At 33.0% G+C, this 72,089-nt stretch overlaps 3 protein-coding genes, 1 long non-coding RNA gene and 1 pseudogene across 4 annotated transcripts; 3 read left to right on the top strand and 2 right to left on the bottom strand.

Moving 5' to 3' along the window:
* Positions 1 to 19,015: 19,015 nt before the first annotated feature.
* LOC127149749 (40S ribosomal protein S27-2-like) lies at positions 19,016 to 20,487 on the top strand (annotated as a pseudogene).
* Positions 20,488 to 24,943: 4,456 nt separating this feature from the next.
* LOC103501605 (thiamine thiazole synthase, chloroplastic) lies at positions 24,944 to 27,066 on the top strand. Its single transcript, XM_008465218.3, has 3 exons — positions 24,944 to 25,652; positions 25,966 to 26,454; positions 26,650 to 27,066. Exons 1-3 carry the CDS (start codon positions 25,242 to 25,244, stop codon positions 26,827 to 26,829), a joined length of 1,080 nt encoding a protein of 359 aa, XP_008463440.1. The 5' UTR covers positions 24,944 to 25,241; the 3' UTR covers positions 26,830 to 27,066.
* LOC127149784 (uncharacterized) lies at positions 25,445 to 26,020 on the bottom strand. Its single transcript, XR_007821464.1, has 2 exons — positions 25,879 to 26,020; positions 25,445 to 25,718 (listed from the first exon to the last, which is right to left on the bottom strand). It is a non-coding gene; the product is annotated as an uncharacterized LOC127149784 (long non-coding RNA).
* A 13,803-nt stretch (positions 27,067 to 40,869) lies between the features above and the next one.
* On the top strand, positions 40,870 to 43,768 carry LOC103501628 (COBRA-like protein 10). Its single transcript, XM_008465239.3, has 2 exons — positions 40,870 to 41,656; positions 42,198 to 43,768. Exons 1-2 carry the CDS (start codon positions 40,963 to 40,965, stop codon positions 43,628 to 43,630), a joined length of 2,127 nt encoding a protein of 708 aa, XP_008463461.2. The 5' UTR covers positions 40,870 to 40,962; the 3' UTR covers positions 43,631 to 43,768.
* A 12,864-nt stretch (positions 43,769 to 56,632) lies between these two features.
* Positions 56,633 to 62,210, bottom strand: LOC103501604 (uncharacterized). Its single transcript, XM_008465217.3, has 11 exons — positions 61,564 to 62,210; positions 60,620 to 60,715; positions 60,211 to 60,314; positions 59,511 to 59,788; positions 59,131 to 59,253; positions 58,942 to 59,030; positions 58,493 to 58,598; positions 58,010 to 58,107; positions 57,424 to 57,678; positions 57,108 to 57,191; positions 56,633 to 56,996 (listed from the first exon to the last, which is right to left on the bottom strand). Exons 1-11 carry the CDS (start codon positions 61,651 to 61,653, stop codon positions 56,982 to 56,984), a joined length of 1,338 nt encoding a protein of 445 aa, XP_008463439.1. The 5' UTR covers positions 61,654 to 62,210; the 3' UTR covers positions 56,633 to 56,981.
* Between the last annotated feature and the right edge of the window lie 9,879 nt (positions 62,211 to 72,089).

The following is a 72,089-nucleotide window of genomic DNA, read 5'->3' as shown; positions in this document are numbered from 1 at the left end:
AATAATAAGAGAGTTATAAAATATTCCAAACGAATATCATCATCTCTTCTTACATTTTTTTGTTGATACGAGGGTATAAAAATAACCCCTATTTGTCCAATTTGATGATTTTAGTAGAAACTCCTAAAGAGATTTCAAAGACAATAGAATTTCTCTAAAAAGAATTTGAGATTATATGTTTTGTCTTAACTTGTAAATAAAGCATAAAGCAAATGAAATTGGACTAGTTATATCATTGAACTTTCCTAGGGTGTTCATTCACTTGGCCATGTAAAAAAGAAAAAAAAATTATATCATCTGGTATCAGAAAGATAATGAAGAACTTGAAATCTTGAAGAACCATAATTTTGATAAATAAGTGCAATTATATTTTTACTAGTTTATACACTACTACCTGTTGTAATATCTTTAGTAATTTTGTAAAATAAAAAATAATATTTCTCCAAAAATATCGAAGTAGAATTAAACTATGTATGTTTAATTTAAGAATTATTAGCTCACAATAATTTATTTTATTATAATAGCTAGATCTAATTCTGATCTAGTTGATTATGAAGATACATATTATTTATCTAACTCATGCAAGCTAGATCTTACACAAGTTACTTAGTACATATAGAAGATATTTTATTTCATGGCAGCTTATGAAGTAGATCAGAACAACTATTTTAAATCATACAGCGATATTGATGATGTACAAAACTAGCCAATGGTGTTCCTATGTGAAGACAAAGCATCAAATGATGACATCAATATTTAACAAAATTCTTCAAAAGACAACCTGGCAGACTTATTTACAAAGGCAATTTCTAACTCCGACATTTGAAATGTTTAAGCACAACGTAACATTGAAATATGACAACTCAGAGAATTCAAGTGATGTACTCATGAGGGGGAGTAAAAAATATTGCATTCTTTCTTGACTATGCATGGTTTTTCCCATTGGGTCTTTCTACACTAGAAGAAATCTGGTCTTTAATGTCGGGTGGAAAAAATGAAAAATAAGCTTTAATGTCGGTTTTCAAAAGGCGGATGTTTAATGTCGGTTTTAAACCGACATTAAAGATATCTTTAATGTCGGTTTAAAACCGACATTAAACATCATGTTTTTTAGAACCGACATTAAAGGTCTTTTTTATTTTATTTTTTATTTTTTTAATTTTGTAAAAAGTTGAATTTTTCTCTCTCTTACTTTACTCTTTTCTCCTTTCTTCTCTACCAAACCCTAGACTTTACTATTTTCTCCTTTCTTCTCTACCAAACCCTACGAAAGAAGGTTTTCTCTCAACATTTCTTCCCTTACAAGAACGTGATTGGCTCACTTCGAGCTACTTGGCGGATTGTTTCTTCCATCGAGCAAAAGGAGGAGAGTCGTAAGAATGAAGAGCATGTTGTTCTTGTTAAGGATTTATGTTACAGAGAAATATTGTCTGTTATTTTGAAAAAAAATTCAGATATTATAGAAGCCATAGCACTCACCAACAAACTCTACTGGTCAAGGCCTAAGGGCTCTACCATCATCAGAGGTTAGCTAACTTTGCTTCAACTCTTACTGTGAGTTCTCAAAAGTTTATGTTATCTGATCTCATCATCACCCATACACCATTATCATCATTGCTAAGAACACAACCGCAGTCTTTTTGTCTGATGAAAGCCTATGTTATATATTTTAATAACAAGGATGATGCATCACCACCAAATAATGCTTCCTTTTTTTAATAACAACCGCAGTCTTCTTAAATGAACATTATAGCTTTAGAAATTCCCCCTTTTTCCTTTTTTTTTTTTTTTTTTTGAAACGAGAATCTTTTGAGTCTTTCATCATTTTCTTTTTCTCTGTCTCCCTCCTATTTAATATTGACTTTGCTTCCTTTGTGATTCATAAGTCGCTTTCCACTATTACTTCTGTTCCAAACTAGTGAATGTTTATAGAGAATTGTTTTCACTGAAAAAGAATATAAGAAGAAAAAAAAGAATACGGAAAAGATAGACAAAAATAAAATAAAAAGTTGAGTCTGAGCTTTCTGATGTCTGCGCGAGTATTTTGCAGCTTTTGGACTCGAATCTTATTCCATCTGCCTCTGCTAGTGAGTCTAAGGTCTTCTACTTGAAGATGAAAGGGGATTACCATAGGTATTTGGCGGAGTTTAAGGTTGGAGATGAGAGTGGGTGTTTTCTATTATAAAACTTTATGCTAGATTTGCAAGTATGTTATCAGTCATTACAATTGCAATCTCTCTTTGTATCTCGGTTTTCTTACTATATGCAATGTTTTCAGGACATCACAAAAGCAAGAAAGATACCGAAGCGTGCTTTGCCTATTATTTGCTTCAGAGAAGTCAGCCCCCCATTGTCGGATGCTTCAAACACTTCCATTATAGATTCAGGTTATTTGACTTAGCTATAACTTAAAGCAAGCTTCATTTTGTTGTTCTAGTCTGCTGTCTTAGCCTTGTGTTTGACTTTGAGCATTTTATCTCTAAGATGTATATTTAGTAACATGTTCTAAGGTTGTTTTTCTTTCCTTGAAATAAAAGAAAGTAACGTAAATTTAGTAACAAAAATTGAGTGTTGTCATGGGGTTTCTGCTCTATAATACCATCATAGTGCAGAGAAGGAAAAGAATGAGAAAGAATCAAATATAATATAGTGACCTTTATGTGTTGTTTGTAGGGGGGAAGAGTTATGGCTGTTCTGAAAATGCGAGTGCTGCAGGAACGTATTACGATGCTGTGCTTCGAAGCCTTATTGTTAGCAATGACAACTTATCTACTCAGACGGATACACTTCTTCTAACATTTCCCAAGCAGCCTCTTTGGACAAATGTGTACATTCAAAAGCATGCTAAGGCTTTGGTTCCTTTGTTTTGGAGCCGTGTACAGGTTATATATCTCTGAGTATATGCTTCCACGGTTATGCAGATTATTATTTCTCTGATTTCTGTTCTCATATGGATCATGCAGCTTGAGTGTTTTTTGACCTGGACTTCTTGAGTTGCCTTTTTTTTTTTTGGTTATAATCAATGCCATCTTTCTATTAATGGGAAGTGTTGTATTTTTTCCCTTTCTTAGAGAAGAAAGAGTAATTTCATCAGAAAAAGGATTTAAATAACCAGAATTCCAAGAAAAGGGCAGATACTTGCTTGTTTGGTGGTTCGTTGAAAAGTAATCAATCATCACATTCAAATAATAACAAATTTTGTTACTTCTTTGGGAGTGTTTTTTTAAAGAAGTGATTATATGATTTGTTTATAAGTGATTTATTAAAAGTGATTCTCATCAAATCATCTTCATATTTGGATTTATGATTTTAAACATGATTTTCATTCAATCAAAGTTGATGTTGAGTGATTAAAGATATTTTTGGGAGTGATTAAAGTTGATGTTGACAATTCTGTTATTAAGGCAAGTAGCAGCTCCTTTTGTTTCCCATATATCTTGGACACATGACAAAAATCAAGCCAATCTTTCCTGTTTGTTATGGGGTATTTGGCAGAAGAGAAATAGTAGAATCTTTTGTGGGATTGAGAGGAAACCTTTCTCTTGGGCGCCTCGCCAACTTTACTGTTTCTTTTTTTCTGTTATTTTCTAAACTAACAGTTTTACTGTTTCTCTCTAGGTGTAACGCCCCAAAAATTTAGATAATTTATTGGGCGTTATTTTGAATCCATTTAATGAGAATTAATTGATTTAGGTGGGAATTGAAATTAATTAAATATTTCTTGGATGAATATTTAATTAATTAGAGGTTTTGGCATGTGGTGTTTGTTAAGTTTTTGATTACATGGTAAGTTAAGACAATTAAGTAAAGTTGTGGATTTTTAGTGTTGTTGAAGTTGAATTTAATTAAATAATTATGGATGTTATTTAATTAAATTGTCGGGTGGAAAGTTTGTTGGAGATTCAATAATTATATGTATATGTGGAAATATATATATAATTATTATGTTAAAGGAAAAGATAATTATATTTGTTGAAATATAATTATTCAAGGAAAAGATAGTTGTATTTTGGGGAAATGATATTTATTAAAGGAGAAAAAGTAAAATAATTATATTTTGGGAAAATATAATTATTTGTAAAAGGATAATTAATTACTTTGGAGAAAGATAAACAATAATTAATTATTTGTAAAAGGATAATATTTTGGAGAAAGATAAATAATAATTAATTATTGTGGAAGATAATTAATAATTATTTTGGAGAAAGATAAATAATAATTAATTATTGTGGAAGATAATTAATAATTACTTTGGAGAAAGATAAACAATAATTAATTATTGTGGAAGATAATTAATTATTTTGGAGAAAGATAAATAATAATTAATTATGGTGGAAGATAATTAATTATTTTGGAGAAAGATAAATAATAATTAATTATTGTAGAAGATAATTAATTATTTTGGAAGAAAGGTAAATAATAATTAATTATTGTGGATGATAATTAATTATTCTGCAGAAAGATAAATCTTGATTATGGAGTGAAGTTGTTATGGTTGGTTTAAGACAATTCATGTTGTGGAAGTTATAAGTGATTTATTGGAAAAGATTTGATTGATTAAATTAATTGAGGACTTAAGTTAATTTGAGATTTTGGAGGGAAAAGTTAGTTTTGGTGGAATTGTAATTAATTGAGTATATATATATGGATATATATATTTAATTAATAATATGGAAAAGTGAAGTTAATTATATGATGGAATATAATTATATTTGTTTGGAAAAGAAGATAATCCATAAGGAGAGAGATGGTTGATTTGATTGGACAAAAAAGATATATATTTATTTGCAAGAGAGAATAATGGTTTAAATAAATATATATTTATTGTAGATTTTGGTGAGAGAAAAATAATAATAATAAAGAAGTATTATTATTATTACTAATAGTTATAAATGCCTAAGATTAAGGCATTGATTTAGGAAAGATAATGGGAATAAAGATATATGTATATTTTTTTGGTATTATATATATATCCTAAAAGGAAAAGGAAAAGAAAATAATAATAATAAATATTATTGTTATTATGATATATATATATATATATCCTAAAAGGAAAAGGAAAAGGAAATAATAATTATTATTATTGTTGTTATTATTTGGGTCTATAAATAGATTGGAATGCTTAAGTTGGAAAATAAAGGAAAAAGAAAAAGGTTCTTCATCTTCTTCTCTAAGATAACCCTCTGCTGTCGCCGCCTCAGTTGAAGTTAAGATTGGTCTCTTTGGAAGCTTGAGGATTTAAAGTGATGAATTTTTCATCAAGGATAAGAGGATTTTTCAGCCTCCATTTGAGTAACCTTGGTAAGCAAATGAAATCAAATTAATATTTTATTAATTTAATTTTGGATCTATTTGAGGTTTCTTTAAATGTTCAATTGGCTAAACTTTTTAAGATTTAAATCTTGGATTTTTCCCAATCAAGGTTGAATTGGTTTCAATCCCTTTTTTTAGAAAGTTAATTAATTTGGGAGAATTTTTGGATGTTAGCCAATTGCTACTTTCATTAATTAAGATACTAAGTTTTCCTTTTATGATTAGGATCAAGTTAATTGGAGAATTTTTACTGTCAACTAGGGAGTACCTTGTTTGGCTAAAATCTCCAGGTAAGAGATTCTCCTACTAGACCTTCGAACTGAATTCAAGAGACCGCATGTAATTATGATTATGCATTGATGGTAGCTAAGATGCATAATTTGATGATAATGATTATACTGAGATTATGATGATAGTTGATGTTGATGATGATGACTGAGATTATTATGTTGATGATTGATGGTGATGACTGATGTTATGTTAATGACCGGTAGTATGTTGTTGATGACTGTTGATGATTGTTAATGCATGATATATTAATCACATGATTAAGGACGTTAAGATTAATACTCATGCCATGTTATGATGTTATGTTATGCTACATGCTATGGATAGGGTGTTCTGTTAACTTTGTCTATTAGAGTCGTACCTGCATGGGTGTCCTTCGGGATCACCACCTATTTAGGACTGTGTGGTCCGACGGGACGCCAGTCTAGCATGTATATAGATATGATTCGAGTGATTCGACGGGGTCCTCGCATCCCGATTGTCTTAGTGTTACCCCGGGTTCACTACAGACCAGCATGTCCTAGGTGCTCCCTCGGGACACCGAAGACCAGATTTTCGTTCCTACGGGAGCGCATGTTGCACGTGTTCGGGAACGTGCAAGAGATTGGGTACCATTTTCAGGACTCTAATGGGAAGTTAACAGACACCTAGCGGGACTAGTAGTAGGTCCCTTACTGAGTATATGTTTATACTCACTCTTTCTATGTTTAACATTTCAGGCGAAGGTAAAGGTAGAGGAAAGCTGGCGAGCGACAGAGAAGGATCCGTGACATGCCATATGGGGACTCAGTTTTGCTTCCGCGTTTATGTTTCAATGTTTTAATATTCCGTTTTTAATGAAAATTTATTCTTCCCTCGTTTCAAAAAAAAGTGTCTCTTGTCATTGTTCCGTTTTAGTAACGACCTCAGCTTAGTATAAAGAGTTGGGTCGTTACAGTTGGTATCAGAGCGTTACTGTAACGACCCAACTCTTTATACTAAGCTGAGGTCGTTACTAAAACGGAACAATGACAAGAGACACTTTTTTTTGAAACGAGGGAAGAATAAATTTTCATTAAAAACGGAATATTAAAACATTGAAACATAAACGCGGAAGCAAAACTGAGTCCCCATATGGCATGTCACGGATCCTTCTCTGTCGCTCGCCAGCTTTCCTCTACCTTTACCTTCACCTGAAATGTTAAACATAGAAAGAGTGAGTATAAACATATACTCAGTAAGGGACCTACTACTAGTCCCGCTAGGTGTCTGTTAACTTCCCATTAGAGTCCTGAAAATGGTACCCAATCTCTTGCACGTTCCCGAACACGTGCAACATGCGCTCCCGTAGGAACGAAAATCTGGTCTTCGGTGTCCCGAGGGAGCACCTAGGACATGCTGGTCTGTAGTGAACCCGGGGGGTAACACTAAGACAATCGGAATGCGAGGACCCCGTCGAATCACTCGAATCATATCTATATACATGCTAGACTGGCGTCCCGTCGGACCACACAGTCCTAAATAGGTGGTGATCCCGAAGGACACCCATGCAGGTACGACTCTAATAGACAAAGTTAACAGAACACCCTATCCATAGCATGTAGCATAACATAACATCATAACATGGCATGAGTATTAATCTTAACGTCCTTAATCATGTGATTAATATATCATGCATTAACAATCATCAACAGTCATCAACAACATACTACCGGTCATTAACATAACATCAGTCATCACCATCAATCATCAACATAATAATCTCAGTCATCATCATCAACATCAACTATCATCATAATCTCAGTATAATCATTATCATCAAATTATGCATCTTAGCTACCATCAATGCATAATCATAATTACATGCGGTCTCTTGAATTCAGTTCGAAGGTCTAGTAGGAGAATCTCTTACCTGGAGATTTTAGCCAAACAAGGTACTCCCTAGTTGACAGTAAAAATTCTCCAATTAACTTGATCCTAATCATAAAAGGAAAACTTAGTATCTTAATTAATGAAAGTAGCAATTGGCTAACATCCAAAAATTCTCCCAAATTAATTAACTTTCTAAAAAAAGGGATTGAAACCAATTCAACCTTGATTGAGAAAAATCCAAGATTTAAATCTTAAAAAGTTTAGCCAATTGAACATTTAAAGAAACCTCAAATAGATCCAAAATTAAATTAATAAAATATTAATTTGATTTCATTTGCTTACCAAGGTTACTCAAATGGAGGCTGAAAAATCCTCTTATCCTTGATGAAAAATTCATCACTTTAAATCCTCAAGCTTCCAAAGAGACCAATCTTAACTTCAACTGAGGCGGCGACAGCAGAGGGTTATCTTAGAGAAGAAGATGAAGAACCTTTTTCTTTTTCCTTTATTTTCCAACTTAAGCATTCCAATCTATTTATAGACCCAAATAATAACAACAATAATAATAATTATTATTTCCTTTTCCTTTTCCTTTTAGGATATATATATATATATATCATAATAACAATAATATTTATTATTATTATTTTCTTTTCCTTTTCCTTTTAGGATATATATATAATACCAAAAAAATATACATATATCTTTATTCCCATTATCTTTCCTAAATCAATGCCTTAATCTTAGGCATTTATAACTATTAGTAATAATAATAATACTTCTTTATTATTATTATTTTTCTCTCACCAAAATCTACAATAAATATATATTTATTTAAACCATTATTCTCTCTTGCAAATAAATATATATCTTTTTTGTCCAATCAAATCAACCATCTCTCTCCTTATGGATTATCTTCTTTTCCAAACAAATATAATTATATTCCATCATATAATTAACTTCACTTTTCCATATTATTAATTAAATATATATATCCATATATATATACTCAATTAATTACAATTCCACCAAAACTAACTTTTCCCTCCAAAATCTCAAATTAACTTAAGTCCTCAATTAATTTAATCAATCAAATCTTTTCCAATAAATCACTTATAACTTCCACAACATGAATTGTCTTAAACCAACCATAACAACTTCACTCCATAATCAAGATTTATCTTTCTGCAGAATAATTAATTATCATCCACAATAATTAATTATTATTTACCTTTCTTCCAAAATAATTAATTATCTTCTACAATAATTAATTATTATTTATCTTTCTCCAAAATAATTAATTATCTTCCACCATAATTAATTATTATTTATCTTTCTCCAAAATAATTAATTATCTTCCACAATAATTAATTATTGTTTATCTTTCTCCAAAGTAATTATTAATTATCTTCCACAATAATTAGTTATTATTTATCTTTCTCCAAAATAATTATTAATTATCTTCCACAATAATTAATTATTATTTATCTTTCTCCAAAATATTATCCTTTTACAAATAATTAATTATTGTTTATCTTTCTCCAAAGTAATTAATTATCCTTTTACAAATAATTATATTTTCCCAAAATATAATTATTTTACTTTTTCTCCTTTAATAAATATCATTTCCCCAAAATACAACTATCTTTTCCTTGAATAATTATATTTCAACAAATATAATTATCTTTTCCTTTAACATAATAATTATATATATATTTCCACATATACATATAATTATTGAATCTCCAACAAACTTTCCACCCGACAATTTAATTAAATAACATCCATAATTATTTAATTAAATTCAACTTCAACAACACTAAAAATCCACAACTTTACTTAATTGTCTTAACTTACCATGTAATCAAAAACTTAACAAACACCACATGCCAAAACCTCTAATTAATTAAATATTCATCCAAGAAATATTTAATTAATTTCAATTCCCACCTAAATCAATTAATTCTCATTAAATGGATTCAAAATAACGCCCAATAAATTATCTAAATTTTTGGGGCGTTACAATCTTCCCTCCTTTAACAACTTTCGTCCTCGAAAGTTCTAATCTTTGAACAGCTTGGGATACTTGGCTCTCACGTCTTAATTAATAACAAATTGTACTGACTTCCAAAATCTTTAATTAAATACACACACCCATGTATATATATTTAATTAATCTAACACAAAACAACCGAATATATTCCTTAACTTTGAAGTCCACTTAATGTAATACCCATAATAAGTTCCTTACATTTATTGGGTGTTACACTAGGCATTATAATAAGTTCTTTTTATATTATTTCTTAGGTCATAATTCTTTTTAAACTAGAGACCCTTCCTCTAGGGTGCTTCTTTCGTGGGATTTTGTTTATTTTATTATTTTTTATGCCCTTATATTCCAACTTGTAAGTTATTGCAGTCCTGCAAAAGTTTCTTCCTTGGGCCTGTTTGTTCAATTAAGGCACGTTGTTATTATTAATTAATTAATTATTACTATTATTTTTACTGTTGGTCTTATCTCTCTATATATATATATATATTTAATTGAACTTATTTCTCTATTGTTTCAGAACCATACATGCTGTCTTTTCTGTGACAGACTGTGCGGATGATTTTAAGGTTGCTTGCCTGAAAAACGACTTTTTGGGGCATTTTGATGTTTTTAATCCTTTTCTTCGGTCCCCATTACTACTTCAATAGGCTAAAAAATTTCATATTTTCTTTGTTTTTGATTGGTTGGTACTTGGTTATTGTGGATTACAGAGCCTGAGTTATGTTTGTCAATTATTTTTCTTTTTCCGTTAATAAACAGATGTATATATCATTTTTTTTAAATGTGAAAAACTGAGCTATCATTGATATGGCAGATATAAGAGCATGCACATTTTTTTTATTGTTTGTTTGTACCAAGTGTTGAATATCTACTTGATAATATTAAGGTTGGGCCTAAGTCATTCCTCCGAGGACCTTTGGACGATTCAAAAGCCAATAAGACGTAAGTTTTCTAATGTATGATCGTAGATCAGTAATTTCGTTTTTGTTTCCCTAACTTTTCTATAAATTTGCAGGAGACCACGGCTCTACTGTGAACTTTCTGATTGTCCAGCGGAACTACTTCACCCCCCTGAAGATTGTAACGTGAATTCCACATTGCCCTTCACTCTTCAGGTGTCTCATTAGCCAGATTGACCACTAAGTAGTTATCTTGTGTGGAGAATATTATTTTTGAGATTTTTGAGATTTATTCATTACACTGAACATGCTTTGAATATGTATCTATAAACATAATATTAATATTTTATTTTGTGTATTAAAATGTAAAAGACAAATGTTATAGTTTCTAACATAATATGAATTTCATTGATTTGTTGGCGTGTGAAAAACATATTTATCTACATTGACCCAATGTCGGTCTATAGGACAATAATGTAACAATTAAATAAAAATAAATTTGTAAAAATGAATAAAAAAACTAGGCTTTAATGTCGGTTTTAAACCGACATATTAGAGTTCAACCGACATTAAAGAGCTTCAATAACACTATCAAAGATGTCGGTTGAAAACTGACAAACCGACATTAAAGAGGGCTTTAATGTCGTTTTTAAACCGACATTAAAGCCCAACCGACATTAAAGGGCTTCAATAACACCATCAAAGATGTCGGTTGAAAACTGACATTAAAGGCCTTTAATGTCGTTTTTAAACCGACATTAAAGAGGCCTTTAATGTCGTTTTTAAACCGACATTAAAGCCCAACCGACATTAAAGACCTTTAATAATGCTCACAAAGATGTCGGTTGCTAAGTGACATTAAAGGCCTTTAATGTCGGTTTTAAACCGACATTAAAGGCCAAAATTCTTGTAGTGCTAGCAATGTTTTTAATATGACAATTATTAAAGTATATAAAATGATGTACTCTTTTTTCTTCACTATGATTTTTTTCACCGGGTTTTTTCCTAGTAAGATTTTAACGAGACATTTATTTTATATAATATGGACATCTAAAGGGGGAGTATTATGAATATTCTACATATTATTAAATGTCCATAACCTACTTATGTTACAAATTCATCCAATAACCTCCCCCATCAATTTCCATAACTTTCTTGTCCCCTATTTATGTTTGGTTTTGTAACCATTATTTTCACAACCCTATAAATAGAGGTTGTAGAGTTCATTTGTAGACACACCACAATTGAGCTCAATTGTCTTCTCTTCTTCTTCTCTTCTCTATTATTCTCTTTGGTTGTTTCATTGTTCTTTATTTCATAACGCTCCTAAATTTTTATCGTGCCTATAATTTCTGTCTCCAACTCTATATTTATTTATATATGTTTTTCTTAAATGTCAATTTTTTTTGCCCTTTTTAATAAGTAAACATGAATCATAAAAAAAAAAAAAAACATTTTTATATTGAATAAAAAACTTTAATTTCTAAAGTGTTACCCAATTTGTTTGAATAATCTATATTTGTCCCTAAAATCCTAAGGGCTTGATTGGTTGAAAGTAAAAGTCAATGGTGAAAATATGTATATATTAGTACAAAGAAGTTGATTTGTTTTTTGGACGAAACATTTGAAAGAGAGATTTGAGTGTTGTTCCGACCCTTATTTTAACCAATATTGAATTGTGCTCAAATAACACTGTAGAAATTTAGAAACATAGTTAAACAAAAGTACCATAAATGATATAAATTGTTGATAATATATACAAAATATGATAAAATTTCAAATTTTATGAATAATAGATGTTAATAATCGACTAATAGTTACTAATAGAAGACTGTTAATAGTCTACATTGAATAGAATTTGAAAATTTATAACAATTTATAAATATTTTGATTCATTTTAAAATATTAAAATATATTTAAAATGTATTAATAGTCCATATATATTCTTAAATTTGAGTTGTGTCAAGTTCATCGATCTATACCCTTGATTGTGTTTTGGTTAGATAAAGAACACGTGGGACTTATTATTTTTGTCTGTTACTCATAAGCTTTCTTCAAGTTTAGATTAATTTAGACTCTCAATTATGGCATTCAAAATATTTCATAAATCAATTTTAATCCTTCATTTGAAGAAGTTTGCATGTGTGTTCAAATGGTTTGATATTGAATTCTTAAAAACTATCCTAGTAAAAGATCTAAATTAATTTACTTAAGAAAACTTAGGAGTTCTAATTGAAACAATGGAAGTTTTACTTAAATGAAATCAACGGCATAATATACTACAATTTTAAAAGTTTATGCTTTTACAACTCTAAAACTTAAATTATATAAATTATTGATGTTTCCTCCAAAACTTGGAACTAATACGAAGATGCAAAATATCTATATTGTCTATCAATACATTTAATTATTATCTATAAAAATGTTAATAATATTTATAGAACATCAATGGAGATATTGATACGATGAAATTTTATTAGAAATTGTTATAATTGTTTAATGAAATTTTTATTGTGACTTGATTAGACTATAATTATCATTTTTAATAATTTGTGTAAGACATCTTTCGTACACCTATCGATATTGGAGTTGCCATACATTTTCCTAATTTGGAAAGTAGCATATATCAAATCATGTATGTATATTTCTTTGGTAACTCCTCAACCATGGGAGATCAAAAACTTTAAATATAAATTAAAAAATAATTAATGCATAATATCAAATTGTTTAATTAACTAAAATAGTTGAAAGATACGAAGTAAAGTAGGAGTTAAAACTATTAGTTTTAGAAATACAACATTGAAGAGAATCTGGAGAACAGATTTCAAGAGAACTTGCCTTAAAGAATCGAAAAGAAATTTGACAGTAGAATATAAGACTCAAATTTAAGTGTTGCTAAAGTGATAAAATGAAAGATTAGTATATTTATGAAAGGAGAATTATTGTAAAGAGATCGTATGGCAAGGGGTCATATGCTTATTCTATAGGTAGCTTCATTTGTGCCATGGTTTGCACAAGATCAAATATTGCAACTGTAGTGGAAGTTGTGCAGCTACATGTAACGACCCGAACTTTTAAACTAAGTTAAGATCATTACTAAAAAGATAAACATCAAAAGACACCTTTTTGAAAAGAGGATAACTAAAATCTTTATAAAATTAATATCAAAATATTCACGAAAAACATAAGATTTTCAAAATTAACAAAAACAATTTGAAAACGTGACCCGCGGGTTCTAACAATTTTAAAGAACTAAAAACAAATAAATAGAATAAAATCTTTAAGTAAAATGGTTAAATTTTAAAATACTGAAAGACATATAAATGAGTGTGGAAGCTGAACTGTGTCCCCATATGGCATGCCACGAATCCCTCGCTGTCGCTCGCCAGCTTCTTAAGTTTTTTACCTTAGCCGAAAATATTAAACATAGGAAAGAGTGAGTATATAAATATACTTAGCAAGGGATCCACTACTAGTCTCGCTAGGTGATCTGTTAACTTTTCGTTAGAAACATAATCATAACGTTGTGTGTCCAATTGAGCACACCTGAGTGAGTGAGATCTTACGAACACCCCTAAATCGTGCGAGTGATCCCGAAGGAACACCCCTTGTCGTGCGAGTGATCGTAGGTACACGCTTCATAAACATATATGTAATACGTAGGTATACCCCTAATCGTGTGAGTGACCCCGTATACACAATAACTGTCCCCTATCCATGCATGTGATCTGTAGGTACACCCCTAAATCGCGCTAGTGATTTCGTAGGAACACCCCTAGTCGTGCAAGTGACCCCATAGATAGGACCACAATACAGATGGGGTAAAAAGCTTAACAGACAAAGTTAACAGACACACTACAATCCAAGCATGTAACATCATCATAAACATCATAACATGACATGAATATTAATCATAATGTCCTTATTCATGTGATTAATATATCATGTATCATAAACATCACAAATATACCAGTCATCATCGTCAATCATAGTATCAGTCATCATCATTAATATAATATCAATCATATCTATAGCATCGCATTATGCATCTTAGCTACCACCAATGCATAATTGTAAATACATGTAGTCTCTTAAATTTAGTTTGAAGATCTAGTAGTAGAATCTCTTACCTTGAGATTGTCTAAAAATATTTCTTTGCTGACAGTAATTTCCCAATTAAAGTAGATCCTAAACAATAAGGAAAAATCAATTACTTAATTAATAAAATTTACCAATTGCTAGTATCTAAAATTTTCCAATTTAACTTATCCAAAATTTAAGGTTGAAACTAATTCAACCTAGCTTGATTGGGAAAAATCCAAGATTACATCTAAAAAATTTAACCAACTGAACCTTTAAAGAAGCTCCAATTAGATCCAAAATTAAATTAATAAAATATTAATTTAATTACCTTGACTTACCAAACTGACCAAATGGAGGTTGAAAAATTATCTTATCCTTGATGGGAAAAAGTTCATCACTTTAAATTCTCAAGCTTTCCAAAGAGACCAATCTTAACTACAACTGGTGAGGCGGCGGCGAAAGGTTATCTTAGATAAAAAGATAAACAACCTTTTTCTTTTTCCTTTACTTTCTAACTTAAGCATTCCAATGCTATTTATAGACCTAAATAATAAGAATAATATACGTATAATTATTAAATCTCCAACAAACTTTCCACCCTCACAATTTAATTAAATAACATCCATAATTATTCAATTAAATTCAACTTCAACAACACTAAAAATCCAGAACTTTACTTAATCCTCTTAACCTACCATTTAATCAAAAACTCAACAAACACCACATGCCAAAACCTCTAATTAATTAAATATTCATCCAACAAATATTTAATTAATTTCAATTCCTACATAAATCAAATAATTCTCATTAAATTAAATGAATTCAAAATAACGCCCAATAAATTAAATCTAATTAAACAAAATTAAGATAATTAACTCCAAAAATATCTTAATTTTTGGAGCGTTACAACATGAGTAATCCAAGGAAGCAGCACTTGGAAGCAGTAAACTGGATTTTTACAGAGGAACAACTGATTATGTTCTACATTTTAAAAGGTCAGATTTCAAACTGCAAAGATATGTTGATGCTGATATGACAGATGATATAGATGGCAGGAAAAGTACTATCAGGTATATTATTACTTTGCATAATACTACTATTAGCTAGATTTCTAGATGGTAGAAAATAGTAGCTCTTTAATTTCTACTATAAAAGTTGAGTATGTTGCAGTTACTGAGGCAAGTAAGAAGTGGATATGGCTTCAATCGTTTTTAGAAGAACGTGGCTTGAAATTGGGAAGAGGAATGTTACATTGTGACAGTCAAAGTGCTATTCATTTAGCAAAGAATCTAGTGTTTCATTCGAGAACAAAACACATACAGGTTGTAATCGGTCGTGCACCCGTTTTGATCATTGGCACTTTAGTTTTTGCTCGTTGTGACTAATTTAGATTTATTTGTTTTCAATTTTTATCATGCAAATGTGGTCAATTTTGTGTTCAGTACTTAATGAAAAAAAAAACACATTTTTCGTCCTATTAGTACTATTGGGTTTTTGTCAAAAAGATTTTATGAGATTATCTTTTATTAATGAGTTTTTTAATCCCAAAAAGATAAAAGATCTTCCTTTATTTTAGGAATCTTGTATCAATATCTTTTTTATAGTATACCTAAGGAAATATATATATATATATATATATATATATATATATATATATATATATATATATATATATATATATATATATATATACTACAAAACTTGTGGGTTCTATGACAACTGATGGAATGGTAAGCTCTTGCAGAAGATTAGCCGAGTGTATTATCGCAGAAGCTACAAGCGTAATGAAGGTAGCGCGACTTATTATCTATGGTATCAACATGTTGACTTGTGATGAATTAAAGAAGAGTAATGTGAAAGATGAAGTAGTGATCAAAGAGGTCACCTTAAACTCAGGGGGAGTATGAAAACTTCGTCAAGTAGATTCGCTCATATGTTCATAGGGAGCCTGAAGTCTTAAGCTATTAAGCATATTAAAATAGTCATATATTTAAGTAGAGATCACTTGTTGTATTGATGTATATTGACTATTGTGAATCTTAATAATATTACTCATCTGAGCTGTGTGCAGCTCCTCAAACGTAAGCAATATTTGTCAAACTAGGTTACCAAAGTTCTCTGTGTTATTTTCTTCTATTGTTCCTCTAGTTATTACAACATTTAGATACTTTAAAATTAACTAAAGGTTTATTTGATTATCTCATACCGTTTTTAAAGTACTGTTCTGTAACGACCCAAACTTTTAAATTAAGTTAAGGTCATTACTCGAAAGATAGACATCAAATGACACTTTTTTTTAAGAAGATAACTAAAATCATTATAAAATTAATATCAAGATGTTCAAAAAACATATGATTAACAAAATTAATAAAATAATTTGATAACGTGACTCGTGGGTTCTAACAATTTTAAAGAACTAAAAACAAATATATAGGACAAAATCTTAAGTAAAATGGTTAAAGTTTAAAATACTGAAAAACATGTAAATAGACGCGGAAGCTAACTGTGTCTCCATATGGCATGTCATGAATCACTTCATGTCGCTCGCCAACTTCTCAAGTTCTCTACCTTAGCCTGAAATATTAAACATAGGAAATGGTGAGTATATAATTATACTCAGTAAGGGACCCACTACTAGTCCCGCTAGATGATCTGTTAACTTTTCATTAGAAACATAAATGTAGCATCGTGTGTCCAACGGAGCACACCTGAGTGAGTGAGACCGTACGAACACTCCTAAATCGTGCGAGCGATCCCATGGGGACACCTCTAGTCGTGCAAGTAATCGTAGGTACACACTCCATAATATATATGTAATACGTAGGTGCACTCCTAATCGTGCGAGTGGTCCCATTAAAACACCCTTAGTCGTGCGAGCGACCCCGTATACATAATATAAATGTCCCCTAACCGTACACGTGATCTGTAGATACACCCCTAAATCGTGCGAGTGATCCCGTAGGAACACCCCTAGTCGTGCGAGTGACCCTATGGATAGGATCACGATACAAGTGGAGTAAGAAACTTATCATATAAAGTTAACAGACACACCATAAACCAAAAGCATGTGACAACATCATAAGCATCCTAACATAACATGAATATTAATCGTAACGTCCTTAAGCATGTGGTTAACATATCATGTATCAATAATAATCATAAACATAACAGTCAGCATTAACAACCTATCATCAGTCAACACCATCAACTTAACCTCAATCATATTCTATAGCATCGCATTATGCATCTTAGCTACCCTCAATTGCATAATCGTAAATACATGCAGTCTCTTAAATTTAGTTCAAAGGTCCAGTAGTAGAGTCTCTTACCTTGAGATTTGTTAAACGTTTAATTCCTATCCAGCACAGTCCAAGCTTTCCAATAACCAAACCCCAAAGTTGAGGTTGAAACCTTATTGGAAAAAAAAAATCCACACATTATTTTTTCAAAGTGTTGTCCAAATGAACCAAGGGTAAAATAGTGCGAAAAAGTACCAAAAATAAGCTTGCGGCTCAAGATGGCTTAGATAGAGAGGAACCAGCTCGACTGAGGCAGGAAAACGGCTCGGATAGAGGCAGAAACGGCTGGGCGCTCAGCTCGATGCTACAGGTGGCTCGGGTCTGTGGCTTGGGTAATGGACGCACGAGCTGGAGCTTGCGCACGCAGCTCGGTGACTAGGGGACGCTCGGACTCCACACGCATGACTTGCAACCGATGGACCGGTGGGCAGACAACTCGGCTACGCAACAAGCCGTGACAGAAAAATGGATGACCGGAGAGTGAAGGCGAGAAGACGGCTGACGCAAAAAGTCGACGGCTTGCGGAGAAGAGAATCAGCTTGACGGTCGACGATCGATAGACACAGCAGTCGACGGTCAGAAATTGGGTAGATGATGGAGATCGACTGGGTGACAATGGAGTGCATGGCTTCCGATGGTGAAGAGTGGTGAAGGGGGCGCGACATTTAGAGGGCGTTTGGGCGGCAGATTAACACTGTGGAGTTAGGGTTACTTAACCCTAACCCACGTTTGGTACTCGGGTTATGGAAACCCTAGTTTTAGGGTTTCCATAAACCCGGTTTTATCCCTGCCCCTTCCAAATTAAATCTACTAAAAACTCTTCTTCAACCCGTGTTTACGCTCTCCTCAACGTCTTCAACTTCTCTTCGATTCTCTACTCTCTCCTCAATCCGTCTTCAACTTCTCTTCGATTCTCTTCTTCTTTCAGTTCCGATTTCGTTTCTTATTCTTTCTATTCTCTTCCATTTTCAATTTGTGTCGATTCCTTGAACAGAAGTTCGGCAGGTATAATTAAATAAATTTGATTTTCCTTTTCGTTCTCCTCTGTCTTCCTTTCCTTCCTTCAGTTCTTCAGGTTTGCTTCTAATTTCTCTTGAATTTGTTTGTAAACGTTCTTCGTCACCCTCTGTCAAAATTGGTTGATGGATTCTGTTTTGTAGTAGAAATTAGAGGAGAATTTCGTGTTTTAGGGTTTTTTTAATTTAAAAAGTTACTTTATGTTCACTAGGATGGAGTTCAATTGTTGTTACTTCTTTATTGTTTATTTCGTATTTATGGTGAGTTCTCATTCCTCTTCTACTCGATTTATTCTATTCTGTTCTCTTTTGGATATGTTCTTTTCCATGTTTGTTTCTCCCAAATTGTATGAATGCTTAGTTTAATGTATTTAGGTGTATTTTAAGCTATGGGTTTTTTACTTTATACTCTCTTAAATGATGGATTTGTATTTTGGCAGAAGAAATGATACATTTCAATCCTTTGTTTACGTTTAAACTTATGGTTGTCTTTTGGGGTTTTTTGTTTTCTGATTTAATTTTTCTTTGAATGAATGTTTGATGATTGAGAATCATGTGAATGATATTTTGGGAGACGGGTATTGTAGGAAATTAGTGGCATACTATGTTTTATAACGTGAGTTGAGAATAAAGGGGATTCTTCTAATTTTTAAATAAAAAGTTGGAACCCTACAGTGAAATTTGAATGGAATTATGCACAAAAATTTCAAACATTGAAGTTATAAACATTCAAACACATGCTGGCGCTTATTGATTTTTTAGAATTGCAAACAAATGGAATGTTCTTAATTGTGTTCAAGCTTCCAAGTGTAGCAGATACTATTTGTTGATTTTGTTGTTTTGCTATAGTCCCTTTCTTATTAATCTAATGTTAGTTTTTGTTCCAATGTCTGTGGCCTTGAAAAGGCGAATCGGGTTGTTGACTCTGGAGTTGCTGAAATGAGATGTTTTGTTTTTGTATCTACAGGTTCTTCAAAACGATATTGATTTATTGTTGAGTTAGAGAAGAGGAAGCACAAGCTCAAGCGTCTTGTGCAATCACCCAACTCCTTCATGGTATTCTTTTTCTTCTATTTCCTTTCCATGCCATTTTTTGTGACTGTTCAAATTTTGCACATCAATCTAGTGTTGTATCACCAAGTTCTCTTTGTTCAGTAGTTAATGTTTCTGTTTTTGACTTGATTTCCATAATATTATGAGATCCTTACAATACTGCTTTAATTGTCATATGTTGACGATTTGAAGGACGTCAAGTGCCAAGGATGTTTCAACATGTAAGTTCCATCACTTGTCACTAGTTCAATATATTTGCAACTCTTTTGGATTCTGCTTGAAGATGATGTAGATTGAAATTTCTGATGACGATTGTTTTGGTCAATAAAATGCAGTACCGTTGTCTTCAGCCACTCTCAAATTGTTGTGGTATGCGCTAATTGTCGAACAGTCTTATGCCAGCCGATGGGAGGATGTGCTAGACTCACCGAATGGTGTTCTTTAAGGAGAAAGGGTGATTGATGATACGGTGGATGGCTTCCTTCCTTCAATAGCTCAACTTAGTTTTTTCTTTTTTAAAAGTGTAGATTGATATGTCAAGAGTAAGTGGGTGGTTATCATAGAATTACCCATCTGGTCGCTGTGTATTGAATTTTTAGATGCATTTAGTAAAAGATTAACTTTCTTTTATCAACTCTTTATTGTGCACTATTTTAATTTGCATGAGTATCTTCCAATGGTCAACTTGCATATGTTTTCCTTCTGTATCCCTTCACTTCGGTTTAAAAATCTTTAGGCGAATAGTAATAATTCGAACATTATGGCGACGTAATAAGTAAAAACAAATGTACAATATATCGCTAATTACAAATATATGCAATAAGTAGTTTGTAATTGTAAACAATGACTTTAAATAAAATTACTACAATTTTTTAACAAATTATTTCGAAATTTGTCAATTGTATTTAATAATATAATAACATTACACATAGAAAAGACGGATTGTAATTGTAATAAATTTATCACAATATGTTCACAAATTTATTTTAATTTCGGCAACTGTATGTATTAATTTAATAACGTTACACATACAACAAATAAAATAGGAGAATAAGACGGATTCGAGGATTTCGTAAAAAAATATGCAATAATTTTTTTATGATATTTACAATTTAATTTAAAAATATTATACCACATAAAAAATTAATTAACCCAACCCATTTAACAATTTTCCCAAATAAAATTTATCACAAAATCCACATAAACCTACCCACCTAACCCTTCCCCCAAACACATTTTATCATAAAATTCCCATAAAACTACCCACCTAACCCTTCCCCCAAACACATCTTATCATAAAATCCCCATTAATGCTCCCCACCTAACCCTTCCCCCAAACACATTTTATCATAAAATCCCCATTAACTCTTCCCACCTAACCCTTCCCCCAAACACATATTATCATAAAACTACCTTTTTAAACCCTTCCCCCAAATAAGGGTTATGATAAAACTAGGTTTAACTTAACACTAGTTTTATCTTAACACTAACCCTTCCCTAAATCAACCCTTCCCCCAAACGCACCCTTAGGGTTTTTTTTTCTTTCTAAAGAGGAGGAAGATGATGATGGCACGTAAAACAAGGTATTTATAATAATAATAATACCACTATTATTATTATTTCTCTTTCCTTTCCCAAATATCTTCCTTTTTCTTTTTAAACTGTCTCCCAAAACAAATATTCTCTCTCTTCATTTAAAACCCTACATCCAATCAAACTTTTTCTTTCTTCTCATAATTATCTCTTAATAAATAATAATTATATTTTCCATTATGTAATTATTACTTTAAATTTATTTTTCTTTCTCTACAATATCTTTCTCTAAAATAATACTCTTCAAATAAATCTCTTTATCTTCTTTCAACAATACAATATATTTCCTAAAATAATTATATTTCATCTAATATAATTATCTTAATCTTTTTTTCCAAAATATCACATCTCTCCCTTAACAAAATTTATTATTATCCTTTTCATTTTCCATAATAGTTATATGTATATAAATCCATATATACATAAAATTTCCAAATCTCTAAAAACTCACTCCGCCAATTTAATTAAATAAGCACCCAAAATTTTTAATTAAACTCCAATTTCTATGGAATAACTAATAAATCTTTAAAATAACATCCATTATTTGGAACCTCATTAAACAAAACTAAGATAAATAATTCCAAAAAAATTTCTTAATTTTCGGGGCGTTACATGTTCTTGATGGGACCAGTTATCTTACCTCAGCCCATCAAATGAAAAGTTTTTTAATTGGACGCATACTATGACGAAAAGTTTTTTATTGAATAACCTTAATAACAACTTTACTATATAAATATAATATGTTTATTATTTACAAACCACAAGTTTTAGGACATAAAACTAAAAGTTATTCTATAGACGTACTCTTACCCTCTCTGGATGCAACTATTTAGAAAATTTTATTTGAAGAAAAACGAGTTGCCCTCCAAACAATTAGAAGTTGTTCTCACAAGCGCACTTAATTCATACAATATATTTGGAACTACATTTTGTAAAAAGAATTGTAAGCTCTTCAGTCATACATTTTCTAATTGTTCTTCATGCTATTGTTTTTTATTATTATTATTATTCTCTATGTTGATGACATGATTATCACTGGTGATGATCCTCAGACTATCTTAATCTTGTAGTGGTATATATTATGATATTAATTATTGAGATAAAAGACCTAGACTCTCAATTACTTTCTTGGTCCTGAGGTATCAACATGCCTTGATGGTTACTTGTTGTCTCAAGCCAAATATGTCTCTGATCTATTAGCTCGATCCACATCAGTAACTCCATCACGACACCAACACCTCGTTTATCTAATAGCAATTTGCCCTAACATTGCATTATTAGTTAGTTCATGGTTACTCCATGAACCATTCACTTTAATACTGTTCTTCGTGTTTTTTGCTACCTCTAAGGTACTTTGAGACATATATTTTCGTTCTTATCTTAGTCATCTCTAGTGTTATTTTGGGTACTTTGATGTTGATTGGATTGGTGATTCCCTACTGATCCTACTATATGATATGTTTATTATTGCTTCTACTGATCGACACTCCACCATCATTTATTGCTTCTATTTAGGTGATTTCCCCATATCATGACGGAGTAAAAAGCAAAATGTTGTCTCTTTTTTAAGTATTAAATCAGAATTTTATGCTTCTACTAGTGCTAGTTTAGAACTTTTATGACTTCGCTAGATTCTTACTGATATGAGAGTACCTCAGTAGTCCACCACTATACTTCATTATCATAATCGAAGAGCCATCCAAATTGTTTACATTGATGTTTTCCATGAAATTACCAACATATATTAAAAACAATTGTCATTTTGTTTGTCATGATCTCCGAAGCACCAATCTTCTCTTACGCTCCATTTCGACTACTTTTCGACTTCTAAACAACCAGTTGATATCTTCACTAAAGCTTTGGCTTCTAGTTGTTTTTGTCAATTGGTTAACAAACTCAAGTTGATTGCTACATTACCACCTTAAGTTTGAGAGAGAGTGTGACCGTAAATTATGCGGCCGTTGTGTAAATTAGGGAAATTAGATAAATTTAGATCCTACTTTTTAAATATTTTTCCTTATGTAACTGTATTTACTTTATACTTAATCTTCTCCCCTTCTCCTATGTAAAATACATAAAAAATATCAATAAAATATTGGGTCATAGTCTCATATATAATCCCAAATCTAAGAACACTTTGTTTGATAATATTCACAAAAAAGGAAAAGACGATATTGGTCGATATTTAAGACCATGATTAATAAACATAATATTATTTGAAAAGACCCCATTAAAATGTGTAGCAATAGTTTAAAGACTAAAAGCAAAATGAGTGGCCTATATATAAAATATCTCTTTGTTTTACAAGATTATGTGAAATATCTTGACGAAAGAAACGGTCATATCATCATTCACAATCACAAATCCAAAATTGCAAATGAACAAACATCATCCATCATCTATTGGGAACAAAAAAAAATCTCATTTTGGAAAAAAGAAAAGAAAAGAAAAGAAAAAATGATGTTGGAAAAGCAATAACAAATGGCCGCCATGGACGCCGCGTGTACAACACCATCACCTCATTCTCAGCCCTTCATTTTCTATCCTCTCCCCACGTGTCCCCTTCCAGATATTTTCTCTCTTCCCAACTTAACAAATTTTTTGAACTTTTCTTACCCTAACTTTTGGATACTCCTTCGAGTGGAGTTAAAAAGAAAAATAAACAAAAACAAATTCAAACTCAATGAAGTTGATTTGTTGGTTTGGTTGGGTTTTTTATTTACCATAAAAATGAGAAATTTTTATTTTTATTTTTATTTTTATTTTTATTTAGAGATGATAAAAATGTTTATTGTCTTGTTTTAGACTGTGATGAGAAATGAATCAAAATCCAACCAAATCCATATATTTTTTTCAATTTGGATATAAAGTGTATTGCTTGAAAAATTGTAGTGATAAACTCAAATATTATGTTAATGTAGTTTACTTTATTGTTTGAAAAAATCTTCATAATTATCTATGAAAATGATAAAAAAGAAAAGGGTAATCCATTCATAATAAAAGTACAAATAAATGGAAAATTTTGAAAAAGAGGAAGATTCGAAACCCAAGAAAAAAATAATTTTATTCGATCAGTCAAAGACTTAAAAAATGTATTTCATTTGATTAGGTTTGTTGTTTACATATATTTATAAGTTTAATCCATGGTGACCACCTATTTAAGAATTAATTTCACAAGGTTTCCTTCACACTCACCCATATAAAAAATATAATAATAAAATATGTGCCCCATACTCAAATTTTTAATCAACAAATACAATCCAATTTTAGAGCTAAGATGATTACATTAGAAATTATATGTAACTCATTAGAGATTGCATTAGTTGTTACTATGGAGCATGAGGATTATGAATATATTACCATCATTGTTACGATTATAAATATCGTCATCAATTGACCTTTAATAGTAAAAACATTGGTAAGAAGGCAACATAAAGTAAACTATCTCAATCAAACATCCATAAAATCTCTAAATAAACACGATCAAAAGTAATCAACTACATTCACAAGAGACCATCCATAAAATTTCATAATAATCAAACTCATTTTAAGCTAAAGCTATCTTTAATATATGGTATATTAAAAAAAGTAAAAAGAAAAAGTACTTGGATAAATACAAATCTCGGTTATATGTATCAATGTTTGAAATACATGCATAGATAATCTATGCATCATACATGCAAGCGTGTAAGATTGTGTGATATTCTTCAATATCCTCTATAAAACCCTTCTTCCTTCCCCTCTTCTTCCACACACCAAACTACAATCTCCTCTGTTTTCCTCTGCTTCAAAAATGGCTTCCATTGCTTCCACTCTCACCACCAAGCTCCAAATACCTTCTTTACTTCATGACTCCTCTTTCCATGGCACACCTCTCGCCTCACCTCCTTCTCTCCGCCTCAAATCCCCCGCCGCCACATCTCTCACCATCTCCGCCTCCGCCTCTCAGCCTCCCTACGATTTAAACCAATTCAAATTCAACCCTATCAGAGAATCTATCGTCTCTCGGGAGATGACCCGTCGTTACATGACCGATATGATTACCTACGCTGACACTGACGTTATCATCGTCGGCGCTGGCTCCGCTGGGCTCTCTTGCGCTTACGAACTCAGCAAAAACCCCAATATTCGTATTGCCATCATCGAACAATCCGTGAGCCCCGGTGGCGGTGCATGGCTCGGCGGCCAACTCTTCTCTGCTATGGTAAGAAATTCATTTCCTTTCCATATTTGAATGATGCTCTGTTTTTTTTTTCTGTTTTGTTCTTTTCTTGAAAATAACAAAAATTTGAAAATCCCCCAATCAGCTTTCATGCATGCCGTATTTGGATTTAAAAAATCCTTTACTTTTTAACAGAGATCTGAAATAAAGAAACCCAGAAAGTAAAATCATTAATTTGAGAGGAAATAGTATACAGATCTTGTGATACCTTAAAAAATTGGATTAATTTGCGTCGGAAACAAATATTCTGATCTTGTTCAGCTGATTGATGTTGGTTAAATTTAATGTTTGATAGGTGGTCCGTAAGCCAGCCCATTTATTCTTGGATGAGGTGGGTGTGGAGTATGACGAGCAAGACGACTATGTCGTGATAAAGCACGCGGCTCTGTTCACGTCGACGATCATGAGCAAGCTCTTGGCCCGGCCGAACGTGAAGCTTTTCAACGCCGTGGCGGCAGAGGATTTGATCGTCAAGGGCGGCAGAGTTGGCGGGGTCGTCACCAACTGGGCTCTTGTGTCAATGAACCATGACACCCAGTCCTGCATGGACCCCAATGTGATGGAGGCTAAGGTGGTTGTGAGCTCTTGTGGCCACGATGGACCTTTTGGCGCTACCGGAGTCAAGCGCCTCAAGAGCATCGGCTTGATCGATAGTGTCCCGGGAATGAAGGCCCTTGACATGAACACTGCTGAGGATGCCATTGTTCGATTCACTCGAGAGGTCGTTCCTGGCATGATTGTCACCGGCATGGAGGTTGCCGAGATCGATGGAGCTCCAAGAATGGTAAACGAACTAGAGAGATATTACTGCTTTAGCCCGTTTAATAATCATGATACAGTAAAATATAACAGCGTTTAGATGAGTTTACACGCTTCACACTAATAACTTATTTTACTCCGGCGGCTATCTGCATTAGATTACCACCGAAAGATTTTGTTATACCCAAATTTATTAGTCTTTAAACCGTGCCATTCATAGGGGCCAACGTTCGGGGCGATGATGATATCAGGGCAGAAGGCGGCACACTTGGCACTAAAGTCATTGGGAGAGGCGAACAGCATTGGAGGTGAAGGAGAGATGGGAGAAAGAAAGGTTGGACTTGAAGAGGAAGAGTTGCTACTGGCAGCGGGAGAGTCGCCGGAGGTTGCAGACGCTTAAAGTTTTTAATGGCGGGCGGATGTTGATTTGGAAGAAATATTTGCTTTTGGGTTTTATGGTGCTGTTTGTTTGTTTGTAGTGAGTTTTCAGTAAACGAAAAGGGGGGTTGGTTGTGTTAGGCTTTTTTGTGTTTTCATAACACAATGGGGTTTGGGGAAAGACAAAAAATATCAGTTGCCTTTTTCTCTCTCTCTTTCTTTCTCTTTTTATTTTGTTAATAAAAATGCCTTTCCAAAATATCTCTCCTCCCCACCCCATCCAAATTGGTAATGTTGGTCACGTTTAACCCAGCAGAAGAAAACGTAATAAATCTATGATAATTGATTGATGTACACTCTTCCTATGTCGCTCCGCCATCCAATGTTAAACTATTCTTACCGGTTTAACTTAAATTCGTAAAATTTCATTAATCCAAGGTGGCAGCGGGAGAGTCTCCAAATATAATTATTTGGTTTGTGGACAAGTAGGATGGATCGAAAAATTGAATCCATCAACCAAAATCAACTATTTGAATCCGTATCAATGAAAATAAGCTCCACTTTATTAATTATTTAACAAATATGATACTTGTCAAAAGAAGAAAAAAAAAAAAAAAAAAAAGGAAACTGCTTACGCCATAGTGTGGTTTTAGTGCGTTTACTTTGGGCCAAAAAGGACATATGTTACAACTATTGAGTCAAGCTTAGTTTAGTTAGACATCTCAAGGTGAATCGGTAATAGATCTCCTTTACCATATACAACTTGATAAGACTAGTAATAAGTGATCAACTATAAGTCGGTGGAGTAAGATATAGATCTTTTGTTCAATTTTTTTATTTTATCCTTGTTCAATGTTAAATATCTCAATGGGAAATATCTCAATGGGTTAACTAATTTGACGCTTTCAAGTAAAAGTATGAGTCATGAAGGCTTTCTTTCAAAAGAGAGAATAATATCATACTTGTCGCAATGCGAAACGATCGATGTCACATCCCATAGAGCCTATTTCAAGGTGCAAGGTTTGGAGACCCTACCAATCAATTTAGGGTGTGATTGATCACCTGTTTTAAATCAAATCAAAACAAATCTTATTTGACCAAAGATAGAGAATCATTGAGTGTAGGGCGGAAGGTATTAGCACATCCCACAACACTCGTTTGAAAGTGTTTTACTCTATTATCTAACATTATAATAAAAAACTTGATAATATTGTGTTGATTGTTCGTTCAACAAAAGTTTGAGAGAATACAGTGTTTGTTGTCGCGACCTTTAATTTGAGTCAGTGACAAAGTTTGTGAGTAGTTTGTTGGAGACTGCCTGAATTCTAAAATAGACTGATCCACTGCTTTATGGGGGAGTCTAAAGCTGTTTTAGTTGAGAAAGGTTTTCTCATCGCCTTACGGAAACCTAAGGTTCATTCTTGAAATGAAGGGAGTCCATGTAGAGAATAAGAGAAATATTCAATCTAGTGAGAGAAGGAAAGTCTCACAAGCTTAGGAGGAGTCTAAGTACTTCATCGCTAATAGTCACATACTCAGGAGAACCTAAGTTCTAAAGGGAGAGAGAATCTCCCATTTAGAGGGAGCCTAGGTGTTCATTCAGTTACGCTCTACGTCTATCACTATAATCTTCAGTGTATATTGAAAAATACAATGTTGTAATCACTTGACACAATTATATTAGTGGATTATCTTTCCTAAATACATGATCCATCAGTTGTAGGTGTTGTATCATCGAACTGAGTTACCAACTCTTATGTGTTATTGTTCTTTCTCTTTTTGTTGATTTGTTCTTGTCTTTATGATTCTCGATGTGTGATATTTGACATCTCTAGCTAGTATGAAAGACCTTCTTTTTCAAATTTTCAAAAATAAACTATCGCCTTCAATTAGTGTGATTCATAGTAGTGCTTTATGAAATGCAGAAGTGCAAGTATCAAGATTCAAAATTGAAATATGAACGGTTTTAGTGATATGTAACAGTTGGAACCACAGTTGTAGCAAGAGTACTAAACTGAAGTAACATGAAAAGGAACAAATAACACAGCAACATTTGATAACCCAGTTCGATGAATGTACATCTACATCTGGGGGCAATTTGCCCAGGATAGAAGATTGTATTAATCACAAATACAATAAGTGTTGAATACATAGTTATGACTGAGAGAACAACACTTTGACACTATTTTTACTGTACTGTTCTAGAACTGTTTCAACAGAACTTGATTATGATGTAACATAATGATCATAACTAAACAGAGGGTATGTCGAAACTCCCCTTTAATCGTAGCACTAATCAAATAGCATTCAACTTTTTCTTCACAAAAATGGAGTTCTTCTATCCTGTTTTCTTTCTTTTTAGTCACACCAACAAGAGAGGGGCACAAGAACTTACTGTACTTCGATATTTATCCTTGATATTTTTCCCGTAGATTCCAATCAAATCCTTAGCAAATAAATAGGAAAAGATCCTAACCAACTGAAGCCATTTGTTAGGAAAGAATCTTAATCAATATCTTAACCAATTTATTGAATAATATGCAAAAATATACATGTGGGACCATTTTGTTAACAAAAATGGTTTGGCACCGTTCTTTGGAGATCAAGTTATTAATCTTCTTAGCTATTGTAGAGATAGAAATATATGCCTTAGAGTAATGACTTCGTTATGAATTAACTGAATCCGTGGTTTAATCTCAAAAACTGAATTTATGTTAATAATAGTTCTTAAAGTCTAATATCTAGGTATCATCTCTCGAGCTCAACCCTTTTCTCACACCTATGCATTTAGTTCAATCGCTTGCTATCATCTAACTAAGCATGACATTAATTAAAACGTTAAAACTCTTCATGATTGGTCTCTATGCTTGCTTATCACTCTCATGCATAACATTATTGAAAAAATAATCTAGCACATTGTATATCTGTAACAACCCAACCCTTTACACTAAGTTCATTACTCAAAAGACCAATAACAAAAGACATTTTTCTTGAAAAGAGGAAAACTAAATTTTTATTAAAAACAAAATACTGAAACACTGGTACATAGACACAGAAGCAGAACTGAGTCTCCATATGGCATGTTACGGATCCTCTCTATCGCTCGCCAGCTTTCCTCTACCTTTACCTTTTCCTGAAATATTAAACATAAAAAATGGTGAGTATAAACATGGTCATTACTCAAAAGACCAATAACAAAAGACACTTTTCTTGAAAAGAGGAAAACTAAATTTTCATTAAAAACAAAATACTGAAACACTGGTACATAGACACGGAAGTAGAACTGAGTCTTCATATGGCATGTCATGGATCATTCTCTGTCGCTTTCCAGCTTTCCTCTACCTTTACCTTTTCCTGAAATATTAAACATAAAAAATTGTGAGTATAAACATATACTCATTAAGGAACCTACTACTAGTCTTGCTATGTGTCTGTACTTTCCATTAGGATCCTATATGGAAGTACTCCTAAATTGGCGTGTTCCAAAACACACGCAATCTAGGGATTCCGTAGGAACACCTCTAGTCTTTGGTGAACTCAAAGAAACATCTAGGACAAAATTGGTCTTTAGTGAAGCCGAAGGTGAAGGGATGAAAGGCCTTGCACAACGGAAGTATTACAGAACCATAATTCAATTTTAATTGGAACCTAAAAATACCAGTACATTGGTAAATACTAATTTATTAATTATGGATAAGCATGCTTTCAAGAAATAAAATATTGAGAATGAAAAACTTACGATCGTTGACGTCTCTGTATCTATAAAACTCCAAATTGGGAGACATCATCACTTGGAAATCTTCATATTCGCTGGGTTATTTGGTTTGTGGGAACCAAAAATTGGAGAAGAAAATTTTCGAAGAAGTTTTTCTTTCAGAGAGCATTGGAGCGTCTATCAAATCTCAGAACTCTTCTTCAATTTTGTTATGCAGAAACTTCCCTCTTCTTCTGACGGAAGAATTGGAAAATTTAGAGAAAAAATGGGAACATGGAAAAACCACCCACATTTCCTATAAATTTAATAAATTAATATTAAATTAAAATAATTAATTACTTAAATCAAATAATTAATTAATTAAGTTAATAATTAATTAAATCATATTTAATTAACATTTTATTTAAATGAATATCGTCCGCATAACCTAATGTTTTAATTTAATTAAATCAAATTAATTTAAACTATTAATTAATTCTCCAATTAATTAATTATAAAAATTAAATATCTTATATTTAATTTAATCCAAATTTGAATCATATTCATTCAAATATAAATTTCTCTCATAATATATAGTTTTAATATGTATCATATGCACATTAAATTTAACCTATAGTTTTAATATGAATCTAATTCACATTAAACTGATATTTGAACTCATTCAAATATTTTATTCTCTCATAAATTAATTTTGAATTATATCCAAAATTAAATTTATATAATACAATTTAATTAAAATATAAATTTTATATTTAATGTATCACGATACATTATATTAATTTTCAAAATAAATTTGAACATTTCAAATCACAACCAATACGATTAAATCTCGTTACCTTTTACGAGCTAGGAAGGGGACCTTATGGACCTACAGATCAGAAGCTACAACGATATGAGATTAATTGGCTAAACTCATTAACCACATTAATCAATATTTATTAACTATGTATACACTCTACTAAAGACTCACAGTTAAACTCTTCTCACTGAAAATATATTTATGTGTCCACGTATATAGACAAATACCGGTAAATTAGTTTTTCACAAGTGTTCGTAACACCAGTTGGGTCAAAATACCGTTTTACTCTTGGGTTACTTCTAATACTTGAATATCATTGCTCCTCTAATGAAGAACTTGTTTATTGTCCAACCACTAAACAGAAACCCCTCTCGTGTCATAGAGAGGGTAGGGCCCTTTGTTTAAGTCTCGGAGACACCATTTAAGAGAATACTTATCTACTTACCCTAAAGTCAGGAATGAGTGAATTCCATTTTATGTGATTATGTTTCCATCTTCCCACTCGATCTTGTCCCCAAAATGATAAACATATTGAGTCGGCAATCTAGCCACTCTCACTCGTATAAATCAAAGGACAATCTCTCGCGAACAGGAGTTCATAATACACTCGGGATTAAGACTAAGTTACCTAGGTCATCCCAATAAAATAGAAATTGGCTAACTAGTTAACAGAGTTACATCTAGTGATTTCGTGGTCCGGTCTTATGCAAATTCATTGCATAAGATACTCTCACTCGCATATCGCCTACATGAACACGTTGGGTCAATGCATTTGTATCATATACTAAGTGAACCATATCTATAGTGTTACTAGGATAAGGTATTCAACCTTAACCCGATACTATAGACCCTTTAAGTTGATTTTGAACATTGATCCCCGTATGTCTCTACATACTATTCAAGACTCATCAAACAACTTAGTATGTTAGTTTATTGGATTTAGGTTATTGAGACAAAACTAATAATATAATCAAGAACAATTATTGAAATTATAATAATAAAACACTGTATTAATAATGATCAATAGATTATATTTACTATCTACGAGTTTTAGGGCATAAAACCCAACAGAAGGAACACCTAAGACAATCAGATTGTAAGTGATCCTGTCGGACCACTCATAAACATAACATATCATAACAGACTGGTGGTCTCGTCGAACCACACAATCATAAAAAGGTGGTAATCCTGAGGGACACCCATAGGAGTACGACCCTAATAGACTAAGCTAATAGAACACCCATCCATAGCACGTAGAAAATCATAAACATCATAAACATGACATGAATGTTAATCATAACGTCCTTAATCATGTGATTAATATGTCATGCATCATCATCAACGTAATATCAGTCATCATCATTGATATAATCTCAGTCATTAACATAAGTCTTCTACATCAACACATTATGCATCTTAGCTACATTAATGCATAATGAAAAATTACATCTTAGCTAGTAGAAGAATCTCTTACCTGGAGATTTTAGTCAAACAAACTATTCCCTAGCTGACAATAAAAATTCTCCAATTAATTTGATCCTCATCATAAAATAAAATTTCATTATTTTAATTACTAAAATTAGCAATTGGCTATCATCCAAAAATTTTCCCAAAATTAATCAACTTCCTAAAAATTGGGGTTGGAACCAATTCAACGTTGAATGGAAAAAATCCTTAAATCTTCAAAAATTAACCAATTGAACTTTTAAATAAACTCCAATTAGATCCAAAATTAAATTAACTAATTATTAATTTAATTACCTTAGCTTACTAAAGTTAGTCGAACAGAGGTTGAAAAATTCTCTTAACCTTGATGGAAAAATTCATCACTTAAATCTTCAAGCTTTCCAAAAGGACCGATCGATCATAACTAAAATTGGTGAGGCGGCAACGGAGGGTTATCTTAGTGAAAAAGATGAAAAACCTTTTTCTTTTTTCTTATCTTTCCAACTTAAGCGTTCAAATGATATTTATAAACCCAAATAATAACAATAAAATTTATCATTATTATTTCCTTTTCCTTTTAAGATATATGTATAATACCAATATATACATATATTTTTATTCCCACTATCTTTCTTCAATAAATTTTTTAAATGTACAAAATCTTATGCATTTATAACCATTAATAATAATTATAATACTTCTTTTTTATATTATTATTATTATTATTATTATTCTCTCACCAAAATATATAATAAACATATATTTATTCAAACAATTATTCTCTCTTCTAAATAAATATATAATCTTTTCTCGTCCAATCAAATAAATCATTTCTCTTCTCATGGATTATTTTATTTTCCAATTATAATCATATTCCGTCATATAATTAACTTTAATATTATATTCCACAAAAAATCCCAATTATTAACTAACTAACTAAATAAATAAATATATCCAATTCCACCAAAACCAATTTTTTTTATCCCAAATTAACTTAAATGCTCAATTTTTTAAATCAACTAAATCTTCTCCAATAAATCAGTTATTTTAAAATATCATAAATTCCAATATGAATTATTTTAACCAACAATTAAATTTTAGCTCAAAGATTTGGAAGATTAGATTCCTTTTCCAAACAATCATATCTAATATATAATTATTAATTTTCCTTTTAAATATTTAGTGGGTGACACAATAAAAATCTAATTTAGCAATATTAGCACTAACATTTTCAATTTTGCAAATATAGCAACTTTTTAATTTTGGTTGATATTTATTATTTTATTCTTTTTATTATTCCAAAATTGCCCTTCTTTGGTGTTTTCTCTTCCTCTTTTGTTTTTCTTTATTGTTCTTCTTCATTTTTCGTTTTCTTATTCTCTTCTCTATCGTTCTTCTTCACCATTTCTCCTATTCACCTACTTCTCTTCTCCTCGTCTTCTTCTGCCTCTTCTTCACCGTCCTTCTCTTCTCTCTTCAGTTTCGTTCTTTTAGATTCCTCTCTCTTTGTCGGCTTCTTTTTTTTTCATCATCTTCTCCTCGTCTTCTTCTTCTTCTATTCTCCTCATTTTTTCTTCAGGGAAAACAAGAATTATGTATGTATTTCTTCCCCTTTTTTGAAGTCCTAATATTATTTATGTGAATTGCTCATATATTATTTATTAAAATTAGGGCTACGATTAGTTCTTCCTCATCTCTTTTATTTGTTCTTTTATTTGTTCATACTATCTTTTATCGAAAGGAGTTTCGTAGATCAGTTTGGTTTTATTTAGTTACGTTCGGTTCTTTTTTTTTTTTTTTAATTTGTATCAGTTTTTTATATCAACGATATGATATATTTATATTATATGTATTAGTTGACTGATATACTTACTACGTGTTTTTTATTTTCCCAAAATTGTTGCAGATCATTGTAGTTATGGTTAAATTGGCAGTAATTGTTTTTCAAAAAGGTCAATGGGTTGACCAACATTACTACGTGCATTACAAAATAAATTGTGTTTTGGTTGATGGAGCGATATCATCATTTGATTCTTTTGTGAACTTGATTCATACTGAAATTCAGGTTGAGTCATGTATTGAACTTTCAGTTTTAATTTATTGACTATAGACGATAATGATGTTCAACATGTTATTAAGATTGTAAACATACCATAACAACTGTATCGACAATACATAAAGTGTATCATGCTTAGTACATCGGGTGTATTTAATTAATTGAGTGTATCAACAGTTTCGCAAGTGTATCAACAACATATCAAGTGTTTCAAACTAATAATATGTATCAATGAAGTTTAGCAAGTGATTAAGTGTATTACATCTATCAAATGTATTAGCAAACAAACAAGTGTATCAACGATATATAAAGTATATCATTCTTAGCGCATCAAGTGTATTTAATTGATTAAGTGTATCAATAGTTGAGTAAGTGTATCAACAACATATCAAGTGTTTCAAATCAATAATATGTATTACCGAAGTTTAACAAGTGATTAAGTGTATTAAATCTATCAAGTGTATCAGCAAACAATAACAAGTGTATCAACGATATATAACGTGTATATGTATATATGTATATATCAAATAATTAATTTTTCATTTCTCATAATAATTATATATGTATATATCCACATATACATATAATTACCAAATCTCCAACAAATTTCCACTCTACAGTTTAATTAAATAACATCAATAATTATTTAACTTAATTCAATTTCAACAACACTAAAAATCTCTAACTTTACTCAAACCTCATAACATATAATTTAATCAAAATCTCAACAAACACCACAAGCAAAACCTCTAGTTAATTAAATATTCATCCAACAAATATTTAATTAATTCAAATTCCCACAAAATCAAATAATTGTCATTAAATGAATTCAAAATAAAGCATAATAAATTAAATCTTATTAAACAAAACTAAGATAATTAACTCCAAAATTATCTTAATTTTGGAGGCGTTACAATATCTAACCTAATGTCATCTCTCTCGAGCAATAAATTGAGTATCATCCAAACATTGGTCAGATAACAATAAAATGATGTATGTTATATGGACAAGGTTGTATGCCATATATATACAATCCACTTTATAATTGTTACAAATTATTTAATCAAGATTGTTTATGTGGACTCGGGTGTGAGTAATGGTATCTATATATTGAGTTTGTATAAACGTGGTAGATTATAAAATTTATCTCTCTTTATAAATATATAAATCCACATGATTGAGAATATTAATAAACTCAAAATATCATATTAACGTTGAAATATGTAAAGTGTTGTCCGATCCTTTATAAATTGGTGGTTTCCCAAAGTTATAATATATGTATTGTATGAATTAGTTATATATTGTATGAATTCTCAAATTTCAAACAAGTGAGAATAAGTAAGCCTCTCTTTTGTTTATCTAGGTTGAGATTGTCGATTGACTCACCCTAGCTTGAATAAGAGTAAATAAAATCTCATTATGGATTGTTTTCATTTGAAGTTGTGCTCTACTTTGATGTTGCCTCGAGATGAACAAGTTGTTGCTTTGAGATGATGGACAACCTAGTTGTTTTGGGAGACAAATTTATTCGCGGGGAGGCTCAAATGTGATTACTTATTCTATGCGAGAATGATTAGGTGCAAACAAAGTTTCATACTGGTTAAGAAATGAATCTATATGATATATATGTAAAGGGTTTTGGGGATATCGAGTAGATATAGAATAAACATTTGGAGTTCATATTTTTGGGAAGTTCATGTCTTAAGAGTTCCTATGTGTGCTTGGGATGCATAGTTGTTTATTCTAAGATCACATGTCTATATTTGAAAATGCAGTGCTAGAGTATTTGTACGGTTTTTTGAACTTTTTATAATCGGTTTTTATGATTGAATTTTTTTATTAAGTCATTCTACTCATCTTTGTTTGAATAAAATATGTAATGCAATTTTTTTTCTTTTATTTTTTAAAGTTCTTCCTTCTTTATTTATTTTATTATTATTTTTTGTGATAATAATAACGATTACTTAACTACAATTCTTGCATGAATATAGTGAAAATGTGTAACAAAAAAGAAAAAAATATATTTTTCTCCAAGAATTTCATCATCTTCATCTTCTTATTCTTCTGGTTGTTGCTTTGTATTTTCCTTTGTCATGAATATTCTTTTAATTAAATCTCCTCCACATGTTTAATTATATGAGAAACACATTAAAACAATTATGAATTAATGTATCGAGAGACTCGCCCAAATTGTCGTTCACTGAGGACGACCCTCCACAGTGTTTAAATCCTCATCGAACTCGAGAAACATCTAATCTATCTCCTCGAAACCGCTCGGAATGATGACATAGTACCTGTGGACATATAGAAACAAACATTGATTAAGCAAATACAAATACCTACTCAAGTTAGAAATATAAACTAATAAAATATGTAGATACGTGGTTCGTCACTATCATTTGTCGTCGCTTGATACACTTTGATATGACAATTGTTCATCACCATCATCTATAAAGTCGTCAACGACATGACGCACAATCGGTCTCTCAACAACTGTAGGATCATTATCAGGCTTGCACAGAGTGTCATCCTCAATGTGTTCATCCACTTGATGACTGACAATGACTTCGAGTATATTTAATTGCCCATTCTCAACATTATCCACTTCTGGACCACTTGAACAACTTTCTAATTAGTACCATTTTTTAGGTCAACTAGGTAAAATATTTGATGTGCCTGCATCACAAGAAAGATCGGTTCCTCGGCGAACTAAAAATCGAACGTGTTGATTGTTTTGTACCCTAATTCCACATGTGCCCTTTGGCTTTGATTGTTGTCGGTGTCATACTACCAACACTTAAATAGTCAAATACTTCTTCCATCAGATATTGAACATCTAACATTTCATCCAAAACACCATAGAAATTGTTGCCGCCACTTCCACTGGCACTTCTTTCATCGATTACCATGACTCCACTGTTTTGTGTAGTGCGTTGGGAATCACATTGCGTCGTGTAAATTCTCATCCCACCAACAATGCATCCATTATAACACCAAACATTAAGTGATGGTCCCATCGTAAGTAAGAAGAAATCGTGAGACATATTTTCTGTCTCACGCAATTGTATAACCTGAAACCCATATGACAATGATTATATACTTTCACGTTCAAATAGGTTAGTACGTATATGTCAGTTATCAAATGTGTGCACGCTATATACCTGATTTCAGAACCATTCAGGAAATGCCTGTTGATGTCTTGCAATACTCCAATATTTCGTCTACATTGTTGAGGATGTACCAATGAAAGAGGCGTTTCTCCTCCTGTGATGGAGTTTGAAGACTTGACGCACTTAAAGATCGTATTATCTGCTTGAAAATTTTGAATTCACCAATCACCTCGTCATCTGGAATGTTATCATCATTTTGCTCATCTCTAGTAAATTGAGTCTTCATACCACTTAGGTAATGCGAGCAAAAAGTGCCCAATTTATTCATCACATATGCTTCTATAATAGAGCCCTGAGGATGTGCTTTATTTTGAAAATATTGTTTTAAAGTGCATAGACTTCTTTCAATGGGATACATTCAACTGTAAGAAACCGAGCCAACAATCTTGGTTTCATATGGTAAATGAATGGCAAGGCGTACCATAACGATAAAGAAGGTAGGCAGAAATATTCTTTCCAACTTGTAAAGTATGATTACGATATCTGCTTACAATATATCCAAATCACTTACTCTAATCGTTCTTATGCACGAGTCATGGAAAAAATTACATAGTTTCGTAATAGCGGTGTACACGTTTTTTGGTAAGAATGCTCAAATATCAATAGGTGGATGTCGATGTAGCAAAACATGACAGTCGTGCATTTTGAGACCTGATATTTTCCCATCTCTTTCATTCACACATTTGAAATATTAGAAACAAATCCATTGAGAAACTTAATTGATTTCAGGAACTTGCAAAACTCAACTCACTTACTGCTAGTCAACGTGTAACTCGCATGTGGGTTGACCAATCTGTTACCGACTTCTATAAAGTGTAAATCATTTCTTATCTTCAAATCTTTAATTCCAACCGAGCATTCACGGTATCCTTAATTTTTCCTTCAATATTCAACAAGTTTTAACAACATGTAAACAACTAGTTCCTTCATCAAAAGGATTACTACTAGTTCCTTCATCAAAGTTTTTTGTACCTCTATTCAAGTTAACTAGCTCTTTATGATACATCCATTTTGTGTAGTAGGGGGATATTCCAATAGTAAATAGATGTCGTTCCACACCTTTTAATGAGTTCCAACTTGAGTTCATACATCTCTTGTATGGACACCTTATTCGTTCGTAATCATCAACTTGAAACTTGGTAACCTCTAAAAATTGGGTCACTCCCTCTCTACTCAATAGAAAACTTATTCCTAAGTTTCATCCAACCATTGTCCATCGTTAAAGTCCCTAAAACATAAATAGGTTTGATTAGTCGTATATTCCTTCTCTCGCACCCTAAACTTACTTAACTGAATAAGCAATGCACAATCTTCCAAACTTTTCACCAAAGCTAGGTTTAAACTACATAAGCTACCATAACTGCAGGATAGCCATCACAAGCTAACCACAAACAACTTCAATCTTTACAACTTACCTACCCCTTCCAACATATATACTTTACAAGCTACCTACCACAACTTCAAACCTTTAGTAATACTAACAAATTCAAAACTAATTTGGTATTAAAAAGATTACCATAACTATAGGATAGTCATAATAAATCAACAACAAATGGATTCAAAACTACTAAAAAATAAACAAGTAAGTTTGAACTAAAAACTACCATAACTGTAGCATAGCCAAAACAAATCTCAACTACAAATTACAGAATTTATAAACAATAATTACCCTCATCCCTCTCAAGTTTTCAATACGACCCCCCTCAGATTTTCAATTTCACTCCCCTCAAATTTTCGACCCTAACCCCCTCAAATTTTCAATTCAAACCCCCCACTCCCACCCCCTTCAAAGTTGTCATGTGAGAGAACTAGACGAGTTACGGAGTTGGGAGAGTGAAAAAGTGGTCTTTGAAGTCAATGAATGGAGCATTGAAAACATTGGAAGAAGAGATAATTGAGGTGCATTGATAAAATATACCAACTTAACTACATCAGTATTTGAAGTTTGGTGGGTCAAAAAATGGGTTGATATATTATAAGTACCAACTCATCTCAACACACATATGTTGGTAAGCGAAATACGAGCATCGACTTTATAAAGTAGGTGTTATATAACTCACTCTACCAACTTTAATACTTTTCATTATTAAAACCTGTACATTTATCGAAGCAATGCTCACAACTTACACCTCAAACACAAACTTCCTAACTCTAATATATTAACTCAAATCTCCAAATTTCGTAAGTCAACTCAAATCCCCCAAACATGCCGCTATAATTTCAAGAGAGGACATAAGCATGGTTTCCAATCTTTTCAAAGTAGACCTTAATCAAATTTAACTCAATCTACATTAGTAAGCTCGAACTAACTTAGCTTTAATGTGTGACATAATTTAACTAAACCAAACTGCTGACATTTACTCGATCGGTGAATGCTTAAACCACCAGTATTATTCGATTTGCCAATTCCACTGTTTTATAATTTAATATGAGAACTAGAGGAAATTTGCAATTGATATCAAATTTATAAATTAATCATTAGCATACACCAACAATAAAACAATTTCTAATCAATCAAAATTTCTCCACCAACACTATTATTATTTACATACTATTTTTTTTTTAAATAATGTTCTAAATATGTTCAACCTACTATTTAGAAATGGAAAATGCCAAACATCGATATAAAAAGGTCATGAGGATGTAATGTAATGTATACACAATAAATAGTAAAAAATAAAAAATCAATAAAAAGAAGTTTTGAAATAAAAATATTAGGTTTGTATTAGTTTATAGAGCTGAAGAGAAGAACCAAGCAAAGTCGATTTCCACGGAAGGTGCGAAAATGGCGGTAAAATCAAAGGCCAAAAAATATACCTGACTCTGTCTTCTTCTTCTTCTTCTTCTTCTTCCTCCTCCTCTCTTTTATAACAATCTTCCTCTTTTCTCATTTCCGGTTTTCCCCAACCCCCCCCCCCCCCCCTCCTACCATTCCTCCGCCGCGTCCTCGCGCGGCGCCGTCAAACCCCATGAAACCAAAAACACATACAAAAAATAATAATAATAATAATAATATTCAATACCCATTTCTAATTTTTCTCTCTGATCCTTCCGGCATGCAGTTTCCAATGCCACATTTCTTCTCTGTTTCTCTTCTCATTTCCCTTCTTCTTTTTTCCAATTTTTCTCTCTGTTTTTCACAAGACTACATTATTGGCGGTGGTGGTGGCGGCGGCGGCGGTGATGATGACGACGATGCCAAGCCAGCTGCGCCACCGCCAGAGCAGAATGACTGTAATGGGATATTTTTGTCTTATACATTTATTTCGCGGGAGAAAGAGCTGCCACGGTTGAAGAATGCCACGGCTCAGGCGTGGGCGTTTAAGTCGGAGGCGGTGATTTTGAATGCGGGATCGACGGAGCTGAAGGCATGGAAGATGTTTATTGGATTTCATCACCATGAGATTTTGGTGTCGGCGAATGGTGCGGTAGTGATGGATGGGTCGGATTTCCCTGTGGATGTTGGGAATGGGACTACTTTGGCTGGGTATCCAATGACGGATCTCAAAACGTCGATTGAAACCGCCGGAGATATAAATCAGATTCAGGCTACGGTGGAGCTGACGGGATCGCAATTCGGAATTAAGCCGCCGGGTGTTCCGATGCCGAAGACCATTCGTCTTGTTAACGATGGATTTAAGTGCCCTGCCCCTCGCCATCGCGGTATCCTTAATTCAACTTTCAAACTCATTCACACCTTTTCGAATTAAGAAAAAAAATGATGAAGTTTGATCTATTATTCTTTTATATGGATAATATCATATTAAATAAATGATCTACAATTTTGCTAATAAGTATTTTACATCCAATATGTATAGTATTTAATTTTATACTGGTGTGTTTAAACGTCTTTTGACTTATTATGCTATATATTTAATATCCATGGATCTGTCAAAATGTAAAACTAAAAATTGAATGTCTTATTAAAAAAAAAATCGTAAAACTTGATTTTGATTGACTCGTTAACTTTTTTTTAAAAAAAATACTAAGTTGACCTATCAGACATAAAATAAATTGTTTTAAAATTCATTTCATATTTATGAAATTTAGGAATTTATAAAACAGAAAATCAAATGTTTAAAATTTTCACCACTTGTATGGTTATTGATTACTTATGATCTTATATATTTTGATACTTTTTTTTTATTATTTTGTATGGTAACAATTTAGTTGTTGGTTTGGTTAATATGATGTTGATACGTAGGTAAGAGATCAATGCATGTATGCTGCAAAAAGGATCCAAAGTTCAAGGTGAAAAAAGAAAAAAAGACCAAATTTTTCGATCGCCAAAACGGAGATCTCTCACTCACTTATGATGTAATGCAAGCTTATGGAAATAATTATCTTGCTCAAGTTACAATAGACAACAACAACCCTCTTGGCCGTCTTGATCATTGGAACTTAACTTGGGAATGGATGAGAGGAGAATTCATTCAAAGCATGAGAGGAGCTTACACTCATACGAGAGATTTATCTCAATGCGTTTATGGTACTGCTGGCCAATACTATCAAGATTTCGACTTCTCTCAAGTCATGAGTTGCGATAAGCGACCCGTAATCGCTGACCTTCCCGCCGATCGTGCTAATGATGATAAAGTCGGCAAGTTGCCGTATTGTTGTAGGAATGGAAGCTTATTGCCAACATTAATGGATGAGAGTAAAGCAAGGTCTATTTTTCAACTACAAGTCTATAAGCTTCCACCGGATATGAACAGAACGGCGCTTAATCCACCACAGAAATGGAAGATCTCTGGCGTTCTGAATCCGAAGTACGTTTGTGCGGCACCACTCCGAGTCGAACCAACGGAGTTCCCTGACCCGAGTGGACTTCAAGCAACGAGTACCGCAATTGCAAGTTGGCAAATTATATGCAACATTACAAGGCCAAAGGTGAAGCAATCAAAATGCTGTGTTTCATTTTCAGCTTATTATAATGACTCTGTTATTCCTTGCAATACTTGTGCTTGTGGGTGTGACGATATTGATACTGATACTTGCAATCCAAATGCAAATGCAATGCTGCTCCCTCCAGAAGCACTTTTGGTTCCATTTGCTAACAGGACAGCGAAAGCTAGAGCCTGGGCTAAAATTAAGCATTACCGAAATCCCAAAAAACTGCCATGTCCTGATAATTGTGGGGTTAGCCTAAATTGGCATATCAACTCTGATTATACTAATGGATGGACTGCAAGATTAACACTCTTCAATTGGGAAGATTATCCATTTGAAGATTGGTTTACTGCCATTCAGTTAAACAAGGCCGGTCGCGGTTACGAAAACGTTTATTCCTTCAATGGAACCAAGCTTCCCAACATCAAAAATACAATCTTCCTCCAAGGTTTGCCTGGTTTATCTTACTTGATGGGAGAGGTTAATGGGACCAATCCTAAAACTGATCCAAGAGTTCCTGGGAAGCAACAATCTGTTATTTCTTTCACCAAGAAGGGTCTACGCAACATCGACATACTACGGGGCGATGGTTTCCCAAGCAAAGTCTTTTTCAATGGCGAAGAATGTGCGCTTCCAAAGGTTATTCCCACCGCAAGTTCAGCCCACCACCGTTCTTGGGACGGTTTCATGTCACTTCTCTTCATCTTAGCTCTTACATTCGTGTTTATAACCGATCGCGTCCATTGATTCGACGAATAGTTTCTTCACAGATTTCAGCTTGGTAGGCCAAATGATGTCTTGGAAGACAGTTTTGAATTCTTGGATTTTTACTTGAAAGCTTGACCTTTGTTTTTTTCCAACCTGATATTTCTATTTTTTACATCATCGATCTTGTGTTAGCAGGATGGAGATTTATACTCTATAAAAATTTATTTTTAAAAAAAAAAGAAAGAAAGAACTTGAGCTGATGACCAGGATGATGATGAATCCAGAAATTTGTTACTATCAAAAAGGGGTCCTATCAATTGGAAAGGACATACTATGATAAAAATTTGTACTCAAGTTGTAATTATTGGTTGTGTTATAATATGCATATGAAAATGGGGATGTTCAGGGCTTTTTTTCTTTTTCTTTTTTTTTTTTCTTTTTCTACTCAATATGATTTTTTTGATCCCTTAGGATTTAGGGTAAAAGAAATCTTTAGTGTTTGATCAAAGTTCAACTATGAATCTTCATCATTAGTTGCAACTGAACAGTCTTTTTGTATTGTTTTTCCTTTTTTGATTTGTATGTGAGAGTTTATACGATTCAAATAATGTTTAGTCTTACACTCTTTTCCATGTCTCCATGAGTTATTGGATATAAATTTTTTAAGTTCAATTTTACATTTTATTGTTTATTCATAATTTTGGGATTTTGTGTGAATAAGTAGTTATTGTTTTCAGATATAGAAAAATAAACAACAATATTTATAACTATAACAAAATATCATAATCGATTGTAGAGTGGATATAATAGACATGACACAAATAGATGCTGATAGTAATCTATCGTTATTTATGTATATGTAATCTTCGGTTATAACACCCTTAATTGAATAAATAATTAATATTTCAAACGATAACTATGTAACTTGATTTGAATTCTAAGTGAGTTATTTATGAAGAGCTCACGAGGGATTTTCTTTGATTTGTGTGTGAGAGAGTGACTCTAGTTGTTGACTCAATTAAGTCTACCATCTTGATAATAATACTGAGCGAGGAGTTAAGGTAAAATTCTCTTATTTCCTTTAGAGTAAGTATAGATGGTTTGTTCTCCTAAGTGTTTGACTCTAAAAGTTGAACAGTGAGAACTTGTTCTGCCGTTTATGGTTGGACCATAAACAGGATTGTTCGTTATAAAAAAATATATATAGGGATAAAACAGTAACTTGACTCATTCATAATTAAGAACAACCTGGAAAGAATTGATTTATAAAAGATGGTGAAAAATTAGTAAACACATAAGTATTTTACGGTTCTTGAGTGTGGAGCTATGGGTCTATAGTGGAAAGTCTCATTGTTAATTAATGTTGATTAATTAATAAAATAGTTTAATTAATTAATCTTGTATTATTAGTGTGGTTTATAATTGTAGGTCCATAAAGTTCGTTAGCTTATAACATAATTTAACAAGAATTTAGATATTGCAAATTTGAAGTGTTTAAATTATTGTTTAAGAGAATTTATTGTATATGATATAGTTTAATATAATGTGTATATATATATATATACATTATAATATACGTTTATTTAAATTAGATTGAAATCTAAAATTACATACGACGGAATAATATCTGAGATTCAAATATTAAATAATATGAATTGGTTTATATTAAACCTACATATAGTAAACTTAAGGTCAATTTACATATATGACAAAACCAAAAAATATTTACGGTTCATAAAACAAAAAATAAAAACTTATAAAGCTATTGTTGTATTTTCATAAATTCTATATTTGCCTTTATGGATTTTGAATTTCACTTTGAATGTCTGCCCATCTTTCTCATATTATTAATTCTCCTTCTTATCATATTCTCACTTCTTAATTTCACGTTTGAGCTTTTTGTTATTTTACTTTGTGAATTTTTTCCTTTTTCAAAATTGTTTTATACGGTCTAAATGTTTTTATGTTTTGTTCTAAGATTTCATATTAAAACTATATGTTATATTAAATTAATTAAATATTTGATATTTAATTTCAAAATAAATAAATGTTAACTTGATTATTTAGTTATTTATTTAAATTAATTTAAATTAGACTTAAGTTAAATTTAAGTCAAATAAATGGTAGAACTCTCATGCAGTGTAGGAGGGCGGTTAGGTATTATTATTCTAAAGCCCTAGTAGACTGATGGATAGAGATCTCTCTTCTTCTCACAAAAAAAAAAAAAAAAGCACTCTACATTTTGTGGCTTCTTCCTTTGATCAAACAACCAAAAACTCCCATAAGTTTCCTTGTTCTCGAGGGAATAGAAGAGAAGACTGGTGATCCTGTCTTGCTCGTGGTGCTCGTGTTCGTTCTGGACATCAAAAGGATCAAAAAAAGTTTTTTAGCGGGGATTGTGCAAAGGTCATTATTCTTCTTCCCTAATTAATTCATATAAAAAGCATGCATAATCTATTTTTCTTTTTGTCACGTAATTTTTTCTTACGACAAAACGATGGATCATTCCTTTCATTTAATTTTTTACTTCCAATCCAAATATTTCACGGTTGGATTGGGTTTGATTCATCGTTAATAAAGATTATTTGGATTAAAGAAATTTAATGATTGTGAAAAAATAATGTGAGATAATCAATTAAATATTCAGTTAATACTAAAGCTAATAACAGTTGTAGTAGCTAGAGGGACAACAGAAGAGAATGACACAAGAAACTTTGTTAACCCAGTTCGGCCAATCTTGCCTACATCTGGGAGCTGCGCACAGCCCTGATGAGTAACCTTTATTAATATTCACTTGAATCAATATATATCAAAACAACATACGGTACTCTGTTCAATAATATGATATAATAACATGCATCTTAACATCAGATTTCAGGCTCCCCCTGAATTACTTATCTTCACAATTTCTAACTTCACGCTCCCTCTGAACACATGAGTGAATATCTTTGACAACGTCTTTAAATCCCTCTAAAGATCTCAGTGATCACACAAATCACTGTCTCGTTTGTTACTCGTCAAATATTGTAACTTCGATCAACATAGCGATCTCATAGACATAAGATCATAATACCTTTAGAATCCAGTAGCTTCTGCAGACGGCCACTAACCATAAACAGTCTTCTTTTTCTTATTTATTTTTCTTTCGATTTTCTCATTATATATATCAACATCATAACAATCTGTATAAATCTTCTTTTCTTTTAAAGAAATTAACAAGATTCCTAAAATAAAGAAAAATCTTTTATCTCTTGAATATCACATCTTTTAATTAATTCATTAATCAAAGATATATCTTATCTTTTAATTAATTCATTAATCAAAGATATTCCCATAAAATCTTTTAGACAAAATCTTCAACAAACTCCCCCTTTTGTCTAAAAGGAATTTCTTTCCTGGTTCAACTGTTGAAACTAACGAATGATAACAATGTGTTGCATACCACAGACTTCAGCACTGATGCTTCTTATAACACGAATAATATATTTTCAATTACTTCAGTCTTCAAAAGAGACAACGAAACTATATCTGTTACTAAAAAGCAAATAACGCACAAAACAAACTTCAAACGAACAAAAAAAACAACAATGACATCAGCCAACATCAGCCTATACATCCTTACTCCCCCTTTGAACTAGAAACTAAAATGAATCAGAATTAGGGTCCCCTCGACTTTGATGATGGAGAAAAAGTCTTCAGATGACAAACAAGAGAATCAATCTTCAAACGACGTTCAGACAGCAGACTAATGGCAGTGGGTAGCGAACGCGACTCGGCTGTAAGGGCATTAAGAATTCTGAAAGCCAACTCTCTATCAACAAAGAACCCATCGGTAGTTTCATCCTAGTCCGTCGTATTAAACAGTTGAGGCCCTCGAGAGGGATGCATATCATGGTCTATATCGGGTACATGACTGTCCTGAAAGAGTTTGTAGCTCAGTGATAAGGTCTTAGGAGTAGAACCAGGTGTACCCAAGGTGGTTAATACAGCAGCATTTAAGTGTAGTAGTAAACCAGAAAAGAACCTTGGTAGAGCAATCAGAAGCTTGACCCCAAATGATCCAACATGCCTTAACAGTTGATTATATATAAATGCACTAGCGTCTACCCTGTTGTCATTGCAGATGCGATGCAAGAATGTCCCTAACGCAACAGAAACGCTAGAAGCATGGGATGAAGGAAACCAATTTGCAATACCAATCTTATGCAGAATGACATACTTGACACTTAGAGCAACAGCAGGTGTACCATTAGCAGGCCAAGCAGATAATGTCCCTTTAGATAATACAAAAGCCAAACTATTAGTTGACGGAGATGATGAAGAAAAGTCATTTGAAACAACATTACCCAAAAAGCCATTTATCACAATAGAAGAAATTGTGAATTTAAGACCCCTAATATGAACAATCTGATAATCCGGGCTACTTGGATCATTAAAATCAGCTGGCAAGTTAACTATGAATTCTCTAATAAGCTGAGAATAAAACGGGCCCACATCCGAAATAGCTTTTGACAACCCAGCCTTCTCAATAAGATTCATAATACTGACACACAAATGATGTTTGTCTGAAATATTTACCTCGTCAGTTATTCTCCGTTGCAGAACAAATTTCCACCGTTGTACGCTTTCCTCGAGATGAAACGATATACCATCAATTGGGACTGATGGAATATTTAGAGGAACTTTCTTTCGACCAGTTTTGGTAGTAATGTTTCGCCGATTTTGCTGAACCTTCTTCCTAGATGGCTTTGGTTCTGTAGGAACCGATTGTGTTTCTTGGTGAGTACTCTGATCCACATTATCATCAACGGGAACCTCGTCATTATGATCATCAGTGTTAACAGGCTCAACAACATCTTCATTACCAACAGGCTCAACAACATTAAGAGCAGCATGTGGATCAGTCGAAGCAATATTGTCCGGAATAGGCGACTAAATCGAAGGAGAATAATGCAATGGACCTGGTTCTACAGAAGAAGTTTGGCGAAGTCCAGGGGTAAGGACGAATACACCTTCAGACGACGAACTCTCTTAAGAGTGAGCAGGCAAAATAGGATCAGGAGATTTTTCAAGAAAGACATCAGGAGCAGCAACCTTCTTCAACAATTGGGCCAAAGGAATGTCATCTAGGTCATCGGAGTTTGTAGGAATGTCTGCATGTGATTTCTTAGAAGGAAGTTTATATGGTCTCCGTGGCAGAGTGCTCTTGAATCGTCGCTCACGTACTCGTATGCCATGCACAGTTGCTTTTGGGCTCGGAGCTTCAAGCACTTCCTCGGAGGACTTGTCAGTATAGGTTCCCTTACGAGTGTTCACCATTGTTGAATCTGTTTAAGGATAATAACAACAAACGAAGTCACAGCTGGACATAAAAAGATGAAGAAGCCTGAAGATCCGAGAATGAAACGTGCAACTTAAATAATCCTGAAGCCTTCTTAATTATACTCTATTACCAAGAAGAAGTACCACAGAAGCCGAAGAGATAGGCGTTAATCCCTATTACGACGCAGAAAATCCAATCATTATGGGACGTGCAAAAGTTCTCCATCCTTTTAGCTAATTAAGGAGCTATATTTTATAAACTTTTAAATAGGCTTGTAAATGCTTAAACGTGGTTGCATCAAGGGGTTTAGTAAAAATGTCTGACAATTGTGAGTTCGAGCGAATGTGTTATAAAGTAATAATCTTATCCTCAATGAGTTCTCTAATAAAATGATGTCTTATATCAATGTGCTTAGTTCGACTATGTTGGACTGGATTTTTCAATATATCTATGGTACTCATATTATCACAATATAAAGTCATAATATCTTGGATAATTTCATATTCATTCAACATGCTTTTCATTCATATCATTTGAGTACACCCACTCCCTGCAGCTATATACTTAGCTTCTGCTGTAGAAAGAGATACACAATTTTGTTTCTTACTGAACCATGAAACAAGGTTATTCCCAAGAAAGAAACATCCACCAGAGGTGCTTAAAACATCCACCAGATATGCTTTTTCAATCATCAGCAAAACCCGCCCAATCAACATCACAATATCCCACTAGTTCAGAGAATGTATCGTAGGAATACAGAATACTGAAATCCGTTGTACCGTGAACATATTTGATTATTCGTTTAACTGCATTCAAGTGAGAGATACGAGGATCTGACTGATACTGAGCACATATTCCAACAGCATAGGCAATATCAGGTCTGCTTGCTGTTAAATATAAAAGACTCCCAATCATGCTTCTGTACAATTTATGATCTACTGCAGTACCAATAATATCTTTGGTAATTTTAGTATTTGTCGCAGCTGGAGTCTTTTGTATTTTGACTGATCCATACCAAACTTCTTATTAAGTTCTTGGCATACTTCTCTTGCGATATAAATATACCTTTACTTTTCTGTTTGATCTGCAACCCTAGAAAACAAGACAATTCGCCTACTAAGATTATTTCGAATTTTGATTTCATTATGTTAATGAAATTATTAACAAGTGTTTGAGGAAATCCACCAAAAATAATATCAATCCACATAAATTTGAGCTACGATGAAGCGGTGCTAGTTCTATTAATAAACAATGTCTTATCAGTTTCTCCCCTAGAATATCCTCTTTCACTTAGATACATTGTTAGACGTTCATACCAAGCCCTAGGTGCTTGCTTCAATCCATATAGAGCTTTATTAAGTTTGTATACATGCTGAGGAAATTCTGAATCAACAAACCCTTTAGGTTGTGCTACATAAACTTCTTCATTCAAGAAGGCAGTTTTAACATCCATTTGATACATTTTAAATTTTCGGAAACATGATATACTGAGCAAAAGGCGAATAGCTTCAAGTCTAGCCACAGGTGCAAAGGTTTCATCAAAATCAACACATTCTACCTGAGCATAACCTTGAGCCACCAAACGAGCTTTGTTCTTTGTTACATTGCCTGATTCATCAATTTTATTTTTAAAAATCCACTTAGTTCCTATAACATTCACCCTGTCAGACTTGGGAACCAGACTCCAACACCATTACGCTTAAATTGTAGTAATTCTTCTTGCATAGCGTTTATCCAGTATTCATCCTCGAGAGCCTTTTCAACAGATGTAGGTTCTATTGCTGACACATAACATAAATCAGCAATCATTTTAGAGTAATCAACTTTCTCTTTCCTTATGGTAGTGATTCTAGCTGACAGATCACCTATTATGGAACTTAGGGGATGATTCCTTTTCACATGTGCAGATGGAACAAGTACGGTTTCATCATTCAAGGTCTCATCAGTTATTTTTTCTAAATTTGTCTTCGCACTGTCTGGTTGAGAATCCTCTTTAAGCATTTCCTTAAGAGAGGTAGTAGTAACATCAGTCATAAAAGAAGTCTCAGCATCCTCAGTATTAAACTGGTTGTCATTAGATTCAAAATCATTTACCATAACATTGATTGTTTCCATAACTGTGCCTGACTTAATATTAAAGACTCTATATGCTCGACTATTTTGAGAGTATCCAAGAAAAATTCCTTGATCAGATTTCACATCCCACTTCCGATGATACTCTCTATCGGCTAGTATGTAACAGGTACTTCCAAAAACATGAAAATACTTAACATTTGGCTTTCTTCTTTTCCATAGTTCATATAATGTGACTGTCGTACTAGATCCAGTAGTGACCCTGTTGTGAATATGATATGTTGTGTTTACAGCTTCAGCCCAAAAATTCAAAGGTAAATTTTTGGCATGTATCATAACTCGAGCCATTTCTTGTAAAGTTCTATTCTTCCGTTTAACTACTCCATTTTGCTGAGGAATTATGGGAGCAGCAAATTCATGATGGATTCCTTCTGACTGACAGAAATTATTAAGATCTTCATTATCAAATTCCTTTTCATGATCACTACGAATCCTAATTATCTTTTGCCCCTTTTTACGTTGCAAGTTTAAACATAGACTGATACATAATTTAACAGTAAATGACTTTCCTTTTAAGAACCGAACTCACGTAAATCTGGAGTAGTCATCTACAACAACCAACACATACTTCTTTCCACCCAAACTTTCAGTTTGCATGGGACCCATAAGATCAAGATGTAGAAGTTTAAGGACTCTGATTGTATAACATTTCTTTAAGTTTCTGTGAGAAGTTTTAGTTTGCTTCCCAACTTGACAGTCACCACAAAAGAATTTACCATTGATATCTAAAGAAGGAATGCCTACAATTGCCTCGTTTCTGATAACTTTATCTAAGCTTCTCAAGCTAATGTGCCCCAATTTCCTATGCCACAACCAGGTTTGGTCAGTTTTAGTTAAGTGACATATGTTTGAACTATTGGAGCTCCAATGATAACAGTTATCTGCTTGTCGTCTGCCACTCATAAACACTTGATTATTTTTGTCAGTAACTATACAACCAGTGTTGTTAAAGTTTACACTGTATCCTTGGTCACATAGTTGACTTATACTAATCAAATTTGCCTTCGGTTCATCCACATATCTAACTTCATTAAGACATGGTAGATTACTCTTATCAATGTTTCCTTTTGCAATAATTCTTCCTTTGGCTCCATCTCCAAAAGTAACATGACCTGAGGCGCATTCCTCTAATTCAGTAAAGAGTGATCGATTGCCAGTCATATGTCTTAAACACCCATTGTCAAAGTACCAAGCATCAATATGGGTTTGAACTGTTGTAAATGCAACATTGCACTTCTCAGAGGTCTTCACTCTCCAAATCATGTGAGTTCCCCTTATATTATTATTCCATTTGACAAGCATACAGTTATTCTAATGGTTTTTAAATTTTGACTTTTGCTGATATCTCTTGTCTCTTAGTAATTTGTAGCAAAATGACCGAATTTAACCTCTTCGACCACAATAATAACAAATCCATCTGGAATGGTTAGCAGCTGTATCAGTAACCACATTTTCACAATTTGGTTCGGTTGTTCCTTTTACTGAAGCTGGAACAAATCTTACTTCAGGTGTAATCTTGGCACTCCTTATTGAAGCATCAAACCCGAGGCCATATTTACTTGAACCATTCTGCCCTGAGTTCAATATTGAGTCTAGGCTGTCAGTTCCTAAATTTATCATTTTCACAGACTTAATTGTCTGATCATACTCATTCTGTACCTCTTTCAATTTCACTTTTAGAGATGATATGACTCCCATCAGCCGTTCATTTTCTTCCATTAAGTCTTGAATTCTTTCTTTTTGAATAGCTCAGGCTTCTGAGTCTTCCTTCCTTAGTATTTTAAGTTTTTCAAGCATTAGCTCTTCACCCTCTTCATTTTTAAAATACTCATTATCAACTTCAGAATTGATTTCTGTAATACATGTTGTGAAGGCATTAATGCCATGATCAACTTCGTCATCATTTGAGTCCTCATCTGACAAGGTAGCATAATAATTTTTCTTTTGTCTTCTAAGATATGTGGGACATTCAGCCTGATAGTGACCAAAACCTTCACATTCTCTACATTTAACGACCTCCCTACATCCTTCTTTTTCTTACCATGGTCGCTATTTCTTCTGTATGAAAAGTCATTGACCTTTCTTATAGAATTCTCAACATCGTGTCTTCTAGATTTAACACTTGTTCCAGCGTTATTCATATTTTTGAACTTCCTGGCCATCTTAGAGAACTGTTTTGTTATAGAACTATTGATTCATCTTGAGTAACTTCATTATCAGATTGATTTACAGTGGTCTCCTGTTCATAAACTGATTTAAAGGCAATCCATTTTACCTTCGTACTTTCGCTATTTAACATAGTCATTTCAAAAGTAAGTAGCGACCCAAACAGCTCATCAAGTTTTAAGGTTGTTATATCTTGGGCTTCTTCTATGGCAGTGACCTTCTTGTCAAATTTTCTGGGTAAAGAGCGTAACACTTTGCAAACAATTTTAGACTCATATATCTTTTCACCAAGTAGTAGTGAATCATTAGTTATCTCCAGAACCCTCTCATTATATTTAGAGACTGACTCATCTTCAGTCATTTTCAAAGCTTCAAATTTTGAAGTTATCAATTGCAGTCTGGATATCTTTACTTTAGCAGTTCCTTCGTATGCAACTTCCAATATTTTCTAAGCTTCTTTAGCAGTAGTGCAAGAATTAATAAGTTTGAACACGTTTAAATCCACACCATTGAAAATTGCATTTATAACTCTTGCATTTCCAACTGAAGCTTGTTCTTCAGCATTTGTCTAGTCAACTTCAGGTTTCGGCACTGATACTCCATCCACAGTGATCATTAGAGGTTCATATCTAGCAACAAGGGCTCTCCATGCTTTTCCATCTAAAAGTTTTAATGAAAAATATCATACGAGGTTTCCAGTATGAATAACTTTTTCCATCCAGTATAGGATGACGAGAAGCTGATGGTCCCTCTCTGATTATCTCCATGATTTAATAACCCGCTCTGATACCAATTGAAAAAACAATGTGAGATAATCAATTAAACATTCAGTTAATACTACAGCTAATAACAGTTGTAGTAGCTAGAGAGACAGCAGAAGAGAATGACACAAAAACTTTGTTAACCCAGTTCGGCCAATATTGTCTACGTCTGGAAGCTGTGCATAGCCCTGATGAGTAATCTTTATTAATATTCACTTGAATCAATATATATCAAAACAACATGCGGTGCTCTATTCAATAATATGATATAATAACATGCGTCTTGACATCAGACTTCAGGCTTCTCCTGAACACATGAGTGAATATCTTTGACAACGTCTATAAATCCCTCTAAAGATCTCAGTGATCACACAAATCACTGTCTCGTCTGTTACTCATCAAATATTGTAACTTCGATCAACATAGCGATCTCATAAACATAAGATCATAATACCTTTAGAATCCAGTAGCTTCTGCAGACGACCACTAACATAAATAGTCTTCTTTTTCTTATTTATTTTTCTTTCGGTTTTCTCATTATATATATCAACACCATAAAAATTTGTATAAATCTTCTTTTCTTTTAAAGAAATTAACAAGATTCCTAAAATAAAGGGAAATCTTTTACCTCTTGAATATCACATATTTTAATTAATTCATTAATCAAAGATATATCTTATCTTTTAATTAATTCATTAATCAAAGATATATCTTATCTTTTAATTAATTCATTAATCAAAGATATTCCCCTAAAATATTTTAGACAAAATCTTCAACAGATTGGATTGGATCTAAAAAATATGAAATCGTAACTCTTCCAATGCACATGGCACTTGTTTTGCTCGGTTAACAAGTCAGCCGTTCAATAAATTGTTGAAAATAACGAAAATGAAAGAAATAGACTAAACTATTTAGGGGTATTCGAGCGTACGACCATAAGCAAACAACACCTTGGACAAGTATGCCCTTGACATTCTCCCCTACTTCCCTACTTAAATCCTACTTAAATGGTTGACGACCCTGTCAACTGGCGAAGCTGGAGCTCTTCGATCTTCTACTTCCATGCTTTAAGATCTAGGGTTACCCAACTTAAAAATTAAATTAACCATTTTATGTTTTATATTTCATTCAAACAATTAAATTTAAATAACTTGGTGAATAATCCAACTTTTCTTTTCATTTCTTTTCACTTTTTAATGAGATGTGAGATGTCTTTCACAAATTTAATTCGAAAAAGACAAATTGAACCTTCAAAGCATAGCAATCACAAGTACATAAGTTAAGAATTAAATTTTCAAATGCTACATGTTTTGAATAAAAAAAAAAAAAACAATTGGCCTTAAATTTGTTTTGGTTGAATAAAAATTTATTTGCGCAATAACACTACGCGATATGAGATATCATCTGACAAGGACTAAACTAATATGTGATTGATAGTTTTGAGTCCTACGCGATAGTCATCGAATTATGTGAATTATGTGATATTGATCATGACTACACGATAATATTAGCTAAGCGAAATACTAAAATATCTCATTGCACATGCTAACGTCCTAGGCTAGATGAGATATAATAAATGACATGATCTTTATCGCATAATTAGGAATCAAACATTCCTTAAACGTTTTCTTACCGTTTTACATTTAATTTACAACGTAACCTTCCCCTTAATTACAAACGTTTCAAAAATTAATTTCTCAAAATCAATTTTCAATGTCTCTCTTTGTCTCCTCACTCTATATAAACATTTTTCCTTCTTCATTTTGAGAAGATTAAAACAAGAAAAACTCTTTATCAAACTTTTATTATGTGAGATTTTCGAGCAAAACAAAGTGTTTATTTGAGTGTTAAAATTCAGATTAATTTCAGTGCAAAACTAATTGAAGAACATGGTCTTTTTATCCTGGGGACAACGAGACATTACAAATCCGTTTATACAAAGAAGCAAGGCCGCGAAATGTCTTAAAGAAAGCGAGATCCACGACCCAACATTATTTCTTAACTAGTTTCTATTTTGCCGTTGGCATATTAACAAGAGGCGTTTTGACCCAATGAGCATTAGTACGTGACAAGCTAAGTCCCTGTGAGCTGGTCTAAAGGCATTCTGATTAATACTTAAGGTTCGAACAAATCATCAATCTAGGCGTTTTGATTAACATGACGAGATACTAAATCTTCAAGCGAAATACAAGGCGAGCTAGTACATGATTTGTTTAGGCATTAAAGCTTCTCAATATATCATTCCTTATCGGCGAATTGCAACAATAGTCTAATTGTGAACCTTAAACGGAACCTAAAAGAGTAGTTTTAACAAAAAAGAAAGGGTACAAATCTTTGTATACTCATTAATTTTAATAAAATAAAGTTTTTCACAAAAAAAAAAAATTAATTCAATTGAACAATCATTAATATTATAGCCAAACTTGGTCCTAAAGAAATAAATAAATAACATAGCCAAAGTTCATAAATCTAAAAAAATACAAAAAAAAAAAAAAAAAAAAAAAAAGAGAAGCTATGGTCGACTCTTTTCCTTTAACTTCATAAATTTCATGTTGCACATATGACTCACTAGTTTGAGAGTTAAAATGGTAACATGTAAAAGTCATCTAAGTTTTAGGAACAAAGCATATTTTTTTGGACATCTTCATAGAAATGCAATTTAAAAATAAATAAATTGATGGATTATGCAATGGAACGTTTATACAAATGATATTTACTTCTGTATGCATAAAGTTGTTACAAAGAATCAAATGGTTATCACGAAATATATTCTTTTCACTGTTTTTTTCTTTTTGTAGTATCAAAAAAGGATGAAAAAAAAAAAGAGAAGAAAATGAACAAATTATTTTTACATACAACAAATTTGATATGTGGGAATGTATAGCTGGTCAGAAAACTTGGATAGATCCACAAATTCTGGCCACCGGTTTGTGCAGAAAATATATGACAATCTCTTGCCCGATCCACTCAATGATCAGAAAAAATATAATTTCAGGTTTCTCTAGTGCTATGCCTTCTTGGCCTGCAAAGTTCATAAATCAGTGAGTTTAGTTCATACACCCTTTATCTCTCACTTGTCAAACTTGTAATAGACTTTGCAAAAGAAACACTTCAAGAATAAAAAAGAAATTACCTTTTTTAGATATTTCTTGTGAAGCTTCATTGCCCCAGTGCAAGCTTTTTTGGCATCCAGGTTTCCAGTCATGTCATTCAATATCTATTGGATAAGAATAAGAAACAAGAGATTAAATTGGTTAGTCGAAACCTTGATTTTGCTTAGACCAAAATGGTTAAAACGAATACAAATAGAGTTTCAGGACTTTATGTGCAACCCACAACCGGAACTGATAAGTCAATAGTCATGCTTGAGTTCAATTTAATGTATCATCTTTCTACCTGAAGTGGTTGAAGGTTCTTAACAGATCAAGTTACAAGATCGAAAAACAAACCTTCACAACATCGTCTAGACCTCGAGCTTCTGTGAGTAGCTTTGTGCTCTTATCTTTCAAGACACTAGCAACAAGGAAAACAGAGATGGGAAGAGGAGCTTGTGAGTTCTTTGCTTTCAAGTTCTCCCTCTCATATTTCCCACATTGGCGTATCGATTTTGCTTTTCCTTTTGATCCCTCTCCTTTCTCATTGCCCAAATCAGGTTCTTCATACAATGTGCATAGATCAGGATCATATTCCAGGGCCCACATCATCTGTTGCAACAGCAAAAGTTACCAAAAATTAATACAATTTGCAATGTCATCTTTCACGACGTTTATAGCATAAAGCAGAAAACGGATCGGCTTTTAAATGAAACCACACTCACACTGTACCTGATTAACTGCAACCTACTAACAAAATCTATATGAGAGTCTATTAACTTTCATATACATGTAAAGAATCCTCGGATGTTACTTGATTTTCCAATGTTTAACCCTTTTAAAAGAAAGTTCTTTCACAGATCCAGACTTTGAGCAAAATATATTCAGGATATATTTTCAAATACTACTTATAGACCAGTAAAGTGCAGAGATAGAAAAGTACCTCCCAGAGATACAAGGAATCACAAAAGGAAAACTCTCGACGGAACAAAACCATAAGCATCCTGAAAGCAAAAAGATAATCTCCACCGCCAAGTGTCTCTGTGTACATAAAATGAACACCTTCATTGTTACTTTCTTTTACAACAGAAGATAAGAATGAAAACTCATAATAAGCAAATACAACAGAAGATAAATCTAACTCCAATCAATCAGACAGAAAAATGAAGTTTAACGGAACAAAAGCACGGGAATCTGTAATCTGCAGATTAAAATACAGTTTAAAGTCTGAAGACAAAACAAAAACCATCAGCTCGAATTGGAACGCAAGTAAAATAGTTACAATGTCTATTTTAGACCCCTCAGTTATAAACTTTCATGAGAATGTGTGACTGATTAAATTGACCACCATTTGCAACAATCATCAGATGACAATAGTTCTAGTGTAATATCTCATAAACTAAGAATACAAGGCTATGAACAATACCCAAGTGCTGATGAAGCTTTGGATCAATGACTTGTGTGATAGCAGCCAAATTATTTAGTTGAGTCTCCACACCTACAGAGCTATCAGTGCATCTGAAGTTCCCTCGCTTCAAAATTTCAAATAGAAATGCACCATGAGACTCTAAGAATGAAAATATAATGATAGAGAACAAATAAAAATGTTTAAGATCCTAGGACTAGCAGCACGGGCTTGACCATTTTACAGAAGGTAAAAATGTATTTGGTTATGTAAAGAAACAAACAAAGAACTCAATCAGTTGATGAAGAGAGAGAAAATCGTTTAGTAAAACTCCAGCTAATATATAGAATAACATCTGTGAAACCATCAGCCAGTTACTCAATATAGTTGACTTAATGCAAATGAGATAGATAGATCAAATACAAAGTAACACGAAAATAGAGTTCCTCAAGTGGAAGATAGGTTAGTACCAGTCTGCGCATCAAACGCTCAAAGCACCAAAATGCATCGCCTTCATCTTCAAGAAGCATTATCATGGGGGAACAAAGATCACTCATTCCTACACAAAAATATTATCAAGTCGGGCTTAGAACATTTACTTTCTCTAGAAAACTAATCTCATTTTTCAAAAGAGAAAAGACTTTACCAAAATTACTCACCTTGACAGTAACCGACGTCTTTATCTATCCAGGCATAAACAGCAAGAATATCCCAAAGTTTTGATAAGTTTTCTTGCTTTTCATAGAATACCAATGTTCTGTCAGTCCGAACCACATCAAGACCTGTAATAAACATTTATATAATAGTTAATTTTATAGAAAAAGTACAAAATTGATTCAAGGTACAACTGTCATAATATATGAAATTAAATAATTATATTACAAAAATAATATCGTTGCACTTATCACAGAGATAAAATATATCAAGACCACTACTTCAAGTACATGAAGCAAAGAAGTAGTGAAGTCAAGTAGTAAAGCAATCATAGTGTTGAAATTTAACCAATCTGTTCCTGTGTGTGATTAAAGTCTTTACCGACCTATCTGATGTAAAGTAAGCATCCACTGAATTATTTTCGGATCCTTCACAGTTTCCAAATTATTATTAGGAGTTGACCGTGAACCATCCGGATTGCCATCGGCGGGGCCAGTATCTTGAGGTACAGCTGGACCATTGTCCGGATTTGTTTCCAAGAGTACAAGCGGATCATGAATGGGCTGACCATCCTCTGTGATTACAGGAGCTGTGATGTATCTACCACTTCCAACGACAGGAAACATTTGTCGACAATCTTCCTTCCAAGTGGCATACTCAATCCTGCAAGTTGAAAAGCACACATTTCATTCATTTAATTTAGAGAAGTGGTGCAGCGATCTACAAGAAACTTGGGTAAAATGTATCATATCTAAATGAAGTGACAAGAAAAAAACTGGGAAATCTTCTCATTTGTAAATAAATAATCTGTTTTTTATTAGGGTTATGGTGAGGCCTGCTCCCTGCATTATGCTCATTACCATCAAGTTCATTTTTGGGAGTGCTGTTTCTTGGAAACTACAAAGAACAGTTCAAAGCTATAGTATTTGCCACAAACAATTGAACTTAAATGAGTTTAGAATCTGTAGAAACATTATATGGTGCATTGAGCAAACAATGTAGATTATTATAGACTGGCTTCTCTCACTGTGCATCACATTAGAAGCAAATCCATTAAGTATTGTGAGAGAATTAAATAGGACTACCTTCGACGCTGGCGAATTGCTTCTCTTTCCTCAAAGGTACTCATAGGATCATAACAACCAAGAAGAAATTCCCAAACTTCTCCTCTGATTGAAGGATGGATCCCCTGTATTAGATGGAAAATTTGGGCAAAGAAAAACTTTATCATTAGATCTTTGAACATTAGTGTCCAGACATTTTATCACTACCCCCATAGCATACTTTCTTGAATATTCATAACTTTTTCAAAAAAAATAAATATTACATTATGAAATGATGACAATGATCAAAATTCAAAAGCAAATCAGTTATCAATTAGCAGAAAAAGTTGACCAACTGCTAATGAGTGTGCTTATCCACGATTCACACCGTTGAACAGAACAAGCAGAATCAAACTCCCAAAAAATATTTTAACAATGAAATTGAACTTACCCCTCGATGTATGCGATTTAAAGTCTTTGATATGTCAAGTTGCCCTTCGGGATTAAATGCTGCCTGCCATTTTCTAACACTTAAGGTTTTCCCAGCCTGCATAAAAGTTGAATTATAACCTCTAAAAGCAATAGGTGTGTTCCAAATTGACAATCTTAGATGAATAAAGTATCTAAAAGTGAAATGGTAATGGCACACACAAATTTTACACAAAGTGTTAAAATGCACCACCATAGCTTCCCATCTTTTTCAAGCAACTAGAATCATATATGATAAACAAATTGATCAGCAGGCAACACCATATCCATCTTTATGTCCTAAGAAAAACTAAAGCCTTTAAAATGACCCTAAAAATCACATCTTCTAAATAATTTTCAAGCAAGTAGAATAATATATAAAAAAGAAGCAGGCAACACCATTCTCATCTTCCTGTCCTAAGGAAAATCCTAAACCTTTACAACAAAATAAAAATAAACCTCAAAATCACTGTATCTTCTAAATGATTTGTTTGGAAACCTAAACATATGCAAGCATTGTTGCTCAGCAAACCAGTTTTTCTTGCCTGCCACACACCAATAGTCAAATGGGCAACCAAAAACACAAGTCTTAAAAATCTGCCATCGCCAGTTAGAGTTTAGAAAAAACATTTCAAGAAAAGAAAAGCTTAGTATGCAAAAGTAAGAACCAAAAAGGTCACCAGGTTGACCATAGCTTGAAAGAACCAATAAGGATGACACTCATCTAAACAAAACTACCCTGTTCCAGCCCATCAAAGCTTCCGACCATGGCAAAAGAAATCCAGATCAAAACCAAATTTGAATGATGCAGTTAAGCAACAACCGACCAAAACAATGATCTTACAATTGGGGTGCAGATTCAAAAAAGTTAAACAAAAGGGGTATTAGGGGGAAAAAGAAAAAAGGAAAAAGAAAAAGGAAACTAACCCTGATCTTGAAACGGGTTTTGGGAACATCGGTGCACTCAGGGCGAACCTCATAGAAAGAATCAGCAGGAGCTCCAGCGTCCCTCCACATTCCCTCCAAACACCAAAATCACTTCCAATAGATGATCAAAGAAAGAAGAAACACCAAAATCTGTAACCAAGTACAAATGAAACGAGTCGAGAAATCCGCTTACCCCCAAAGTTGATTAGACCCCAGAAGACCCAAAGAAAACCCAAAATCAAAAAAGGGAAGAAGAAGAAGAAGAAGAATAAGGAAAAAGGGAAATTTTTAATTAATTTATCAAACACCCAGAAGAGAATTTTGAAATGAGGGGACCGGGGGTGTGAGGCTGGGTAAGAGATCCAGCTCCAAATAACCAGCTAAAAATCCCAAAAATAAATATGCACAAGAACAACAAAACAACAGCTAAAAGAGGAGGAGATATTGAAAATAATAATTAAAAAAAACAATAAAAGAAAATGCTAATAAATCTAGAAACTTTTATTTTTATTGGATATTAAAAAAGAAAGGAGTTTTTTAAGTTGTGGGAATGGTTCTGAATGGTGCTGTTATTAGTCTGTCATAGTCTCTCTTTTACTATGTCAAAGTTCCTGTTTTTGGCTCACACCACAATCCCCATTAACAATGGCCGTTTAATACGTTAATTAAACCACCTTAATCCATTTACTTATTTGTTTTTTTACCCAAATTAACTGTTTCTTTCTTTCTTTTTTTGAGGTCTTTCTTTTTTTGCGTATTTTAGTTTTTCTTTTTTTCCATTATGTATTTTTGGTAAATTATCCTCTTTTTCTTATCTATCTTTTTTCTTGTAATTTACTCATAGCCTTTATTTGTGGGAAAAAGAAATAAAGACAAGAGGGTAAGTAAAAGAACACTAATGCATGGTTTGGTCACGCGCTCTTTTATGGGCTTGCAGACACGCGCGGAGATGTGTTTTTTGGAATTCAAATATTTTAATCGAAAGATTAAGAGCGTGGTGTCCACGACAATGTTGGCCCCCACATCCTACACGGTTATTACTTGTTATTGACTCTGTCCAAGTTGAACTCTGACCAAAGTTGTTGACTTTGACTTTGGTTAGGTTTAAGAATAAAACCCGTTAATCTAAAACTACTTGAAGCAAAAAAATATCCTCCAGCTAATAATTTACTCTTCTTCGATTCGGTTAGTGGCCCGAAAATTGTTTTAGAAAATACAAATTTTAGTAGAAAATAAAATTGTATTAGTTTTTCCGCTTGCATTTTGAATTTAAAATTTCAAAATTGGTATTCAAAACTCAAAATTTGTGTTTGGTTAAGAATTTGAAAATGCATATCACATGTTCAATAATTTCTAAAAACAAAGAAAATGACAATTTCTTTTGTTTGAAAATGTATATTGTGTGTAAATATTACTAAGATTCAAATTTTTTATTAAGTAGAGTGATAAATTTAGTAGGCATCAAATTTGTTTCTAAATAATAAATAATAAGTTGTTGATGCCAAATTTTGGTCGAAAAAAAATACACATGATTTTACATGACATCACACAATAAATTTGTAATCTGGGGAGAGAAGATTTGTAAAACAAAGAAAAATGGCTTTGATGTTTAAGTCATTAAGAGAATTATAGCATAGAGAAAAATTTAAAAGTGTGAGTTACCTAATATGAAGCCATAATAGTATATTTTATAAGAAATTTAATATATTTCAAGCAATTTTGTTTCCACAAAAAATAGGTCTCGATTAGGCAATAAAAAATGTCAATGATGAAAACATGAATTTTGATTTCAATGAGAATTGCCTCAAGTAAGATGTACAATTTATTAACAAACCTATGTGTTTAGAAAATTTGGGAGCTGGCAAGAAAAATTATGCATCCCAAAAGGAAAAAAAATCAAACCTTCAAGTTTTGAGTCGATTGACTGAGCTAGAAAAATTATACTAATCAGAAAATAAACTAGCCAAGCTCGATTCTAGCATTCTCTAACCTTAAGGGCCCGTTTGGGGTTAGGGTTGGGATTGTGGGCTTAGGTTAGCCCAACCCTAACCTCTGTTTGGGCCGAAGGTTAAGGAAACCCTAGTTTTAGGGTTTCTTTAACCCGTTTTCGTATGCCGCTTCCAACGCCGATTCGCGTCTTCTCCCGTTTTCGTTAATCCGGTTCCGTCGTTCCCCTCAATCTGTTTTCCATTTTCGCGTTGAAACCGTGTTCAATCTTCTCCTCAACCTTTCTTCATCGAAAATATTTTCGTTTTTCTCTTCTTTCTGTCATCTCCCTCAAGGAATCGACTTCGTGTTGTTTCGTTTCGTCTTCTCCCTCAACGAATCGAGGGTTTCTGTTCGTTGTTTGTTGTCCGCTCCATATCGTTTTGTTTCGTCTTCATCCTTTAATCCATTCCTTCCTTTTGTTTCGTCTTCTCCATTTGTTTCATCTCCCTCAAGTAATCGACTGCGTGTTGTTTTCTTTCGTCTTCTCCCTCAACGAATCTAGGGTTTCTGTTCGTTCTGTGTTCTTCGCTCGATTTCGTTTTGTTTCGTCTTCATCCTTTAATCCAATTCGTTCGTTTTGTCGTCTTCTCCCTCAACCATCCTAACCCGCACTTTTTGTTTCGTCTTCATCCTTTAATCCATTCCGTCGTTGCGTTTTCGTGATGAAACCCGATTTCGTTACGTCGAATCTCTTTCTGCATCTCTCTCATCCGTCTCTCTCACTCCCAAAAGGACTTCTGTGTTTGTTGAAGCTGACGATTTCGTTGGCTCCGAACACGATTTCCTTTTGGAATCGTGGGTTTTGGCTCCTTCTTTACTCCTTGTCGCTCGCGGTTCCATTATGCGGTCGGGTGTTTCGCTTGGCATTTGGTGATTCCTTCACTGATAAGACAGAAACTTCACTTTGCCATTGGATGCCGATGGAGCTTGGTAGGGAGGTATTGGAGTTTTGAATCCACTTTTTTTTTTAAAGCCGATGATGAGTTCCAATTTTGTGTAAAACTGATTTCTTTTTTAATGTATGTATTTCTTTGCATTCTGTTGTGTCTTCTGTCTTATTTGTTTACATTTTCCGGCCATGTGTTCTGTATTATTGCGGCCATGTCTTCTGTGTTATTGCTTTACCTTTGGCAGCCATGTCTTCTGTATTATTGCGCCCATGTCTTCTGTGTTATTGCTTAAATTTCTCCGGCCATGTGTTCTGTATTATTGCGCCCATGTCTTATGTGTTATTGCTTTACCTTCTCCGGGCATGTGTTTTGTATTATTGCGGCTATGTCTTGTGTGTTATTTCTTTACCTTCTCCGGCCATGTGTTCTGTATTCGTGTGATGTCTTCTCTCTGTTATTGCTTTACCTTTTCCGGCCATGTCTTCTGTATTGTTGCCATGTCTTCTCTATTATTGCTTTAGCTTTTCCGGCCATGTGTTACAATTCTTCTATTCTTTTCTTACAAATTTTGTTTCAATTCTTCTATTTTTTTACAATTCTTTTATTCTTGTACTCTTTTCTTACATATTATTTTCTTACAAATTTTGTTACATTTCTTCTATTCTTATCTCTCTGTATTGTTAGATTCTTCTATCATTTTCATAGTGTATTGGTCTTCCTTTCTATATACCTTCCAGTGTTGTCTCTTCCATCTGTTTTTATTGTATGGTTTTGACTTCATAATTTCTTACAAATTTTGTTACAATTCTTCTATTCTTATCTCTCTGTATTGTTACATTCTTCATTTATTTTCATACTGTATTGGTCTTCCTTTCTGTCCAGTGTTGTCTCTTCCATCTGTTTTTAATGTATGGTTTTGGTATAGCTTTCAGTACATAGGCTTTGACTCTTTGGACTTTGCTATGCTTTATGTCAGTTGTAGCAGAGAGATTCCCTGTCTTTTATTGATAGATAGGTTGCAGTCCATTACTTTGGTCTTTATTTTTTGGTTTAGCTCCATTAAAGTCCTCTCAACTTGCCCCATCTTTCCCCTATATATAGCCACGTTTCCTCTTTTGATTCACTGCATTCTTGTCTCTCTTTGTAAGTTATCTAGGTTGTTGCCCCATCTGGTTCTAACTTATCTTTTGTAAGTTATCTTTTTCTTTTTCTCTGTATGTTGATTCTTCATTAGTGTTAGCATATATGTTGTAATTTCCCTTTTCCTATATGATTCTGTTCTCCTTTTCGTATATGTTTATGTCCTCCTTTTCTTTTAGGTTGCTGTCCTCCTTTTCTTTTAGGTTGTTGTCCTCCTTTTCTATTATGTTTTTGTGATATTTTTCCTATACCTTTCTGTCCTTTATTTTTTTTATCTGTAACTATGATGGAATTCCATTCATTATTTTGAATGGAATCAAAACTCTGAGGCTATTAATTTAAAAATAAACTTCTTGTTTCAGTTTCCCTATTCAATGTTCATTTCGAGTAAGATTTGTCATCATAAAAGGTATGTATATGTAATATTTTTTTTCATACCTTCTATATTGTGTGTTATGTACAAATATTAACCATCTTGTTGTCTTATGTAGGACGTTGCGATTCACGAGTTTACTATTTGAAGAGGTACTATTGTAATGGTCGTTTGTAGGCTTTCTATATTGTATTTTTTTTTTTTTGGTTTTGTATAATTTTATAATGAACATTTTGTTTCGGTTTATAATATGTATATAGAACATTTAGTTTAATTTTGTTAAATATTGTATTTTATTAACTTCCTCTTTTTTAACTATTTTTTTTTTGTATATAGTAAGAACAATTTGTATTTACAAAATATGCAATCAATTAACAACATTTTCTATTTAACAAAAATTGAATTAATTGTCCAATTAAATATTAACAACAATTCGTATTAACTATCAAACTAATTAACAACAATTCGTAATTTAAAAAATATAAAATCTTTTCTACTACCTAATAAGTACATTTAACAATGTTTTTTATAAGTAGAAAGTTTTAACTTTATTACCAATAATTTTTAGTAATATAAATAATTTTTAGTAATGTTATCGATTTTTGAAAACAAGTCTTTAATTGGGTAAAAATATGATAATAAACGGGATTTCAATATCATAATTCGGTAAAAATTTTAGTAATTCATATCAAAAACTTTTTTACTAATACTGTTTTTTCAATATCATAATAAATTTGCATATCAATTTTTTAGTAATAGTGTTTTTCAATATGATCATAAATTTCCATATGAACAACCCTTCCCTAATAGTGTTTTTTGAATATCATCATAAATTTAAATATGAACAACTTTTTAGTAATAGTGTTTTTTCAATATAATAACAAATTTTGATACTAATTAAATTATATTAAAGAAATACACATTTCATAAACTTCGAAAATATGTCTTTAAGTACTATTGTTCGGTTTTTTTAAATACTATCGTCTCGAGTACGTACGTTATGTATCATGGAAATAGTTAATTACATGCCTTCCATTTTCAACTTCTTTAATTTTATGTATCATTTTCAATGTTCTAGTCACTCATAATCTACTTTTTTTGTTCTATGTTTATGGTTTTAGTAAATACGGATATTACTAAGTTTATGGATCTTTTCACAATATATATCGGTATTGTACTAATTCACTTAGTACATGTTTTTTAGGAAACTTTACCTACATTGTAATGGATGAACAAACACTTATTGGAGTCCTAACTGCATTCACGTTGGCCCAACGTCAGATTTTACTAACGTTGGAGCTATTAATGAACAACAATAAGCGTCTCCCACATACACCACCCGATACACGCCATAGAATTAGGGAGCTTGCTTACTTTCGCATGATACACGAGTCAGATCTTGTGTGTCGGCAGAGCACGCGGATGGATAAGCTAACATTTGCAATTCTATGCCATTTACTTAGAAATGTGGCTGGTCTTTCGTCGACTGAGATTGTCGATGTTGAGGAAATGGTAGCAATGTTCTTGCATGTCCTCGCTCATGACATGAAGAACCGCGTCATCCAACGGGAATTTGTACGGTCCGGTGAGACAGTATCTCGACATTTTAACATCATATTGTTGGTTGTTCTTCGACTGTACGAGGAGTTGATAAAGAGACCTGTTCCGGTAACAAGTAACTGCAATGATCAACGTTGGAAGTGTTTCGAGGTGGGCATCATAGAAGTTCACTATATTTCACCTTTACGTACGTCGCACTTATTTCAACGTGTTTATTTCAACCTGCAGAACTGCCTTGGCGCGTTAGACAGGACGTACATAAAGGTCAACGTCCCCGCAGGAGATCGGCCTACATTTAGAACGCGTAAGGGAGAAATTGTCATATACGTTCTGGGGGTCTGTGACACGAAAGGGGATTTCGCTTATGTCCTCGCCGGTTGGGAAGGATCCGCAGCAGACTCGCGAATCCTACGTGATGTGCTTTCACGAGAAAATGGACTACAAGTGCAAAAGGGTATATCTTCTTTATAATAAAACACCGCCGCTTCCTACTTACCTATTTAAAGGTCATAAATAAACCATTTAATAACAGGATATTATTATCTGTGCGATGCGGGATATCCAAACGCGGAGGGGTTTCTCGACCCGTACAGAGGCCAGCGGTACCATTTGTAAGAGTGACGTGGTGCTGCAAATGCGCCAACAAATGCAAAGGAGTACTCCTCGGCAAGGAATGTTATTGAGCACGCGTTCGGTGTTCTCAAGGGTCATTGGGCCATTCTTCGTGGAAAGTCGTACTATCCCCTGCAAGTCTAGTGTCGCACCATTCTAGCATGTGCCTTGCTTCACAATTTGATCAACAGGGAAATGATATATTGCGAGGACGTTGACAACGAGGATGAGGGGGACTCCACGTACGCGACGACCACCGCTTCAGAAGACATTCAGTACATTGAGACAACAAATGAGTGGTCTCAGTGGCGCGACGACCTAGCCGAATCGATGTTCACCGAATGGCAGTTGCGTAACGCTTAGCTAAGACAATTTTACATTACAAGTTTTCGATTGTAAGGTCGCAATTCTATCATGTCTAAAATGTACTGTAAAAAGTAATATGGGCTGTTGCATATGAAATGTACGCGTGCCATGAATTTGTATCATGCCTATTTTTTTTACTGTTCAATTGTGAAATTACTTACGTACTCCATGTATTTTTTCTAATTTCTCACTCTCAGTATGTCAACCTCAAATCGTGTCCCGAGACATGTTTGGACGAAGGAGGAGAAGGAGACTCTTGTGGAATGTTTAATGGAGCTGGTGTCATGGGGGGATGGAAATCAGATAATGGTACATTCCGCCTAGGATACCTTGCGCAGTTGGTACGCATGATGGCGGAGAAACTACCTGGATGTCAGGTACGAGCAACAACTGTAATTGATTGTAGGATCAAGACACTGAAGCGAACATTCCAGGCCATTGCCGAAATGCGGGGCTCAGCGTGCAGTGGCTTTGGGTGGAACGATGAAGAGAAATGTATCATTGCGGAGAAGGAATTATTTGATAATTGGGTTAGGGTATGGAAATTAATTTAAACGTCACACAACATTCACAATGTACATTTAGTTAACAATTTTTCAATCAGTACTCATACGTGATATTTTTTTTGCCCGCAGTCGCATCCTGCAGCGAAGGGACTCCTGAAGAAACCATTCCCGTATTACGACGAACTTACATATGTCTTCGGTCGCGATAGGGCAACCGGTCGGTTCGCTGAGACATTCACGGACGTGGGGTCTAACGAGCCTGGTGGTGGATATGACATATTTGATATGGGGGATGAAAATGAGGACTTCCCACCCGTGTACAGCCAGGGAATTGACCTCTCGCAGGACGATGTACGTGCATCCCAACCTTCTCGCGCTTCAGAGGGTAGGACCGGATCGAGTGGATCGAAGAGGAAGAGGGGAAGTCAACGATACTTCGATGTTGAAGCGATACATCTGGCGCTCAACCAAACAAACGAGCAACTCAGGCAGATTGCAGAGTGGCTTGCACGCAACCTTGCAAATGACAACCATGTGCGCACGGAATTTTTCCGCATATTGCGTGAGATGCCAGAACTTACGAGTTTGGATAGGGCGTTATTGCAAAGGCATCTTTTGTCTCGTATGGACGACCTTCGGGGTTTCGTACTCATGCCTGAGGATGAGAGGGAGGGATTTTGTAGAGTCCTCCTACGAGACATAGAGAGATAGTTTATGTTTCTACGGACCTAGGTTGCTTATTATTTCCTTACGTTTTTTTGTCTATGATGTTGACTATTTATGCATTTCCTATTGTAAAGAACTTATTTTCGTCCTTGCTAATGTTTATTTTAAATTAAGGAAAATAGTCACAATTTCCCAAAGCGTTATAACGGCTATTTATATAGGTTTAAAATAGGATGACATCGCTATCGCCGATTAGAAATATTCAATAATTTTTTTGTCTTTCTAAAAAATTAATTGTAATAAATTTCTCACAATATGTTCAGACATTAATTTTAATTTGGGCAACTGTATGTACTAATTTAATAACATTACACATACAACAAATAAAAAAGGACAATAAGACGGATTCGAGGGTTTCGTAATAAAGTATGCAATAATTTTTTTATGATATTTACAATTTAATTTAAAAAATATTATACCACATAAAAAAAAAATTATTAACCCAACCCATTTAACAATTTCCCCAAATAAAATTTATCACAAAATCCACATAAACCTACCCACCTAACCCTTCCCCCAAACACATTTTATCATAAAATTCCCATAAAACTACCCACCTAACCCTTCCCCCAAACACATTTTATAATAAAATCCCCATAAACTACCCACCTAACCCTTCCCCCAAACACATTTTATCATAAAATCCCCATTAACTCTTCCCACCTAACCCTTCCCCTAAACACGTATTATCATAAAACTACATTTTTAAACCTTTCCCCCAAACAAGGGTTATGATAAAACTAGGTTTAACTTAACACTAGTTTTATCTTAACACTAACCCTTCCCTAAATTAACCCTTCCCCCAAACGCACCCGGGTCACAACAACACTAACATCATCGGTTACTGTCAATGGAAGGACATTATAGATAACCTCATTCGAGAATCCTAAAAGGAACAAGTAAACTTAAAAGGAAAATTCTAACTTGAAGTAAATAAACTCCAAAAGAAAACTCTAACTTTACTCTCTATACTTGATTAGCTTAACTATATACTCTCTCCTAACTTTAGTATTAAATTGTGGTCGACGTGGCAACATACCTGTACAATTGCTCACATACAAATCAACTAAAAAATGAGGCTAAATCAAAAGAGCAAGTAGGTGGATAACACATGGAGGCTCGCGATGTATGCAAGTTTCCCATGCCAATTAAGGTGTACAAAAATTGGAGTGGTTTGGAGTGAGATAGTTTTCTTCAACCAATTTGAAATTTTAGGTTGACTATCTAAAATATCCAAACATGGTCTTCAATCCAACCACGGTCAATCCATAAAAATATGAATTGAGTTGGGTTGAGTTTTGTAGCGATCCTACTCTTTATACTAAGCTGAGGTAATTAGTATTGAAATAAATAACAATTTTCTCATTTAAAAGAAAAAGAGGAAAACTAAATCTTTAATAAATAAGTTCAAATACTCGTTCATAAATCATAAAGAAAAATAAAAAAGTAAATGCCAAGTAAACATAGTCCTAGTTCGGACCCTATCAAAATTTTAAGGAAAATAACATAAAATAATTAACAAGTTTAATAAAATAATAAAAATCAAATACTGTAAATAAGAAAGGCAGAAGCAAATGTAATTCCTCTATGGCAAGTCAGGACCCTTCTTGTCATTCACCAACTTTCCTCTACCTCTACTTTTGCTTAAAATATTAAACATAGAAAGGGATGAGTATAAACATATACTGAGTAAGTGACCCATTACTAATTTTGCTAGGTGACTATTAACTTTCAATTAGGAGCCCGTGAGGAGGTACCCAAAACTATCATGTGTCTGATGGAACACATGCAATCTAGTGATCCTGAAGGAACACTTTCATCTTCGGCCAACCCAAAGGAACACCTATAATATCGAGTTGAAAGTGATCCCATCGAACCACTCATAAACATGACATGACAAACTAGTGGCTTTGTCGAATGCAAACAATCATAAATCTGTAAAAGATGGTGATCCCGAGGGACATACCCATATAGGTACAACCTTAATGGCCAAAGTTAACAGAACACCATAGTCCGTAGCATGTAGCAACTTCATAAACATCATAAACATGACATGAATATCAAATCATAAAGTTCTTGATAGTAAAAAATTTTCAAGTGGGGGATTATTGGATGAAAAAATTATTGACCGTTAAACGTTACAAAATTAATTTTTTTTACCGTTAAACATTACGAATTAACTTTTTGACCGTTAAAAGTTTTATTATAATAAATTTATGACGTTTCACAATTAAATTCTTTTGATCGGTACTGATCCTCCACCACTATATATATATCCCTTAGCTTTCATTTCTAGACACAGCAAACAATCTTCTCTCAGATTCTCATTCTTTTAAAAGTTTTCCGAGTTGTTCTTTTTTTAGT

This window comes from Cucumis melo, chromosome 6, assembly GCF_025177605.1.
Source record: "Cucumis melo cultivar AY chromosome 6, USDA_Cmelo_AY_1.0, whole genome shotgun sequence".
Taxonomy (NCBI): Eukaryota; Viridiplantae; Streptophyta; class Magnoliopsida; order Cucurbitales; family Cucurbitaceae; genus Cucumis; species Cucumis melo.
This window is presented reverse-complemented; position numbering and strand designations above follow the sequence as displayed.

Coding starts and splice junctions, on each gene's coding strand:
- LOC103501605 (XM_008465218.3), top strand. CDS start 25,242: ATGGCTTCCATTGCTTCCACTCTCACCACCAAGCTCCAAATACCTTCT. Junction 25,653..25,965: donor GCCAACTCTTCTCTGCTATG/GTAAGAAATTCA, acceptor AATGTTTGATAG/GTGGTCCGTAAGCCAGCCCA. Junction 26,455..26,649: donor TCGATGGAGCTCCAAGAATG/GTAAACGAACTA, acceptor TGCCATTCATAG/GGGCCAACGTTCGGGGCGAT.
- LOC103501628 (XM_008465239.3), top strand. CDS start 40,963: ATGAAACCAAAAACACATACAAAAAATAATAATAATAATAATAATATT. Junction 41,657..42,197: donor CCCTGCCCCTCGCCATCGCG/GTATCCTTAATT, acceptor GTTGATACGTAG/GTAAGAGATCAATGCATGTA.
- LOC103501604 (XM_008465217.3), bottom strand. CDS start 61,653: ATGTGGAGGGACGCTGGAGCTCCTGCTGATTCTTTCTATGAGGTTCGC. Junction 59,789..60,210: donor GCAATTCGCCAGCGTCGAAG/GTAGTCCTATTT, acceptor TTCAACTTGCAG/GATTGAGTATGCCACTTGGA. Junction 57,192..57,423: donor GTCTAGACGATGTTGTGAAG/GTTTGTTTTTCG, acceptor CTTATCCAATAG/ATATTGAATGACATGACTGG.